Source organism: Hemitrygon akajei, unplaced genomic scaffold (genome assembly GCF_048418815.1).
Source record: "Hemitrygon akajei unplaced genomic scaffold, sHemAka1.3 Scf000045, whole genome shotgun sequence".
NCBI classification, from domain to species: domain Eukaryota; kingdom Metazoa; phylum Chordata; class Chondrichthyes; order Myliobatiformes; family Dasyatidae; genus Hemitrygon; species Hemitrygon akajei.
The window spans coordinates 2,702,120-2,774,208 of record NW_027331931.1 but is presented as its reverse complement, the minus strand read 5'-3'; the positions used below and the strand labels follow the sequence as shown (position 1 = coordinate 2,774,208).

General features: G+C 45.3%; 2 protein-coding genes across 2 annotated transcripts; both read left to right on the top strand.

Moving 5' to 3' along the window:
- Positions 1-35,455: 35,455 nt before the first annotated feature.
- LOC140720554 (uncharacterized) lies at positions 35,456-60,088 on the top strand. The gene is made up of 7 exons (XM_073035391.1): positions 35,456-35,516; positions 43,826-43,917; positions 51,927-52,019; positions 52,950-53,116; positions 54,025-54,196; positions 54,296-54,346; positions 59,444-60,088. The coding sequence occupies exons 2-7, from the start codon at positions 43,857-43,859 to the stop codon at positions 59,797-59,799; spliced, it is 900 nt and encodes a 299-aa protein (XP_072891492.1). The 5' UTR covers positions 35,456-35,516; positions 43,826-43,856; the 3' UTR covers positions 59,800-60,088.
- An 88-nt stretch (positions 60,089-60,176) lies between these two features.
- Positions 60,177-62,881, top strand: LOC140720583 (protein NLRC3-like). Its single transcript, XM_073035417.1, has 4 exons — positions 60,177-61,183; positions 62,194-62,280; positions 62,438-62,605; positions 62,770-62,881. The coding sequence occupies exons 1-4, from the start codon at positions 60,315-60,317 to the stop codon at positions 62,879-62,881; spliced, it is 1,236 nt and encodes a 411-aa protein (XP_072891518.1). The 5' UTR covers positions 60,177-60,314.
- Positions 62,882-72,089: the final 9,208 nt, after the last annotated feature.

Here is a 72,089-nt window from a genome sequence, read left to right as displayed (position 1 = left end):
CGACCGGAAACCTGCTTTACTGCAGATGGAGGAACATTCAGCCTCATCTGCAGAAGAACAAAGCTGGGCCAAAGCCAAACCCTAACACTGCCAGTTCCATAATCCTGGAGCCCCCATTCCAAGATTATAGCCCAAGCAGCAACACTCTCAGGACTCTTTCGTGCTGATAAGGTGCTGCAGTGACTTGGCTATTCCCTGTTTTAAAATTAACGCCCCGTCATCCCAAACAGAACTTGAACCTGATGATGCTCTCAATGGTTAGGGAACCGGAATATCGGTCACCAGCGAGTGAGAATATGTTTTAACTGTTCTGCAGCATATACATTGAGAACATTATTCCATTTTCTTATTGCTGAGTAGGATCTAGAGCAGCAATTCGCTGCCACATTTCCTTCAGTGTAACAAGAAAGAAATGATTTTAATAATAACATTGAAGATAAATCGCTGGCAACTCAGTGCAGGTTTTATTTTTCTTTTGGTGCGCAAATATTGACTGACTGCAAGGTGTCTTTGACATCCTGAGCAGATCTGCGTATATGCAATCCCTAGCTGCAGTACATTCATTAGTTATCTCCTCATCCAACACAGACATCTTATTCCATACAGTAAATTCCCAAAGCATCTTTGCATCCATACCTGCTCCTGAGGCCACTGAGGGGCTGTGACCAGGGAGCGATAAAAATGTTCAACACTCCTTGCAATGCTGGTAGGCTGTTACCATGGTGATGGAGGAAGTGGCTCAACAGAACTAACGGAAAATAGGAAATAAGTAACAACCTCACATGCTCTGTTTCATTATGACAAAAATGAATATTGAGCTCTAACATTTCAGTGGTAGTTTTAAACCTGTCTCGAGGTGCCTCCAGTACATGTGTTGATCTGCTGGTCGTTCCATCTCTGGAGAACTTCCAGTAGTGCAGAAGCTGTTTCAAAATCAAAACAGGTTGTTGGATGTTGCCTGTTGGCTCTAAATGTCCACTATGGGCTATTTCAAAAGACATCACACAATACATTGTGGTGATAATCATGAATTTCACTCTTTTTTCAATTAAGTGGTTACAAATTCCGTCATATTCTTTTTCTGCATGTAACGTATAATTACGATCAGCCCCCGGCATTGATACAGGTGCAATTCAGATCCTGCTACCGACAGTATGATGGAAGGGGACGTCCCCAGATACAATTGAATGGGTTCAGATGGTGATCTCAGATCCTAGACTCCCTGCTGTTGAAAACATCTTGTCCACATCCAATCTACCCAGACCGCAGGATTGCATTGAGGTTGCTGTTCCCAGAGTCACCGTCCTTCCATTGAGCACAGGCCCAGAGACACTAAAAGCCCCTCCTACACCATTTTTTTTCATTCCAGAATCACTCAGGAACTTTGTAAACAACAACTGTATTGTGCACATCTCCATGGATAACAGACAGTTTGGTGGCAGGATAATTCATTGAGAAAACGTGTGGTTTTCTCACCGCCCCAATAACTGTCACAAAATTTCTCCTGAGGATCAGCGTTCTCATCTACCAATGGAGCCGAAAGAGATGGGGAGATTTTTAATAACTTCTCTGTGCCTATATTTACCTGGGAGTCGGGCCATGGATTGTATACAGATTGCATAACAGGTGCTAGCTGTGTTGACATGAATTAGGATGGATAAATACCCAATGCCTGACAAGGTGTCCCTCGGACCTTGCGGCAGGCTAGCGTAGAGACTGCAAGAGCCCTGGCAGACAAAGGTTTCAAGGGTACATTTAATGTCAGAGAAATACATACAATATACATCCTTGGCAAACATGTTGCTGGTATTTATAGAAGTAAGTTACAGGGGTTCGCAAGCTTCTTTATACCATGGATCCCTAACATTATCCGTGGGGTCCGTTGGGGACCCCTGCTAGAGGTATGCAAACTATGATGGTATAAATAGGGAGAAGGCATGTTGGCGTCCGTCCCTTAGGTTGGTTGCGTGGGTTTAGGGTGAAAATTGAACTATTTAAGGGGAATCTGAGGGAGACTGCTTCACTCAGAGAGTGGAATGCGGAATCTGGCGATCTACGGAGCGTTTCCTGTATTTTCTCCTTCTTGTTTTAAATTTCATACAACTGTAGATTTTTCTTCTTCATTTTATTGCGCAGATTGTAACTGATTGCAAAATGTCAGCAACACCCCAAGCTGTGTAAATCCCACCCCATTCCACCGGTTTGTTAGTTCTGAGTCCATTCCGGACCTGGTGTAATACATCCCATACACAGTCAATGCTCACGGCATCCCTTCCTCCCACCATCACTCTGTTACCCTTGCTCTGCGATGACCACAGAGCCATAAATATGTTCAACACTTCCTGCAGCTCTGGTGTGCTGTTACCCTAGAAATGGAGGGAATGGCACTCCAAACTTAACCGAAAAGGGAATTAAGAAACTCTACATCATTTGCTGTGAGTGCCATTGTGACACATATTAGCACTGCAGCCATTTTGAAATGAAGAAACTAAAATTGTCAACAATTTCCCATTTTTAGTGTAGATTTCCCCCATTTTGAGGTTCTTCCTGTTTTCCACCGACTGAAAGACAGGGGACAGTGGGAGCGGGGTGGATTTCCACACACAGTTTGAACACCAAACTCACGGGTCTCTTTCTGTTGCAAACACGGAACAGCCCATTTACTTTCAGCCTCTATCTGAGAGGGATGGAATGGGAACACATCCTCTCCCCAGATTAGCAGTCATTAATTCCAAAGGAACTCCAGAAACAAACATCTGAGCTTAGAAAATAAATACTGGCTCAACACCTCAAAACCCCTGAGCAGCTTCATCCTCGGGTGCATTGTACTTGGAGAAAAGGCTTGGATCCCAGGACCCAACCTCACAGGGTCACACAGCTGAATCTGCTACTCACCGACCCCGGAAACCTGCCCGCCCCAACAGACAGGATCTCCCGGTTGCCATCCACATTAACTCTCCTTCACATTCCCATCTGGATATGTCCATACATGGCCTCCTCTACTGCCATGATGAGGCCAAACTCAGGTTGGAGGAGCAACACCTCATCTACCGTCTGGGTTGTCTCCAGCCCCTTGGTATGAACATTGAATTCTCCGAATTCCGGTAATTACCTCCCTCCCTCCTCCCCATTCCACTTTCACACTGCCTCCTCTTCCAGCTCCCTATCACCTCTCTCATAACTCTGCCTTGTTCTGCTACCCATAGTGCTTTCCCCTTACATTTCTTCTTCACCTTTCCTGCCTATCCCCTCCCTGCTTCCCCTCCCCCACCCCTTGATCTTTCCTCTGTGGTTTTTCACCTGGTACCTATCAGCCTTCTCCTTCCCACCTTCCCCCCACCTTCTTTATGGGGCCCCTGCCCCCTCCTTCTTCAGTCCTGACGAAGGGTCTCGGCCCGAAACGTTGACTGCTCGTTTCCACAGATGCTGCCCGACCTGCTGAGTTCCTCCAGCTTGTTGTACGTGTTCATTGGACCACAGCATCTGCAGTGTACTTTGTGTTTACTATCCGGAAGCCTCAGACATCGTCCCCACATCTCACAGCGAGTGGTGTACATAGAACATAGAAAACCTACAACACAATACATGCCCTTCGGCCCACAATGCTGTGACGAACTTGTACTTCTTTTATAAATTACCTAGAGTTATCCATAGCCCTCTGTGTTCCTAAGCTCCATGCACCTATCCATAGACCCTTCAAAGTCCCTATCGTATCCGCCTCCACCACCGTCTCCGGTAGCCCATTCCATGCACTCACCACTCTCTGAGTAACAATATTACCCCTGACATCTTCTCTGTACCTACTTCCCAGCACCTTAAAACTGTGCCCTCTGGTGTTATCCGTTTCAGCCCTGCGAACCCACCCTGTTTCTGACTACCCACCCTGTGATCTGACTACACACACGATCAATGCCTCTCATCGTCTTACACACCTCTATCAGATCACCTCTCATCCTCCGTCGCTCCAAAGAGAAAAGACCGAGTTCACTCAACGTATTCTCATAAGGCATGCTCCCCAATCCAGGCAACATCCTTGTAAGTCTTCTTCGCACTCACTCTGGTTTCCACATCCTTCCTGTACTGATGCAACCAGAATTAAGCACACTACTCCAAATGTGGTCTGACCAGGGTCCTATATTGTTGAAACATTACATCTCGGCTCCTAAACTCAGTCCCACGGTTGATGAAGGCCAATGCACCGTATGCCTTTTTAACCACAGAGTCAAGATTCGAGCAGCAGTGTAGCAGCTTTAAGTATCCTATGTACTCGGACACCTAGATCCCTCTGATCCTCCACACTGCCAAGAGCCTTACCATTAATTCTATATTCTGCCATCATATTTGACTACCAAAATGAACCACCTCAGACCTATCAGGTTTGAACTTCATCTGCCACCTTTCAGCCCGGTTTTGCATCTTATCGATATCCCGCTGTAACCTCTGACAGCCCTCCACACAATCCATAACATCCACAACCGTGTTCTCAGCAAATTTACTAACCCATCCCTCCACTTCCTTATTCAGGTCATTTATAAAATTCACGAAGAACAGTGGTCCCAGAACAGATTCCTGAGACCCACCACTGGTCACCGACCTCCATGCAAAATATGACCCGTCTACAACCACTATTTGCCTTCTGTGGGCAAGCCAGTTGGATCCACAAAGCAATGTCCCCTTGGATCCCATGCCTCCTTACTTTCTCAATAAGCCTTGTATGGGGTACCTTATCAAATGCCTTCTTGAAATCCATATACACTGCATCTACTGCTCTATCCTCATGTGTTTAGTCACATCGTCAAAAATTCAGTCAGTCTCATAATGCACAAACTGCTTTTGACAAAGTAATGTTGACTATTCCTAATCATATTATACCTCTCCAAATGTTCATAAATCCTGCCTCTCAAGATCTTTTCCGTCAACTTAACAACCACTGAAGTATGACTCACTAGCCTACAATTTCCTGGGCTATCTGTACTCCATTTCTTGAATAAGAGAACAATATCCCCAACCCACCCATCATCCGGAATCTCTGTTCCCATTGATGATGCAAAAATCATCGGCAGAGGCTCAGCAATCTCCTTCCTCGCCTCCTACAGTAGCCTGGGGTAAATCTCATCCGGTCCCGGCGAATTACCCAGCTTGATCCTTTCCAAATGCTGAAGCCCATCCTCTTTCTTAATATCCATATGCTCAAGCTTTTCAGTCGGCTGTAAGTCATCCCTACAATCGTCAAGATCATTTTCTGAAGTGAATACTGAAGGAAAGTATTCATTCAGTACCTCTGCAATCTCCTCCGGTTCCAGACACATTTTTCTACTGTTACACTTGATTGGTCCTATTCTCTCGCGTCTTATCCTTTTGCTCTTCACAATTTTGTAGAATGCCTTGAGGCTTTCTTTCAACTAAACCACCAATGCCTTCTCATGGCCCCTTCTGGTTCCGCTAATTTAATTCTTCAGCTCTTTCCTGCTACCCTTATATTATTCTAGATGTCTATTATTACCAGATTTTTGAATCTTTCATAAGCATTTCTTTGCTTCTTGACTAAATTTTCAACAGACTTTATACACCACAGTTCCTGTACCCTACCATCCTTTCCCTGTCTCATTGGAAATTATCTATGCAGATCTCCTAAGGCTCCTGTACCTCCTTCCTGATGGCTGCGGGGTGTAATAACTGTCCCTGAACCTGATGGTGTGGGACTTGAGGCTCCTGTACCTTCTCCCTGAATATTTTCCACATTTCGGCCGTCCATTTCCCTGAGAACATCTGTTCCCATTTTATGCTTCCAAGTTCCTGACTGATAGCCTCATATTTCTCCTTACTCCAAATGAACGCTTTCATAACTTGTCTATTCCTATCCCTTTCCAATGTTATGGTAAAGGAGATAGAATTGTGATCACTATCTCCTAAATGCTCTCCCACTGAGAGATCCCATTTCGCAATATCAGATCAAGAACAGCCTCTCTTCCTATTGGCTTATCTACGTTTGTACATATTGTATCAAGAAACCTTCCTGAACACACCTAACAATCTCCACCTCATCTAAACCCCTTGCTCTAGGGAGCTGCCAATCAATATTTGGGAAATTAATGTCTCGCAACACGATGACCCTGTTATTATTACAGCATACCAGAATCTGTCTTCCTGTATGCTCCTCGATGTCCTTGTTACTATTGGGTGGTCTATAAAAACACTCAGTAGAGGATTTGCCCCTTTTCTCTTCCTAAATTCCACCCAGAGAGTCTCAGTAGACAATCGCTCCAAGGATATACGGTGTATCGGAAAGATAGGTTAGTAGGCAGAGGGAAGTGGTGTGGACCTGCGTATAACAAATAATATTAAATCATGTGAAAGGGATGACATAGGATCGGAAGGTGTAGAGTCTGTGTGGGTTGAATTATGAAATGGCAAGGGTGAAATGACCCTAATGACAATTTTATACCGGTCTCGAAACAGCAGCAGCATTACAGATTACAGCAAGGGATAGAAAAAGCGTGTCAGAAGGGCAATGTTATGATAATCGCTGTGGAATTTAACATGAAAGTGGATTGGGAATACCAGGTTAGTGCAAGGAAGAGAATTTGTAGAATGTTTAAGGGATGGCTTTTTAGAATAGTTTGTTGTTGAGCCCACTGGGGCATCGGCTGTGTTGCATTGGGGTGTTGTGCAATGATCCGGAGGTCATAAGAGAGCTTAAGGTTAAGGGACCCTTAGGGAACAGTGATCTCAATATAATCGAGTTCACTTTGAAATTTGAGAAGGAGAAACTGAATTCTAATGTATCGTTATTTCAGTGGAATGAGGCAAATTACAATGGGATGAGAGTGGAACCGGCCAAGGTTGATGGGAAAAGGACAGTAGCAGGAAGGACAGCAGAGCAGCAATGGCTGGAGATTCTGCGAAAAGTGAGGGAAGTGCAAAACAGTGAGATTGCAAATAGGAAGATAATTTCGAATGGAAGGAGGACACTGTCGTGGCTGACAAGTGAAGACAGAGCGAATGTTAAAGCAAAACCCGAGGCCATAGAAGGAAGCCGAAGCTAGTGATAGATAGAGTATTGGAAAGCTTTTAAAAACTTGCATAAGGAAACTAAGAAGGTCATTGGGAAAGAAGAGATGAATTATGAAAAGAACCTGGCGACTAATTTGAAAGAAGCTACTAAGAGGTTTTTTTTTTAGTATATAAAGCTTAAAAGAGAGTTGAGGGTAGATATAGGAATAATAGAAAATGACGCCGGAGATATTGTAATCAGAGGCCAAGTGGAAGACATCTGCAGTACACCCAACATTTATGAATGCCAGGGAAGCGGATTATGTGCAGTGAAAATTACGACTGAGCAAGTGCTCAGGAAGTTTAATAGTCTGAATAGTCTGAGGGTGATGCAATGCACCCTTCGGTTCTGTGTGGCCGTTGCAGAAGGAAGAGAAAGAGCGAATGAGATAATTGGCAGGGACAAATAAAAGGACGGGTAACTGAAGAGGAGCGGCCAGTGGTGTGAGTGGCTCAGGGTAGGAGTGGAGCTTTGAGGCTATGGCTCAAGAGGTTTCGGCGAGCATAGGCTGAGGACGAGTTTGCTCCCAGTGAGGTAAGGCCGGGTAAGTTTCTTTAATTAATTTAATTAACTTCGGAGTAGGAAATGGAGGGAGCAGTTAGGGTATTGGAGTGCTCCGTTTGCAGTATGTGGGAAGTCAGGGCGAGCACAATTGTCTCTGATGACTACACCTCCAAAAGGTGCATCCAGCTGCAGTTCCTGACAAACCGAGTTAGGGAGATGGAGCTGGAGCTGGATGAATGTCGGATCATTCGGGAGGCAGAGGCAGAAATAGACAGGAGTTTCAGGGAGATAGTTACCCCTAAGAGTCAGGAGGCCGGTAGCTGGCTGACTGTCAGGAGAGGGAAGGGGAATAGACAGGAAGAGCAGAGCACTCCTGTGGCCGTTACCATCAACAATAAGAATACCGCTTTGGATACTGTTGGTGGGGAAGACCTACCAGGGACAAGTTGCAGTGGTCGCGTCTCTGGCACCGAGACTGGACCCTCAGCTCAGAAGGGAAGGAAGGAAAAGAAGAGAGCAGTAGTGATAGGGGATTCGATAGTTAGGGGGACAAAGATGAGGTTCTGTTGGAGAGATCGAAAATCTCGGATGGTCTGTTGCTTCCCGGGTGCCAGGATCGGCGCTATCTCGGATTGAGTTATCGGTATGCTCAGGAGGGAGGGTAAGAAGCCAGATGTCGTGATCCATGTAGGGACCGATGATGTGGATAGGAAGAAGGAGGAGGTCCTGCAAAGAGTTTAAAGAGTTAGGTGCAAAGTTGAAGGACAGAATCTCCAGGGATCCCTTCTCAGGATTGTTCCCCGTGCCACATGCTAATGAGGTTAGAAATAGAAAGATAATGCAGCTAAATACGTGACTAAGGAGATGGTGCAGGAGGGAGAGCTTCATGTTTCTGGACAATAGGGCTTTTGTTCCAGGGAAGGTTGACCTGTTCCGACGGGACGGGTTGCACATGAGCTTGAGGGGAACTAACATCCTTGCGGTTAGGTTAGCTAATGTTGCTCCGGGGGGTTTACACTGGATTTGCAGAGGGAGGGGAACCAATGAGTTAGAGCTGGTGGTGAGGTGCGGGAGGATAAGGGTCATGCGAGGACTGCTTCTGTGGACTGAAATCAAAGGTTTATATGTGATAGAAATGTTTTCAGGTGCCAAACTGAAGAGACTGGGGAAGAGGTGTCTGGCTCTCAAATAGAGAAAAACAGAGCAGCAGAAGAAGTTCATAGAGTAAAGCCAGATCTTACATATAGAGAGGCTTTCAGGAATGAGAAGCAGAATAAAGGATCTAAAGGTAGTAAGGTAGAAGGGCTAAAGTGTGTGTACTTCAATGTAAGAAACATCAGGAACAAAGGTGATGAACTGAGAGCTTGGATACATTCATGGAATTATGATGTAGTGGCCATTACAGAGACTTGGCTGGCACCAGAGCAGGAATGGATTATAAATATTTCTAGATTTCAGTGCTTTAAAAGGGATAAAGGGGGGGGGTGTGAAGGGGAGGAGGGGTGACATTACTGGTCAGGGATACTATTACAGTTACAGGAAGGGTAGTTAATGTAGCAGGATCCTCTTTTGAGTCAGTATGGGTGGGAGTCTGGAACAGGAAGGGAACAGTTAATCTATTGGGAATATTGTGTAAGCCCCCTGGTAGGAGCAGATTGGGGGCAGATTTTGGAAAGCTACAAAAGTAATAGGGTTGTTATCATGGGTGACTTTAACTTCCCTAATATTGACTGGCACCTGATTAGTTCCAAGGGTTTAGATGTGGCAGAGTTTGTTAAGTGTGTCCAGGATGGATTACTGTCACAGTATGTTGACAGGCCTACTAGGGGGAATGCCATACCAGATCTAGTATTAGGTAACGAACCGGGTCAGGTCACAGATCTCTCAGTGGGTGAGCATCTGGGGGACAGCAATCATCGCTCCCTGACCTTTGGCATTATCATGGAAAAGAATAGAATCAGAAAGGACAGGAAATTTTTAATTGGGGAAGGGCAAATTGTGAGGCTATAAGGCTAGAACTTGCGTGTGCGAATTGGGTTGATATTTGTTTTGCAGCGAATTGTACTATGGGCATGTGGTCGATGTTTGAGTATCTCTTGCAGGATGTTAGGGATAAATTTGTCTCGGTGAGGAAAATAAAGAATGGTAGGATGAAGTGAGGTGGATAATCTGGTCAGGTGGAAGAAGGCAGCATACATGAGGTTTAGGAAGCAAGGATCAGAGCGGTCCATTGAGGAATATGTTTTTATTAACAGCATCGATGTGGGGGTAGAGGGGTGGGTTTCCAAGTTTTCAGCAGACACAAAGGTTGGTCATCTTGTGGATAGTGTAGAGGACTGTCGAAGATTGCAGGGAGACATTGATAGGATGCAGAAGTGAGCTGAGAAGTGGCAGATGGAGTTCAACCCGGAGAAGTGTGAGGTGGTACACTTTGGCAGGATAAACTCCAAGGCAGAGTACAACGTAAATGGCAGGATACTTGGTAGTGTGAAGGAGCAAAGGGATCTGGGGGTACATGTCCACAGATCCGTGAATGTTGCCTCATAGTTAGATAGAGTAGTTAAGAAAGCTTAGCCTTCATAAGTCAAGGGATAGAGTTTAAGAGTCAGGAGGTAATGATGCAGCTGTATAAAGCTCTGCTTAGGCCACACTTGAGTACTGTGCCCAGTTCTGGTCGCCTCATTATAGGTAGGATGCGGAAGCATTGGGAAGGGTACAGAGGAGACTTACCAAGATGTAGCCTGGTTTAGAGAGTATGCGTTATGATCAGCGATTAAGGGAGCTGGGGCTTTACTCTTTGGAGAGAAGGAGATTGATGGGGGACATGATAGAGTTATACAAGATATTAAGAGGAATAGATAGACTGGACAGCCAGCGCCTCTTCCCCGGGGACCACTGCTCAGTACAAGAGGACATGGCTTTAAGGAAAGGGGTGGGAATTTCAAGGGGGTTATTAGAGGAATGTTTTTTCCTCAGAGAGTGGTTGGTGCGTGGAATGCACTGTCTTGAGTCAGTGGTGGAGGCTGATACACTAGTGAAATTTAAGAGAATACTGGACAGGTGTAAGGAAGAATTTATGGTGGGGATTATATGGGAGGCAGGTTTTAAGTGTCTGCACAACATTGTGGTCCGAAGGGCCTGTATTGTGCTGTTCTATTCTATATTCTATGTTCTATAACTGATATAGTGAATGCCAATGGTCTGACAAAAGAAACTGCAATGGAATACAGATCCACAATTCACTGAAAATGACACCACAGTTAGCTGCTTTAACAAGCTACAAATGCAAGGCACAGTCAAAAGACAAGGAACCGAAAATAAACGAAACGTGAAATAACAAACTTCTCATCATGTGTTGTGAGTTTCATTATCACAAAGATTACCACAACAGTAAATTTGTATCTGTGAAACAAATATTGTAATGTCTGATTTACCTTGTTTGGTATTGTATTCCATTAAAACACTGGTAGTTCTAGCGAACAACAACCGAGTCCGGGATGACTCATTGCGATGAGAGGTGCAAAACTGTACTTCACAAGGCAATGAAAGATTGGAAGATTGTTGGTATATAGGATAGGTGGAGATTGAAAAAGATTGTTTGCATATATCATTGAGGCGGTGGGATAATTTTTGGTGAAAGTTTGTTAAAGATGTTTGATAAATATCATTGCGGTGTTGGGATACACACTGGACAGAGGTGGAACAGAATGTTCGATATATATCATTGAGGTGGTGGGATACAGACTGGACAGAGACTGAAAAATATGTTTGATATATATCATTAAGGTGGTGGGATAGACTGGGCAGAGAAAAAACAAAATGGTTGATATATATATCATTGAGGTGCTGGATACAGACTGGACAGAGGTTGAACAAGATGGTTGATATATATCATTGCGGTGATGGGATACAGGCTGGACAGAGGTTGAACAAAATCGGCATGGAATAAGCTGAATGAAAGAGTTGGGTGAAGGGATCAAGTTCAATCACAAGTGGTCCTCCAGCAAGACACAGTCAGTAAATTTACAATACCTACTATTGCATGGAAAAGATTCTAAAATGACAGAGATAGAACGAACAATAGGAAATTTGGCATATAACCGTTGTCCTTCACTAAGTTTCATCAACCTACCATAGAAAGTATCCCAACAGGATACTTTATGCGTTCGTACTGCTACTACTTTACACATGACTGCCAGGAACTGGAGAGAGCTGTAGACATTGCGAGAACCAGACTGCCCGCCATGAGGTGTGTATGAACTTCCTGTTGTATCAGTAAAGCAAGCAGAATAACCTCACAGTCCTGGTCATTCTCGCTTTCCACCTGGGACGAAGATTACACACTCAGTGGAAAACACAAATCACCAGACTCAAGGACGGCTTCCATTCAGTTGCTATTAGCAAACTGAATGCACCCCAGCTAGATAAGATGCACCTTAACCTCAAAATGTAACTTGCTATGACCTTGCACCGTATGCCAAAGTGCGCTTTGGTTTCTCTGAAACAATGATGCTTTGTTACACTCTGTAGCTCCACTTACCCTATATCACCTCAATGTTCTGTTGTGCTCTATTGATCTGTATGGATGGTATGCAAAACAATATTTTCATTGCACCTCAGTACATGATAAAAATACACAGATATCCCATTTTAATTGTGTGGAGATCATGGACAAGTTGGGTCAAAATTTCGAAAATCAAAAAAACCTACTAAGGCGCAAATAGACTTGGGAGTGCTTGTGCAGCTTTCCCTACAGGTTAGTATACAGGCTGAGTCGGTGGTGAAGAAGGCAATTGCGATGTTTGAGTTCATTTCAAGAGGACAATAAATATAAAAAGAAGGATGTACTGTTCAGAATTTATAGAGTCCTGATAAGGCAACACTGAGAGTATTGTGCGCAGGTTTGGGCCCCTAACATGAGAAAGGATGATTGAAATGGAGAGGGTTAAAAGGAGGTTCAGGAAAATGATTCCAGGTTTGATTCCAATGAACGTGTTCTCGTAATATACTATTCTATGTTCTAAGTTATGTCCTATCTCCATTTGACCATACGATATGGGAGCAGGATTAGGCCGTTTGGCCCATCGAGTCTGCTCCGCACTTTCAGCATGGCTGATCCAATTTTCCTCACATTCCCAATCTTCTGACGTCTCATCAAATCCTTTCATGCCCTTACTATTCAAGAGCCAATCAACCTCCGTGTTAAATTTATATAAAGATCAGGCCTTCATAGGTGCCTGCGGCAAAAAAGCTTCCACAGATTCAACATTCTCTGGTAAAATAAATTCCTGCTCGCCATGTTCAAATAGGGGGCCCCTCTATTCTGAAGTAGGGTCATCTGCTCGTATAGTATCCCACCAGAGGAAACATTATCTCTACATCACCTCTATCAAGGCTATTCACCATTCCATGTGTTTCAATAAAGTCACCACTGATTCTTCTGAATTCCAGTGAGTACTGGCCCAGAGCCATCAAACGAGGTTCACATGACAAGCCATTCAATCGTGGAATCGCTTTTGCGAACACCCTTTGAATCCTCTGCAGTTTCAGCACATTCCTATCGAAGTTAAGAGGCCCAAACCTGCTCTGAATACTCCAAGTGCGGCCTAACTAGTGCTTTATACAGATTGAAAATTACATCGTTGCTTTAATACTCTAGTCGTCTTGAGATGAATGCTAACATCGCATTTGCCTTCCTCACCACGGACTCAACCTGAAAATTAACCTTCAGGGAAACTTGCACAACGACCTTCAAATCCCTTTGCACCTCATTTTTTTTTGTATTTTGAAAATAACTAACTCTTTCCTTCCGTCTACCATACATTTCCCGACACTGTATTCCATTTCCTTGCCCAGTTTCCTGACTGTGTAAATCTTTCTGTAGACTTTCTAATTCCTCAAAACCTCATGCCCCTCTACCTGTCTTCATTCTGTCTGCATACTTTGCAACAAAGCCATCAATCCCACCGTCATTAGCATATGACGTAAAATAATCGGTCCCAACACAGACCCCTGTGGAAAATAACTGTCACTGTCAATGGGAGAAATCCAGAAAAGCTTCCTTTTATTCCGACGCTTTGCCCCTTTCCAATCAACCACAGCTTTATCAATATTAGAATCTTTCTTGTAATACCATGATCTCGTAGCTTGTTAAGGAACCTTACGTATTGAAGCGAAACAAAGACCTTCTGAAAATCCAAATACACAGCATCAACCGATTCCCCTTTGTCTATCCTGCTCGTTATTTCTTCAAAGAACTCCATCAGTTTTGTCAGACAAGACTACGGCCTATTTTATGACGGGTCTCCAGGTACCCTGAGCCCACATTCTGGGGTACACGCCATCAAGTCTAGGTGACATATCTAATTTCAAACTTTTCAGTTTCCCAAGAAACCATTCTCTAGTTCTGGTAACTTCCAACACTTGATGCCCCCTGAACTTCCGATATACTGCTAGAGACTTCCTCCATGAAGATCAGTGCAAAATACTTCTTCAGTTCGTCCGCCATTCCTTGTCCCCATTTACTACATCCCCAGTTTGCAGCGTTCTGATATCCAGTCGTGTCTCTCTTTTTCCCTCTATGTATCTGAAGAAACGTTTAGGAGCCTCTTTAATGTTATCGGCTCGATTACTTTGGTATACAACCTCAGTTTTTTTTAACAACTTTTGTTGTTTTCTGTTTGTTTTTACAAACTTGCCAATCCTCCAACTTCCCACAAATTGCTGCTCTGCTTCCATCCCTGCGAGTGGCCGTTTCCAATCAATTCTGGGGAATTCCCCTCTCCTGCCTCGGTAATTCCCTGTACACCACTGTATTGCTGGTAATTCTGTAATATCGATATCTCTGTCTTTAGCTTCTCCTTCTGGAGTTTCTATTTGACTCCCACTAGCTGACTGTAGGGGACAGTGAGAGGCACTTTCCAAACACGGATTGAACACTAAACCCCGGATTTACTGCTGCAAACACGGAACTGCCCATTAACTCTTAGCCTCTCACTATGGGGGAAGGAGTGGCAACTTCGTCTGTTCTTTGCTTCCAAAGGATCTCCAGAACCAAACATCTGAACATTAATACTAACGCATCACCTCATACTCCTGGGCAGCTTGAACAACGTGTCTCTTATATATGTATCAAACCCTGTGTACTATCCCAGGACCCTGAGTCAGTGGTGGAGGCAGATACACTAGTGAAGTTTAAGAGACTACTAGACAGGTATATGGAGGAATTTAAGGTGGGGGTTTATATAGGAGGCAGGGTTTGAGGGTCGGCACAAAATTGTGGGCCGAAGGGCCTGTAATGTGCTGTACTATTCTATGTTCTATGTTCACAGCGTCCCAACCCACCCCCAGGATGATCACACATCTTTCCCCTGTCTCACACAGTGATCAGAATTCCCCGCAACCCGTGCCTATCTGTCCGAGGCGTCTGCTTCATCGCGGAGGGAGGAATGTCCAGTTCCACCTGTAGAAGCAACAATATCGGGCGAACAACAAACACTGGAGTTTCCATGTTCCTGGACTCCTCATCCCAGGATTATAACGAATGGCCCAGCACTCCCAGGACTCCTTTCTGTCGCAAATGTGCTGCAGTGTCTCCCTTATTCCCAGTTCAAAAATCTAACAACCCTACACCGACCCATTGCAGAATTGCAATCTGAGGAACCGCTGTCTGGACGGGGATCGGTTTGACCTCCGTGCCATGATTCACAAAATGGCCCCGGATACATTTCATGTCTCTGGGCATATTGTTGTTTATTTTATTGTTGAGTGGGATCTACACCACGTTAGTTAGCAGCCACTTCTCCCGTAGTGGAACAGGAACAATATATTTCAATATTAAATAGTAAATATAGCCCTGGAAACAGGGAATAGAGATTATTCTTTTTTTTTGATTCACAATTATTGACCGATTGCAAGATGTTTGTGACATTCTAAAAAGATTTGCATAAATACAATCCCAACATTCGTTAGTCATCTCTTCATTCCAGCACAGAAACCATACATTCCATACAGTAAATGCTCAAAACATCCTCGAGTCCACACTGGATCCTGAGGCCACTGAATCTCCGCTGAAGGGCTGTGTAGAGTGATAAAAATCTTCAACACTCCTTGAAGCTGTGGTGGGCTGTTTCCCTGGTGACTGAGGAAGAGGCCAACCAGAACTAACCGAAAAGGGAAGTTACATTCTCAGCATCACATGCTCTGAGTTCCCTTATGACCACAATGAATACTGAAGACTCTGCCATTCTGGAATGGTTAAACTAAAATACCAGTTGCTGTTTTAACCCTTTTGAGGTAGTTCCAGCTCTACAGAACTTCAGCAGTGCAGAAGCTGTTCCAAACTAAAACAGTTTGTTCAATACGATCAGTCTGTTTCAAACATCGGTAATCTGTTATTTACAAAAGAAATTATATGGTGGTGATATTTATGAGGTGTCCGTCTTTGCTTCATTCAGCAATTCAAATTTTTCAAATTTCTGTACCTTCAAATAACCTAAACCTACATTTGACAATACAATCAAGTTCGGCCCCTGCTACTGGACAGAATGTTCGAGAAGGTTTCTGGATGCAGCTGAATGGATTGTAAGGTTTTGCTCTCAGTTTCCAGACTCCACTACTGATGAAAACATCTTCACCCGCCCACTCTATCGAGACATCAGTATTTGTTAGGTTTCAGTGAGGTTCGTACTCCCAGTGCCCCCATTCCTCTTTTGAGAACAGGCCCAGAGACAGCAAATGTATTACATACATAAAGCTTTTCATTCCAGAAATATTTGCAAACAACTACTGAGATGAAAACATTTTCGGTGGCAGGATAAATAAAAGAGAAATTCTGCTGTTTATTAACTGGACAAAAGAACTTCGGAAGTTCAGAGTGTTCAACTATGCAAGAGGCAAAAGAGATGAGGGAGATTTTCAATGATTTCTCCGTGTCTACATGGAACATAGAATCATAGAAACGTAGAAAACGTACAGCACCATACAGGCTCTCCGGCCCACAAAGTTGTGCCGAACATGTTCCTACATTAGAAAATACTCGGCTTACCCATAGCCTTGTATTTTACTAAGCTCAAAGGAACCTATGTAAAAGTCTCTTAAAAGACCCTATCGTATCCGCCTCCACAACTGTTGCCTGCAGCCCATTCCACGCACTCACCACTCTCTGAGAAAAAACTGACCCTTGACATTTCCTCTGTACCTACGTCCCAGCACCTAAAACCTGTGTCCTCTTGTGGCAACCATTTCAGCCCTGGGAAAAAGCCTCTGATTATCCACACGATCAATGCCTCTCATCATCTTATACAACTCTATCAGGTCACCTCTCATCCTTCGTCGTTCCAACGAGAAAAGGCCGGGTTCACTCAACCTATTCTCATAAGGCATGCTCCCCAATCCAGATAACATCCCTGTAAATCTCCTCTGCACCCTTTCTACGCCTTCCACGTCCTTCCTGTAGTGAGACGACCAGAACTAAGCACAGTACTCCAAGCGGGGTGGAACCAGGGTCCTATATAGCTGCAACATTACCTCTCGGCTCCTAAATTCAATTCCACGATTGATGGCCAATGCACCATAGGCCTTCTTAACCTCAGAGTCAACCTGCGCAGCTGCTTTGAGTGTCCTATGGAGTCGGACCCCAAGATCCCTCTGATCCTCCACACTGCCAAGAGTCTTACCATTAATATTGTATTCTGCCATCATATTTGACCTAACAAAATGAACCATTTCACCGTTTCTGTCTAAGCCCGTTGAGCCCAAGCCCTTAAGCATTCACTCTGCTCCAGGCTCACTCCGCTCCTCGCTGTATAAGACTGTGTCCTTTTTAAATCTCCCCCGCTTCACTTCCCACCGTCACACGCCTGCGCAGTCCCGCCTCTCTGAACTCCGATGAGAATAAGAAAAATTTAAGATGGTGCCCGCCGCACTCCCGTTCTTATCCTCCAACTTCCTTCTCCAAACGAAATTCCCGATACTTCACATCTTCATACGGCTACTGCTCTTCCTTTAACTGAATGAAATAGCGGAGAACTGTGGGCACAGCTGAGTACATCATAGAAACTAACCTCCCCTCCATGGACTCTGTCTATACTTCCCACTGACTCAGTAAAGCAGGCAACATAATGAAAGATCCCCACAACCGTATCATTTCTAATACTCCCATCGAGCCGAAGATAAAATAAAACCGAGACATATCACTAGGCTCGAGGACGGTGTCCATTCTGCTGTTAGAAGCGAACAGCGTGATGAATGGACTCCTGACCTCGCAGTCTAAATCGATGTGACCTTGCACCACATATCTACCTGCACTGCACTTTCTCTGGAACCAGAATGATTTGTTACAACTGGCACCTGCCAGCCTTCTCCTTCCCACCCTTCCCCACCTTCTTGATAGGGCCCCTGCCCCTCCCTCTTCAGTCCTGACAAAGGGTCTCGGCCCGGATCGTGACTGTTGGTTTCCACGGATGCTGCCCGACTTGCTGAGTCCTCCAGCGTGTTGTACGTGTTGCCTTGACCCCAGCATCTGCAGAGTATTTTGTGTTTATGATGATGGCTGCTCTCCTATCTCAGCCACATGTTTCTCCTCGATTCATTCGTTCTGCTGATCTCTGTTTCCCTCCAGGAAACAGGCTGGTGAATCTCTAAAATAAATGCTCTCTAACCTCTTTGCTAATCCTCTAAAGAATTAAATTCCATCTTCTGCTGCCCTGTGTTGCCCAAACCACTCATGTTCCACCCCGTTATTATTTCCAACTTCCCACCTCCCCCATTACTTGTATTCACCTCCCACTCCCTAATTCTTGCCCCATCCCGAATCCTCACTTGTTTTCTCTGACTTTTTCCCGTCTGCTCTCAGTCCAGTGGGAGGGTCTCGGACCGAAATGTTGTTCCCCTCCACAGACACTGCCCGACCCACTGAGTTCCTCCGGCAGTTTGTTCTTTGGTCTATATAACCCACGTTATTATGGGGAGCGGGATTTTACACCATATTCCAGGTACAATCTCAATAAACCCCAAATGTTCAACACTCCTTGGAGCTCTGGTGTTCTGTTACCCTGGTGATGTAGGAAGCAGAACTAACTGGAAAAGGAAATAATGAACTCAACCTCACATGCTCTGAGTTTCATTATGTTAAAGAGGAATACTGAGCTCTCAGCCATTTTGTAATGGGGAAGCTAAAATTCCAGTGGCTGTTTTAACCCTGTCTCGAGGTGCATGCAGTAAATATATTGGTAGTTCCATCTCTACAGAGCTTCCAGCAGTGCAGAAGCTGGTCCAAAATCAAACACATTGTGGGATGCGGCCTCTCTGTACCAAATGTCAACTGTGGGATATTTACAAAGGGCATCGCACTATGCATTGTTGTTATAACCGTGAAGTTCCCTTCTTTGTTAAAGTGGTTAAAATTTTCCTCGTATTCCTGTGTCTGCAAATATCTTCTAACTGCGGTAAACCCCCGGCATTGATACAGGTGGACTTCAGATCCTGCTACTGGACAGAATGATGAAAGGGAATTTCCTCAGATACAATTGAATGGATTGAGATTGTGACCTCAGGTTCCAGACTCCCCTCCTGTTGAAAACATCTTGTCCCCATCGACTCTATCCAGAACATAGGATTTCACTGAGGTTCCTGTTCCCGTAGTCACCATCCCTCCATCGATAATAAGAGCAGAGACATATCCAACTTCCGTTAATTTCCCTCCTCCCCTTCTTGCCCCATCCTTGATATATAGATTTCCCCCCTCCCTTTTTTTTCTTTTTGTCTCTGCCCATCACTCTGCCTGTTCTCCACCTCCTCCTGATGCTCCCGTACCGCTTTCTTTCTCCCTAGGCCTCCCGTCCCATGATCCTTTAGCTCTGTATCCCTTTTGCCTATCACCTTTCTGGCTCTCAACTTCACCCCACCCCCTCCGTTCTTCTCCTATCATTTAGCTTTATCCCCTCCCCCTCCTATTTTCAAATCTCTTACTATCTTTCCTTTCAGTTAGTCCTGACAAAGGGTATCGGCCCGCAACGTCTGCAGCTCTTCTCCCTATAGATGCTGCCTGGCCTGCTGTGTTCCACCAGCATTTTGTGTGTGTTGTTGTTTGAATTTCCAGCATCTACAGGTTTCCTCGTGTATTCCTCATACATAAAGCTTTTCATTCCAGAATCACTCTTGTAAACTTTGTAAACAACAACTGTAATGAACACATTCTCACGAATAGCAGACAATGTGGTAGAAGGATAAATTATTGCGAAAACCTGTTATTTCCTCCCCGCTCCGATAACAGTTACAAAATAACATCTGAAGATCAGCGTGCTCATCTACGCATGAAGCCGTAAGAGATGGGAGAGATCTTCAATGACATCTCAGTGCCTGTGTTTACTTGGGAGACTGATAGAGACTATAGAAATGAGGAAAGCCAGTCAGGTCACGGATTGTGTACAGATTACACAACAGGAGTTTGCTGCCTTGTGGAGAATTAGGATGGATAAATCCCCAGTGCCTGACAAGGTCTCCATCGGACCCTGTGGCAGGCCGGTGCAGGAAGGCTGGCAGACACGGATGTAGCTGTCATTTAAGGAACTGAGTTACACGGGCAGGTTGAACAGATTAGAAATTGCTCACCTGGAGCACAGGAGAATCAGGAGAGATGCTCGCAGGGGTTCTGAACCACTTTCTGCTATGCTGAACTGTGGGGCCTGTGGACCCCAAGTTGTGAACCCCTCCTAGAGAATACAAGACCTATAATGGTATAAATCGGGATGGGTGGGGGCATGGATTTGGGCCGAAAATTCAAATATTTAAGGGGAATTTGAGGGGGAGATTCACTGAGAGGCAGTGATCAGAGAGCGATAAAGATCTGCAACAGTCCTTGCAGCTCTGGTGGTTTGTTACCCTGGAAACGGAGGAAGTGGCTCACTAAATTTAACCGAAAAAGGTAATAACAAACTCAGCATCAGATGTTGTGTGTTTCATCATGACAAAGATTAACACTGCAGCCATTTTGTAACGGTGAAACAAAAATTGTAAAGGCAGCTTTTACCCTGTATTCAATTTAACCTCTGGTAGTTCTAGCTAATTAAAAAAAAACAATCCTGGTATAGGTGCAAGACAAAAATTAAGACGATGTTTAGTAGCGAGATTGCTGATATATATCATTAAGGTGGTGGGATGCAAGCTGGACAGATGTTGAACAAGATGGGCAGGGAATAAGCAGATAAAACCAGGAGGGAGATGGAATCAAGGGCAATGTCTGATGGTCCTCCAGCAATACAGAGATACTAAAATAATAGTAAACACTGATAGATAACAGATTTCAATATAACAAAGCCAGAACAATCAATAAAAAAATGTGGTTATATGTCCTTTTCCACTCTACAAGCTTTATCAATGCTCCACAGAAAGTATCCCATCCCGATGCTTCACATCTTCATACGGCTATTGCACTTCGTTTAAATGAATGAAATAACAGAGAACAGTGGGCACATCATAGAAACCAGCCTCCCCTCCATGGACTCTGTCTATACGCCCTGCTGCCTCAGTAAAGCAGCCAACATAATGGAAAATGCCCTTCACTTCTCAGTCTCCGATTGGGTCGAAAATAAAATAAAACAGAAACGTAACACCAGGCTCAAGGACAGTTTCCGTTCTGCTGTTATAAGCGAACTGAATGTTCCCCAGTGTGATGAGATGGACTGTTGACCTCACAGTCTAACTAGATGTGACTTTGCACCATATATCTACTTGGACTCTACTTTCTCTGTGACCATAATGAATTGTTACACTCTGTTATTGTTTTAACTTTTATCACCTCGATGTACTGTTGTAATGCTTGACCTATGTGGGTGATAGCAAAGACAGGATTTTCACTGTGCCTCGGTTCATGTAAAAAAACAGATTCCCCATTTTAATCGTGTGGGAATATTAGACAGCCTGGGTGGCTCCTTTGGAAATTCCGGAGGGAGTGTACACATTTCCGAGAAACTCAGATAAATGAAAAAGACTTAATTCTTGCATTAATACGGTCAAATAATAGGAAACATTGGCTGCATGTCGGCAAGTCGTAGCAATGGAAGGAAGATGGAAAGAAATTTCCCAATTCCCCGTCAGGAAGTGAGAGATCTGGATCTCACTGTCCTGACTGAACGGAAGAAAGATGAAACTACCAATACACGTGGAGCAGTGTCCCGAGGGTGCGATTACTCTGTTTAACCCTCTCTGTCTGCAAGAACACATAAAGGCCGAATGGCCGCTTTCAGTGTGCTGTAAACCCGTTATCGACCCCAGGCATCGATCCAGGTGAAGTTTGGATCCGATACCGGGCCGCGTGATGGAGGTGAAGTTCCCCAGGTACAACTGAACGGATGGATATAGTCCGGGCATCACCACCTCATCCCGCTCCTGTGACCCGAGCAACAGAGGCTGAGCGGCGGCTCATCTCTCAGGCGGTTCGGTGTGAAGGTCCCACAACCCGGACCAACCTCAGCAGGCTGTGTCCAGGAAGCGGGACGCGGCCGCCCGTTCGGGGACGTTAACGGGACTCACTGAACAACATCAGGTCTCCCCCCAGAAATTGTCGGTCCGGTTCCCTCTCAGGACCGGTCTCAATATTCACCGATGGGAACTTGATCAATTTCCCCCGCAGACAGTGATCCGACCCCCGGCTCCCCGCCAACGATCTGTTTCGACACAGAAAGGAAAGAAAACTCCCGCCCATCCGGGGACCGCGTGAGCGGGGGCGGGGCCTCGAAAAGCCGCAGCTGCTGCAGATCTGCGTTTGAAATGGGAGCGAGAAGTGGATCACGTGATGGGGGAGTTTCAGCCATTTTAAACGGTGTCACACGCTGCCCGACCTACCTGTCGGATTTTACACATCATTTCATATTTACACCATCTACATTTATTGTTTTTCCCTCAGTGCCTTCGCCGTCCCCTCAGCTCCACCTTCCGGTTCTCAGAGTTACCGGTTCGATTCTCATCCCGGTCCCATAGACAATTCAGACCCAAACCGGAATTGTACTGTTTTCATTCAAATCTGTTCTATATTTACACAAATTCCAATTAACATTCCTACAGGACTTCACTGGACAGGAACACTGAAACATCAAGTGAGAAACAGCAGGAGCATTCAGCCCCTCTAACCATCAAGAAGATGACGGCTGCTCTCCCATCTCAGCCACATGTTCCTGCCTGATCACCATTTCCTCGATCCCTTCGGTCTCCACACATCTGCCGGCCTCTGTTTTATGTGAGGACGATCACTGATCTTCATCGTCCTCCAGGAATCAGTCTGGTGAATCTCTAAAACAAATACTCTCTAACCTGTTGGATAATCCTCGATGGAATTAAATACCATCTTCCGCAACCCCGTCTTGCCCCAACCTCTCTCATTCCACCCCTTGTCACTATTTCCACCTTCCTACCTCCCCCTCACCTGGACCCACCTCTCACGTACCAGCTCTTTCCCCGTACCCACCCCTCACCCCTTTTCTCTTTGATCATTTCCCGTCCACTCTCAGTCCAGAGGGAGGTTCTCGGCCCGAAATGTTGACGGTCCATTTCGCTCCACAGATCCTACCCAGGTGTTACCTCACCTGGAAAGACTGCTTTGGCCTCTGAATGGAGGTGAGGGAGGAGGTGTACGGGTAGGTGTAGCACTTAGGCCGTATGGAGGGATAAGTATCTGGAGGAAAATTAGTAAGGAGGGATGAATGAACAAGGAGATTGTGGAGGGAGTGATCCCTGTTTGTGACATCCTAAACAGATTTGCATGAATGCAATCCCTACATTCATTAGTTATCTCTTTATTGCAACATGAACGTCATATATTCCATACAGTGGATGCTCAAGGCATCCGGGCCTCCACACCGGCTCCTGAGGTCACTGAGGGGCGGTGACCAGAGAGCGATAAAAATGTTCAATACTCCTTAGCTCTTCTGGGCTGTTAACCTGGTGATGGAGAAATGGCTCAGCAGAACTAAATGAAAATAGGAAATAAGGAACAACCTCACACACTTTGAGTTTCATTGTGACAAAGATGAATACTGAGCTCTCAACCATTTTGTAATGCGGAAGCTGAAATTCTAATGGCTGTTTTAACCCTGTCTCGAGGTGGCTCCAGTAAATCTGTTAGTAGTTTCATCTCTACAGAACTTCCAGCAGTGCAGAAGCTGTTCCAAAATCAAAACACATTGTTGAATGCGGCCTGTCTGTTTCAAATGTCAACTGTAGGATATTTACAAAGGATATCACACAATACATTGCGGCGATAACCATTAAGTGTCCTTCATTGTTCAATTAAGTGGTTAAAAATTCCATTATATTCTTGTGTCTGCGAATAAACTATAACTACGCTCAAACCCCTGCACTGATACAGGTGATAATCAGATCCTGCTCCTGGACCGAAGGATGGAAGAGATGATCCCCAGATATAAATAAATAGATTGAGATTGTGATCTCAGATCCTAGACTCTCCTACTGCTGGAAACATCTTGTCCTTATCACTCTATCCAGTCCTCAGGATTTCATTGACATTTCTGTTCCAAGTCACCACCCCTCCATTGAGAATAGGCCCAGAGACACCAAATGCCCTTTATACATAAAACATTTCATTCCAGAATAATTCTTGTGAAATTTGTAAACAATAACTGTCATGAGCACATTTCCAGAATAATAGACAAGTTGGTGACAGGATAATTTATTGTGAGAAACTGTGCTTTCCTTACTGCCCTGTGAACAGTCACAACATATCTCCCGATGTTCAGGGTGCCTATCTATGCATGGAGCCGAAAGAGATGGGAGAGATTTTCAACAAATTCTGTGTGCCTGTGTTTCCTTGGGAGACAGGAAGGGACTGTGGAAATGATGAAAGCCGGCCAGATCATGGATTGTGTACGGATTACACAACAGGCGCTTGCTGTCTTGAGGTGAATTAGGACGGATAAATCCCCGGAACAGGGTAGAGGCTGCAGGAGCCCTGCCGGACACGGATGATGCTGGTATTTAAGGAGTAGAGTTACAGCGGTAGGTTGAACAGGTGAGAAGCTGATTCCCCAAAGCACAGGAGAATGAGGAGAGAAGCTAGCAGGAGTTCCCAAACTTTTTAAGACCGTGGACCCCTACCAGACTGGCGGGACTGTGGACCTCAGGTTGGGAACCTCTGCTAGAGGTAAACAAAACTATGATGGTAGAAATAGCGTGAATAGGTTTCGCCCCAAATTTTCGGTGTGCTCATGGGGTTAGGGCAAAAAGTGGAATATTTAAGGGGAATCGGACTAGGAACTATCTCACTCAGAGGGTGACACGAATGCGGATGCAGGTATCAAATGTGGTATATAGGAGAAGTTTGTATGGTTACATGAATGAGGGAAGTATTGAGGGATATGGTCTGGGTGCAAGTGGATGGGTCCAGGCAGAGGAAGGCACAGACTAGATGGGCTGAAAGCCCTTTTTCTGTGCTGTAAGAGAGCGAATTTAAATTGAACGTCCAACATAAGTCTATTTCCTAGGAGACTACATCATTTCAACGTAAGTTCTAAAACTCTGCAAATACAAGAAACACTCTGCAGATAAAGAATATCTGTGGAGAGGAACAAAGTTAATGCTTCAGCTCCAACCCCCTGTTTCGGAATGGCTTCAAGCAATTTCTGACCTGATTTCAGGTCTTTAACAATATGATCGTTCCTTTAATTTCCAGCTGCTGACAGACAGGCGACAGCAGCGGGAATTTCCAAACACGGTGGGAATACTGATCCCCGGGTAGATAACCAACGATACAAATACTGCTCAGCTCGTTCCAGACACTCACTCGCTCTGTGTATTGAGATTAAATCGCAGGTCTCTCTGATCTCTCTGCTCCATTGTATCTGTGTCCTCTGGCTTCGGACTCCCCAACCCTGCGGAACAATCCTTGGTATATTTGACTGGGCATCAACGGCATTACAGACTACGTTAGGTATGTAACGCACTCTAAACAATGCTTCGAGGCACCCAGCACAATCCAGCCACGAAAGCCACCCCATCTTACGTTTGAATAGATTGTAATAGGTACATTTAATATCAGGGAAATGTATACGATATACATCCTGAAATTATTTTTCTTCGCAAAAATCCATGAAAACAGAGGAGTGCCCTAAAGAATGAATGACAGTTAAATGTTAGAACCCAAAAAATCCCACCCCAAGCTCCCCCTCCCATGCGTAAGCAGCAGCAAAGCAACATCCCCCCGCATCTGCAAAAAAAAAAACCTTGGGAACCCCCACCGAACACTCAAGCGTGCAGCAATGCATCAATAAAAACACAGATTTGCAGTACCATCTAAATACAGCCCTGTGCAACTGGGTGTTGGACTACTGAAACAACCGGCTTTAGAAAGTCAGGATGTACATCTGCTCCTCACTCCCAGTCATCCTCAACACAGGCTGTGTGCTGATCCCATTGCTGTACACTCTGTTCACACATGACCGCACGGGCAAACACCCGGGGAATCACATTGTCAAGTTCGCCAAAGACACGACAGTTGTGGGGTCCAACACATGTCAATGAGATGACATAGAGAGAGAAGGGCTCAAGGCCGGGTACATCTCAACCAACAAACTCACCCCACCACACCCTCATTACCACGAGTTTAACATTTCCTGGCACCCACCATATGTACAGATACTCCTGTGCCTAACGTCACTTTATGGACATACTACCAATGTTTTAAGCTATGACATGTTTTTTTTAAAAATAATTCTGATATTTATCTCTTTGTGATTTTTGTTCCTGCATGTGATCCACAGCAACAATGATTTATGTTCCCCTTAATTTGTCGATTTGTGGAGTTTGTTGCAACAGATGGTTATTGAGGCTGTCACTGGGTATATTCACGGCAGTGGTTAATATATTATTGATCGCTAAGTATTGATCATTTTTGTTAGCCAGAGCTACTAGACGATTAATTAAAAGTTGCACGTCAAAAGCAGACTTCACAATTTTAGATTCTTCATTTCAAAATGGCTGCAGTGTTAAACTTTATCATAATTAAACTCACAGCATACGATGTTGAGTTTGTTATTTCCCTTTTCGGTTATTTTTGGTGAGCCACTTCCTCTGTTTCCAGGGTAACGGCCCACTAGAGCTGCAAGAAGAGTTGCACATTTTTTATCGCTCTGTGTTCACTGCCTCTCAGGGTAGGGAGAGTGGCCTCGGGAGTAAATACAGCAGCATGATAGTGTGAGGAAAGGATGCTGTGAGCATTGGCTGTATGGAATAAACTGAGAACACAGAAGCATAGAAACATAGAGAACCTACAGCACAATGCACAGACCCTTCGGCCAACAGTGCTGTCCCAAACATGAACGTACTTTAGAGATTTCCTAGGGTTACCAGCCCTCTATTCTTCTAAGCTTCACATACCTATCCAAAAGTCTCTTAAAAGACCGTACTGTATCCGCCTCCACCACCGCCGCCGGCAGCCCATTCCTCGCACTCACCACTGTCTGCGTAAAAGAAACTTAGCCCTGACATCGCCTCTGTACCTACTTACAAGCATTTTAAAACTGTGCCCTGGGAAAAAGCCTCTGACAATCCACAGGATCAATGCCTCTCATCATCTAATACACCTCTATCAGGTCACCTCTCATCCTCCATTTCAAGAAGAAAAGAACAAGTTCACCCATCCTATTCCCATAAGGGTTGCTCCCAAACCAGAAAAATCCTTGTAAATCACTTTTGCACCCTTTCTATGTTTTCCACATCCTTTCTGTAGTGAGGTGACCAGAACTCAGCACAGTACTCCAAGTGGGGTCTGACCTGGATGCTGTATAGCTGTAACATTACCTCTTGGGTCTTGAACTCAATCCCACGATTGATGAAGTTCAACACACCACATGCCTTCTGAACCACAGAGTCAACCTGCGCAGCAGTTTTGAGTGTCCTATGGACTCGGATCCCAAGATCCCTCTGATCCTCCACACTGCCATGAGTCGCCGTTAATTCTATATTCTGCCGTCATATTTGACCTACCAAATGAACCACTTCACACTTATCTGGGTTGAACTCCGTCTGCCACTTCTCAGCCCAGTTTTGAATCCTATCAATGTCCCGCTGTAACCTCTGACAGCCCTCCGCACTATTCACAACACCCCCGACCTTTGTGTCATCATCGAATTTACTAACCCATCCCTTCACTTCCTCATCCAGGTCATTTATAAACATTACGAAGAGAAATGGTGCCAGAACAGATCCTTGAGGCACAGCACTGGTCACCGACCTCTATGCAGAATATGACCCGTCTACAACAACACTTTGCCTTCTATTGGCAAGCCAGTTCTGGATCCAGAAAGCAATGACCCCTCGGACCTCGTGCCTCCTTACTTTCTTAATAAGCCTTGCATGGTGTACCTTATCAAATGCCTTGCTGAAATGCATATACATTACATCTGCTACTCTTTCTTCATCAATGCGTTTCATCACATCCTCAAAAAATTCAATTAGGCTCGTAAGGCACGAGCTGCCTTTGACTAACCCATGCGGACTATTCCTTATCATATTATGCCACTCCAAATGTCCATAAATCCTGCCTCTTAGGATCTTCCCGATCAATTTACCAAACTCTGAAGCAAGGCTCGTTGGTGTATAATTTCCTGGGCGATCTCTACTGCCTTTATTGAATAAAGGAACAACATCCGCAACCCTCCAATCAGTTAATATCTTTACATTAAAAATAAGAGAAACTGCTACTGCAGGAAATTTAAAGTAAAATGGTTGAATGCTGGAAACATTCAGCAGATCAGCAGTATCTCGGACAGTCCCAGTTCTGAAACTGGGTCTTCCACCATTTCTCCTTCACGGATGTACCCTGATGTACTGAGTTCCCAGCATTTTCTGTTTATAATTTTACATTGTGTTTCTGCTACCCTGAGGGAAACATCGCAGCCAACTGTGCTGGGCAAGATCCCACAGTGCAAGAAGACAGTGATCAAAGATAGTTTAGCTGCTGGAGACAAGCCGAAGTGTATCCGTATCCTCTCACAATCTACAGCCCGGTAAACCAGCCTGAACAACAACGCAGGCAGAAGATCCTGAGGGTCCCCTCTGACCTTAGTTTGTGAACCGAAAATGGCAGGAACACAACGTCAAATGGCCAGCAACAAAGCATCTGTGACTGGGTTATAATGTAGGGATGGAGCCTCTAAGAACATGCAACTCACAGTATATGGACTTCGATCCAGGCTGGTAATTCTACAGCTCGGGTTGGAATTTCCTCAATCTGCAGTGAAGCTGGTTAGACATTGGTTATGGGGAAATCACCGACCGCAATTCCCAGTGGGATATTATACCTCTCAAATATTTTGGGACATCATACCTCACAAATATTCTGGAGATGTCCGAAAAGGTAACGATGGAGATAGATGACGTAGGGCAGAGATTTTGTCTAAGCGGACTTTGGTGAAGCCTCTAACAAGATCCTGCGTGGCAGCTCATCTGGACGTTTCGGTCACGTGGGATTCGCGGGGACCTTGGGAGGTGGATTCACACGGGGTTGAATGACAGGAAGCAGAGGGAGATGACTGAAATTGGATTTAGCGAATGGATGCCTGTGACGAGTGGGATGTGCGTGTCAGTATTGGGACCTCTGTATTTCATTATTCATGCCATTGATTTGACATGAATACCTGCCACCGTTAGCAAGTTTGTTTTTCATATTGCAACAGGTTACAAATAATTTCAAGGGGCCCTTGGGTCAGTTATAGAGATGGGCTGAGAAATGGCAAATGGTTTCAACTTGGACAAGTGAGAGATGGTGATTTTTGGCAGTCAAACCAGGATGGGACTGGTATAGTGAATGGGAGGGCATGGAGTGCTGTGGAACAGAGCGATCTGGGAGTACAGGTGTACAGTTCACTGAAAGTGGACGAGCAAGTATCGAGGGTGGAAAAGACGGCTTTAATCATGCTGGTCTTCATCAGTTCGGCATTGAGTTCTCGATTATGGACATTGTATTGTAGTTATATAAATTGTTGGTAAGACTACACCGAAAATTAAATATGTGTTTTCTTTTCATACTATCGTAGGAAAGCCATTATCAGGGCGCAGAAGAGTTTGTTTAAGATGCTGGCTGGATTAGAGGGCCGAGTTATATGGAGTGGTTGGCCGAGCTGGATCTTTATTCCACAGGAGAATGGCGGTAACATTATCGGAGTTTATAAAATCAGGAGGGTGTACAGATAATGTGGGTGGTCGTGGTATTCTCCCCAGGGTTCAATACACAGGATTGTTTAATGTCAATCCAGTGAACTGTTGTAAAGGGGAACATAAATCATTGTTGCTGTGGATCTCATGCAGGAACAAAAATCGCAGAGATAAATATCAGAATTATATAAAAACATGTCATAGCTTAAAACATTGGTAGTATGTCCATAAAGTGACGTTAGGCACAGGAGTATCTGTACATATGGTGGGTGCCAGGAAATGTTAAACTCGTGGTAATGAGGGTGTGGTGGGGTGAGTTTGTGGGTTGAGGTGTACCCGGCCTTGAGCCCTTCTCTCTCTATGTCATCTCATTGATATGTGATGGACCCCACAACTGTCGTGTCTTTGGCGAACTTGACAATGTGATTCCCCGGGTGTTTGGCCGTGCGGTCGTGTGTGAACAGAGTGTACAGCAATGGGATCAGCACACAGCCTGTGTTGAGGATGACTGGGAGTGAGGAGCAGTTCTACATCCTGACTTTCTGAAGCCGGATGGTTCAGTAGTCCAACACCCAGTTGCACAGGGCTGTATTTAGATGGTAGAGTTGGAATTTGTCACAGAGCGGTTCTGTCAGTAAGAATATTGGTGAGTAACCAGTGCGGCAGGATTGGAGTTATTGATTTGTGTCATTACCGGCCGTTTCACGCTCTTTGTGATGATTGGTGGCAGTTCCACCCGGCAGTAGTCGTTTTATTCTGAAGCTGTAGAGTTCTTTGGTGCAGGGACGATGCTGGCCGATGTGAAGCCTGCATTAGTGAAGTGCTGACGATGGCCGTGAAGTCGTCAGTAAGCTGGTGTCCACACTGCCGGAGCACTCGGCCTGGGATGTTTCTGCCCTGGCAGCCTCACAGGGGTTGGATCTCGGCAGAGTCTGTTCATTGTTGTTACAGAGAGTGGCTGCTCACCTGTGAAATTATGACTCCTTTTCCCTTATTTGGAGGGGAGAGAGGTGGGTGAGAGAGGGGGAGAAAGAGAGGGGGAGGGAGAGAGAGAGTGTCAGAGTGAGACAGAGGTGAGAGAGAGGGAGAGAGACAGGGTGCGAGAGAGAGAGAGGGAGAGAGAGAAAGAGAGAGAGGCGGAGAGAGGGGAAGAGAGTGTGAGAGCGAGGGTGAGAGAGAGAGGGTGAGAGAGAGACACACACACACACTGTGGTATTTCGAATTATTAGGTGAACGAGTAGTCTTTGGGGTTCTGCAAGTCTGTGTCTTTATTGATGCTTTGCTGCGCGCTTGATTGTTCGATGGGGGTTGCCGATGTTTTTTTTTGCTCGGGGGGAAGTGGTTGTTGCTTTGCTGCTGCTTATGCGTGGGAAGGGGAGCTTGGGGTTGGGATTTGGGGTTCTAACATTTAACTGTCATTCATTCTTCAGGGCACTCCTCTGTTTTCATGGATGTTTGCGAAGAAAGATAATTTCAGGATGTATATTTTATACACTTCTTTGATATTAAGTGTACCTATTGCAATCTATTCAAACGTAGGAGCGGGTAGCTTTCGTGGCTGGTTTGTCTTGGGTTCCTCGAAGCACGGGGGGCCGGGGAGGTGGTATCACTGGTACAGTTAAAGCTTTTTTTTCTAACGTAGTCTGTATTGCCTTTTATGTCCAGTCAATATATATCAAGGATTGTTTCTCGGGGTTGGGGAGTCCAAACCCAAAGGGCACAGATACAATGGAGCGGAGAGGCCAGAGAGACCTGAGGGGTAATCTCAAGACACAGAACGAGTGAGTGTCTGGAACGAACTGTTCAGTGTTTGCATTCTTATTTATCTACCCTGGGTTCAGTATTCTCTCCGTGTTTGGAAATCCCCACTCACTGTCGTCTGTCTGTGAGCAGCTGGAAATTAAAGAAACCTTCAAGTTGATTTGATTTGAAATCAAATCAGAAAATGTTTGAAACCATTCCGACATAGGGGGGTTGGAGCATTAACTTTGTTCCTCTCCACTGATATTCTTTATCTGTAGAGTGTTCCTTGAGCTTGCAGGATTTTCGAACATTAAGTTGAAATGATTTAGTCTCCTGGTAAATAGACGTGTCGGACATTCAATTTAAATTCGCCATTTCACAGCACCGAAACAGGGCTTTCGGCCCATCTAGACTGTGCCTTCCTCTGCCTGATTCCATCCACATGCACCCAGACCATATCCCTGAACACCGCCCTCATCCATGCACCCATACAAACCTCTCCTATTTGCATTTGAAACCTGCATCCGCATTCATGTCACCCTCTGAGTGAAATTGTTCCTACTCCGATTCCCGTTTAATATTTCACTTTTTGCCCCAAACCCATGACCACACTGAACATGAGGGGCAAAACCCTACCTGCATTCACCCTATTTCTACCATCATAGTTGTCTTTACCTCTAGCCGGGGTTCCCAACCTGGGGCCCACAAACCCTCCAGTTAATGGTAGGGATCCATGACAAACAAAAAATTTGGGAACCCCTGCTAGTATCTCCCCTCATTCTCCTGCGTTTCAGGGAATCAATTTCTAACCTGTTCAACCGACCCCTGTAACTCTACTCCTTAAATACCAGCAACATCCGTGTCCGGCAGGGCTCCTGCAGCCTCTACCCTATTCATGGGGATTTATCCAACCTAATTTACCTCAAGACAGCAAGCACCTGTTGTGTAATCCGTACACAATCCATGATCTGGCCGGCTTTCATCATTTCCACTGTCTCTTCCTGTCTCCCAAGGAAACACAGGCACACAGAATTTGTTGAAAATCTCTCCCATCTCTTTCGGTTCCATGCATAGATTGGCACACTGAACATCGGGAGATATCTTGTGACCGTTAACAGGGCAGTAAGGAAAGCACAGTTTCTCTCAATAAATTATCCTGCCACCAATTCGTGGAAATGTGCTCATTACAGTTGTTGTTTACAAATTTCACAAGGGTGATTATGGAATGAAAAGTTTTATGTATGACGGGCATTTTGTGTCTCTGGGCCTGTTCTCATGGAGGGGTGGTGACTCTGGGAACAGAAATGTCAATGAAATCCTGAGTGCTGGATATAGTGATAGGACAAGATGTTTTAAACAGGAGAGGAGTCTAGGATCTAAGATCACACTCTCAATGTATTCAGTTGTATATAGGGACATTATCTTCCATACTTCTGGCCAGTAACAGGATCTAAATATCACCTGTATGAATACCTAGTGTTGATCGTAGTTATAGGTTAATTGCAGGCACAAGAATATAATGGCATTTTAACTACTTAATTGAATAAATAAGGACCCTTAATGGATATCACCACAATGCATTGTGTGAGGCCCTTTGTAAATATCCTATATTTCACATTTGGAACAGACATTTCGCATCCAACAATGTGTTTTGAGTTTGTAACAGCTTCGGCACTGCTGTAAGTTCTGTAGAGATTAAACTACTAACAGATTTAATGGAGGCACCTCGAGACAGGGTTAAAACAGCCATTAGAATTTTAGTTTCCCAATTACAAAATGGCTGAGAGCTCAGCATTCATCTTTGTCACAATGAAACTCAAAGTATGTGAGGTTGTTCCTTATTTCCTATTTTCAGTTAGTTCTGATAAGCCACTTCCTCCATTACCTGGGTAACAGCCCAGCAGAGCTCCAGAGTGTTGAACATATTTATCGGTCTCTGGTCACCGCCCTTCAGTGGCCTCAGGAGCCGGTGTGGAGACCCGGATACTATGAGCATTCACTGTATGGAATATATGATGTTTATGTTGCAATAGAGAGATAACTAATGAATGTAGGGATTGCATTAATGCAAATCTGTTTAGGATGTCACAAACAGGGGTCAACAGGGTTCACTCCCTCCACAATCCCCTTGTTCATTCATCCCTCCTCACTAATTTTCCTCCAGATACTTATCCCTGCATACGGCCTAAGTGCTACACCTACCTGTACACCCCCTTCCTCACCTCCATTCAGACACAAAACAGTCCTTCCATGTGAGGCAACACTTCACTGCGAATCTACTGAGGTCATCTATTGTGTCCGGTGCTCCCGATGCGGCCTCCTTTACATTGGTGAGACCCGCCATCAATTGGGAGACCGTTATGTTGAGCATCTCCTTATCATCTGCCACAAGGGGGATCTTCGCAGTGGCCAAACATTTCAATTCTGATTCCCATTCCGACGTCTCGATCAATGGCCTCCTCGTGTGCCAAGATGTGACCACCCAGAGGGTGGAGGAGCAACACCTTATATTCCATCCGGGTACCCTCCAACTTGATTGAATGGATATTGAATTCTCCTTCCACTAAACAAATCCCCCCACCCACCTCTCTATTCCCCACTCTGAACTTTCATTTCTGCTCACCAGTCTATTACTTCCCCCCGGGTCTCCTCTTTCCCTTTGTCCTATTGACAATGCTCCAATTCTTTCATCTCCTGCCCTTGACCCGCTCATGACTTGACTTCACCTATCACCTATCAGCTTCCAGTTCGCCATTTTCCCTTCCCCGACCTTTATATTCAGATCACTTCTCCACCCCCCATCCCTCAGTAATGAAAAAGGCTCGTGGTCCAAAATGTGGACTATTTACTCTTCTCCATAGATACTGCCTGTTGTGCTGAGTTTCTCCAGCATTCTCTGTGTGTTGCTTTGGACTTCCAGCCTTTGCAAGCTTTCTACTGTTTAAGTATGATAATTACCGTAACAATTATTTGGTCTTTGTTGAGATTGTACCTGGAATATGGTGTAAAATCCCGCACCCCGTACTAACACGGGTTATACAGACCAAAGAACAAACGGCCGGAGGAACTCAGTGGGTCGGGCAGCATCTGTGGAGCGAAATGGACCGTCAACATTTCGGGCCGAGACCCTCCCTCTGGACAGAGAGTGGATGGGAAATAGTCAGAGAAAAGAGGTGAGGGGTGGGGATGGGTCAAGAACTGGGGAGTGAGAGGTGGATCCAGGTGAGGGGGAGTTGGGAACGTGAAAATAGTGACAGAGGGTGGGAGGTGAGTGGTTGGGGCAACACGGAGCTGCAGAAATGGAATTTAATTCCATGGAGTATTAAAAAAAAGGTTATGGGGTACATGGTTTAGAGATTCACCAGACTGATTCCTGGAGGACGATGAAGATCAGTGATCGTTTTCACATAAAACAGAGGGCGGCAGATGTGTGGAGACCGAAGGGATCGAGGAAATGAGGATCGGGCAGAAACATGTGGCTGAGATGGAAGAACAGCCGCCATCTTGTTGATAGTTAAAGGGGCTGAATGGCCTCCTCCTGCTGTTTCTCACTTGATGTTTCAGTGATCCTGTCCAGTGAGGCTGGAGGAATGTGAATAATATTATTATTTATAAACATAGAAGTGATTTGAATGAAACCTTTTCTGGTCTGACTTGTGTATCGGATCGGGATGGGAATCGAACCCGTAACTCCGAGATCCGAGAGGTGGAGCGCTGGGTACGCCAAAGGTACCGAGGGCAAAATAAGAAATGTATCTGGTGTAAATATGAAATAACGTGTAAAATGCGGCAGGTAGGTCGGGCAGTGTGTGAGGGGCGAGGAGCAGAGTCACCAGGTCTGGTGGGAGACCCTCCACCCGACACGTTTCTCGCTCCCATTTCAAACGTAGATGTGCAGCATCCGCTGTTTACGCTTCCAAGGCCCCGCCCCCGCTCTCACAGACTCCGGATGGGCGGGGGTTTTCTTTCCGTTCTCTGTTGAAGCAGATCGTCGACAGGGAGCAGGAGGACCGATCGATGTCTGTGGGACAAATTGATGAAGTTCTCCTCGGTGAGTATTGAGGCCGGTCACTAGGGTTGAACGCAACCGACAATATCCCATCGGTGAGTACTGAAGCCGATCCCGGGGGAGGGGAACCTGATGTCGGGCAGACAGTCCCGTTAACTTCCCCGAACTGGGGGCCTTGTCCCGCTTCCTGGATACAACCTGTCATGGTCGGTTCCGGAGTACGGGACCACACCGAACCGCCTGAGATGAGCCGCCGCTCAGCCCCTGGTGTTCTGGTCCCAGGAGCGGGATGAGGTGGTGATGCCGAGACTGAACCCATCCATTAAGATGTACCTGGGGAACTTTACCTCCATCACCCGGCCCGGTATCGGATCCAAACTTCACCTGGATTGATGCCTGGGGTCGATAATTGTTTTACATATTTCCAGCACACTGGAAGCGGCCGTTCGGCCTGTTGTGTTCTTGCAGTCAGAGGGTTAAACAGAATAATCGCACCCTCGGGACACTGCTCCATGTGTGTGAGTAGTTTAATCTTTCCCCGTTCAGACAGGACAGTGAGATCCAGATCTCTCACGTCCTCTCGGGGGACTGGGAAGTTTATTTCCATCTTCTTTCCATTGCTACGACTTGCCGAAATGCTGACAGTGTTTCCCGATATCTGGCCCCATTAATGCGAGAATTAAGTCTTGTTCATTTATCTGGGTTTCCCGGAAATGTGTACACTCCCTCCGGAATTTCCAAAGGAGCAAACCAGGCTGTCTAATATTTCCACACGATTGGAACGGGGAATCTTTATTTTGTTTTCCATGTACAGAGGTTGAGTGAAAATCGTGTCTCCGGTATTCTCCACACAGATCAATACATTGCAGCAGTACTTTGAGGTAAAACAAATCATTCTGGTAACAGAGAAAGTGCACTGCGGTAGATATGTGGTGCAAGGTCACATCGATTTAGACTGTGAGGTCAGGAGTCCACTCATCACGCTGTTCGCTTCTAACAGCAGAATGGACACCGTCCTTGAGCCCGGTGGCATGTTTCTGTTTTATTTTATCTTCGCCCCGATGGGCGGGTGAGAAGTGAGAATGTTCAGGGTTGTGGGAATCTTTCATTATGTTGGCTGTTTTACTGAGGCAGTGGGAAGTGTAGAGAGTCCATGGAGGGGAGGTTGGTTTCTATGATGTCGTCAGCTGTGTCCACAGTTCTCCGGTATTTCATTCAGTTAAAGGAAGAGCAGTAGCCGTATGAAGATGTGAAGTATCGGGATGGGATACTTTCTGCGGTGAATTGATACAGCTTGTAGAGTAGAAAATGACATATTTTCTACTCTACAAAATGATTTGGTTTTACCTCAAAGTGAATCCCACGTGACCGAACCTTCCCGATCAGCTGCTATGCGGGATCTTGTTACAGACTTTACCAAAGTTCAAATGAACAACATCACTGCAAACCAACAACAACCCAAATCCCTAGTTAACTCTTAAATAATCTCCTAAATACTTGACAGATATGATGTCCTATTGGACAGTGTAGACGGTGATTTCCGCATAACCAATGCCGAACCGCCCGAGACTTCAGCTCACAGCAGCTTCAGCTCAGACTGAGAAAATTCCGATCCCAGCTGCAGAATTACCAACCTGGACTGAAGCCCGTAAACTGCCAGTTCCATATCCTCAGAGTCACCGGCCCAGTATTCTCACCCATACAAAGACGCTTTGGTGTCGGCGATTTGCCGTGGTGTTCCTGCCGTTTGTGATTCACAAACTGAGGTGGAATGGGAAACTAATGTCTCTCTGCCGAGGCCGCTGCTCAGGCTGGTTCCCCGGTCTGTATAGAGGATGCGATACACTTCAGCCGGAACACAGCAGATAAACCGAACACATTTGATTACAATTTTCCTGCTGTATGGGATTTTGCCCAGCACAGCTGGCTTCCATGTTTCCTGCAGTGTAGCAGGAACAAAATGTAAAATTATAAAGTAGAAATGCTGGGAACTCAGTACATCAGACTACATCTCTGCAAGGACAAATGGTGGAAGACCCAGTTCCAGAACGGAGACTGTCCGAGGTGCTGCCGATCTGCTGAGCATTTGCCAGTATTTTTTCCTCCTTACAAATTTCCTGCAACTGTAGTATGTTCTCCTTCATTTTAATGCACACAGCGTAACTGATTGCCACTCTAGACTGTAAATGCCACGCCACCCTAACCAATTTGTAAGTTCTGAGTTCATTGCGACCCTGGTGTAATACATCCCATACAATCAGTGTTCACAGCATCCTTTCCTCCCACAATCACTCTATTACATATGCTCCCGAGGCCACTGTCTCTACCCTGAGAAGCGGTGACCACAAGCGATAAAAAATTGTAACACTTGCTGCAGCTCTGACGGGCCGTTACCCTGGAAACAGAGGAAGTGGCTCACCGAAAAGAACCGAAAAAGGAAATAACAAACTCAACATAAGATGGTATGAGCTCCATTATGACAAAGGTTAACACTGCAGCCAATTTGTAACGGTGAAGCTAAAATTGAAATTGCTGCTTTTACCCTGCCACGTGCTGTGTTCAATTAAACCTCTGACAGTCCGAACTATCAAAAACAAAAACAATCCTGGAAAAGATGCAAAGCAAAACTTCTCAATGAAGACAAAGTTTGAAAGAGAGATTGCTGAAATATATCATTGCAGCAATGGGATACAGTCTGAAAAGGGATTGAAGAGGATGGTATATGTATAGCATTGAGGTAGTGGGATACAGACTGGACAGAGGTTGAACAAGATGTTTGATATATATCATTGAGGCGGTGAGATACAGGCTGGAGAAAGGTTGAACAAAATGGTTGATATATATCATTGAGGTGGTGGGATACGGACTGGACAGACGCTGAACAAGATGGCTGATATATATCATTGAGGCGGTGGGATACAGACTGGACAGAGATTGAACAAAATGGTTGATATATATCATTGAGGCGGTGGGATACAGGTTGGACAGAGATTGAACAAAATGGTTGATATATATCATTGAGGTGGTGGAATACAGGCTGAACAGAGATTGAACAAGATGGCTGATATATATCATTGAGGTGGAGGTAAACAGACTGGACAGAGGTTGAACAAGATGTTTGATATATATCATTGAGGCGGTGAGATACAGGCTGGACAGAGGTTGAACCAGATGTGCAGAGGATGGGCAGATAGAGGTAGATGGCAGAAGTGGATGAAGTGCGATCTTTGTTGGTCCTCCCGCAAAACACAAATCCTGAAATAATAGTACGCACTAGTAGATAACAGATTCCGATATAACAAAGCCAGAACAAACGATAAGAATTTTGGTATATGTCATTTTCTACTCTACAAACTATATCAATTCACCGCAGAATGTATCGCATCCCGATACTTCACATCTTCATACGGATACTGTTCTTCCTTTATCTGAATGAAATAGCGGAGAACTGTGGACACAGCTGAGGACATCATAGAAACCAACCTCCCCTCCATGGACTCTGTCTACATTTCCCACTGCATCAGTAAAACAGCCAACATAATGAAAGATCCCCACAACCCTGAACATTCTCACTTCTCACCCTCCCATCGGGGCGAAGATAAAATAAAACAGAAACACTCCACCGGGCTCAAGGACGGTGTCCATTCTGCTGTTAGAAGCGAACAGCGTGATGAGTGGACTCCTGACCTCACAGTCGAAATCGATGTGACCTTGCACCACATATCTAACTGCACTGCACTTTCTCTGTAACCAGAATGATTTGTTTTACCTCAAAGTACTCTAAGTTCAAAATTCTTATCGTTTGTTCTGGCTTTGTTATATCGGAATCTGTTATCTACTAGTGCGTACTATTATTTCAGGATTTGTGTTTTGCGGGAGGACGAACAAAGATCGCACTTCATCCCCTTCTGCCATCTACCTCCATCTGCCCATCCTCTGCACATCTGGTTCAACCTCTGTCCAGCCTGTATCCCACCGCCTCAATGATATATATCAACCATCTTGTTCAACCTCTGTCCAGCCTGTATCCCACCGCCTCAATGATATATATCAACCATCTTGTTCAATCTCTGTCCAGCCTGTATCCCATCATCTCAAAGATATATATCAACCATCTTGTTCAACCTCTGTCCAGCCTGTATCCCACCGCCTCAATGATATATATCAACCATCTTGTTCAACCTCTGTCCAGCCTGTATCCCATCATCTCAATGATATATATTAACCATCTTGTTCAACCTCTGTCCAGCCTGTGTCCCACCACCTCAATGATATATATCAACCATCTTGTTCAACCTCTGTCCAGTCTGTATCCCACCGCCTCAATGATATATATCAACCATCTTGTTCAACCTCTGTCCAGCCTGTATCCCATCATCTCAATGATATATATCCACCATCTTGTTCAACCTCTGTCCAGCCTGTATCCCATCATCTCAATGATATATATCCACCATCTTGTTCAACCTCTGTCCAGCCTGTGTCCCACCACCTCAATGATATATATCAACCATCTTGTTCAACCTCTGTCCAGTCTGTATCCCACCGCCTCAATGATATATATCAACCATCTAGTTCAACCTCTGTCCAGTCTGTATCCCATCACCTCAATGATATATATCAACCATCTTGTTCAACCTCTGTCCAGTCTGTATCCCACCATATCAATGATATATATCAACCATCTTGTTCAACCTCTGTCCAGTCTGTATCCCACCATCTCAGTGATATATATCAACCATCTTGTTCAACCTCTGTCCAGCCTGTGTCCCACCACCTCAATGTTATATATCAACCATCTTGTTCAACCTCTGTCCAGTCTGTATCCCATCACCTCAATGATATATATCAACCATCTTGTTCAACCTCTGTCCAGTCTGTATCCCACCATATCAATGATATATATCAACCATCTTGTTCAACCTCTGTCCAGTCTGTATCCCACCACCTCAGTGATATATATCAACCATCTTGTTCAACCTCCGTCCAGTCTGTATCCCACCACCTCAATGATATATATCAACCATCTTGTTCAGCGTCTGTCCAGTCTGTATCCCACCACCTCAATGATATATATCACCCATTTTGTTCAATCTCTGTCCAACCTATATCCCACCGCCTCACTGATATATATCAACCATTTTGTTCAATCTCTGTCCAGTCTGTATCCCACCGCCTCAATGATATATATCAACCATCTTGTTCAGCGTCTGTCCAGTCCGTATCCCACCACCTCAATGATATATATCAACCATTTTGTTCAACCTTTCTCCAGCCTGTATCTCACCGCCTCAATGATATATATCAAACATCTTGTTCAACCTCTGTCCAGTCTGTATCCCACTACCTCAATGCTATACATATACCATCCTCTTCAATCCCTTTTCAGACTGTATCCCATTGCTGCAATGATATATTTCAGCAATCTCTCTTTCAAACTTTGTCTTCATTGAGAAGTTTTGCTTTGCATCTTTTCCAGGATTGTTTTTGTTTTTGATAGTTCGGACTGTCAGAGGTTTAATTGAACACAGCACGTGGCAGGGTAAAAGCAGCCATTTCAATTTTAGCTTCACCGTTACAAATTGGCTGCAGTGTTAACCTTTGTCATAATGGAGCTCATACCATCTTATGTTGAGTTTGTTATTTCCTTTTTCGGTTCTTTTCGGTGAGCCACTTCCTCTGTTTCCAGGGTAACGGCCCGTCAGAGCTGCAGCAAGTGTTACAATTTTTTATCGCTTGTGGTCACCGCTTCTCAGGGTAGAGACAGTGGCCTCGGGAGCATATGTAACAGAGTGATAGTGGGAGGAAAGGATGCTGTGAACACTGATTGTATGGGTTGTATTACACCAGGGTCGCAATGAACTCAGAACTTACAAATTGGTTAGGGTGGCGTGGAATTTACAGTCTAGAGTGGCAATCAGTTACGCTGTGTGCATTAAAATGAAGGAGAACATACTACAGTGGCAGGAAATTTGTAAGGAGGAGAAAATACTGGCAAATGCTCAGCAGATCGGCAGCACCTCGGACAGTCTCCGTTCTGGAACTGGGTCTTCCACCATTTGTCCTTGCAGAGATGTAGTCTGATGTACTGAGTTTCCAGCATTTCTACTTTATAATTTTACATTTTGTTCCTGCTACACTGCAGTAAAAATGGCTGGCAGCTGTGCTGGGCAAGATCCCACAGAGCAGGAAAATTGTAATCAAATGTGTTCGGTTTAGCTGCTGGGTTCCGGCTGAAGTGTATCCGCATCCTCTATACAGACCGGGGAACCAGCCTGAGCAGCGGCCTCGGCAGAGGGTCATTAGTTTCCCATTCCACCTCAGTTTGTGAATCACAAACGGCAGGAACACCACGGCAAATCGCCGACACCAAAGCGTCTTTGTATGGGTGATAATATTGGGCTGGTGATTCTGAAGATATGGAACTACCAGTTTACGGGCTTCAGTCCAGGTTGGTAATTCTGCAGCTGGGATCGGAATTTTTTCAGTCTGCAGTGAAGCTGAAGTCTCGGGCTGTTGGGCATTGGTTTCCGGGAAATCACCATCTAAACTGCCCAAAAGGACATCATATCATTCAAGTATTTTGGAGATTATTTCAGAGTTAACTAGGGAGTTGGGTGAAGTTGGACAGTGACGTTGCTCATCTGAACTTTGTTAAAGTCTGTAACAAGATCCCGCATGGCAGCTGATCGGGAAGGTTCGGTCACGTGGAATTCACGGGGAGCTGGAGAGGTGGATTCACACCGGGCTCGAGAACAAGAAACAGGGAAATGATGGAAGATGGTTTTAGCGAAATGAGGCCTGTGACGAGTGGGATGTGTGTGTCAGTGTCGAGAACTTTGTAATTCATTATTCATGCCATTGATTTGTATATAAATGTACAAGGCACGATTAGCAAGTTTGAATTGAGTTGAATTAAATTGAATTAATTTATTTCATCCTTCACATGCATGAGGAGTAAAAATCTATACGTTACGTTTCGGTCTAAATGTGGAATGTGCAATCGTAGTAATTTATAATATATTGAACAGTTCATATAATATAGAGTACACTCAAATCAGCGTTAGTTAATCAGTCTGATGGCCTGTTGGAAGAAGCTGTCCCGGAGCCTGTCGGTCCTGGCTTTTATGCTGCAGTACCCTTTCCCGGATGGTAGCAGCTGGAATAGAATGTGGTTAGGGTGACTCTGGTCCCCAATGTTCCTTCAGGCTCGTTTTTTCACACCTGTCATTGTAAATGATATGAATCATGGGAGGTTTACATCTACAGATGCGCTGGGCTGTTTGCACCACTCTCTGCAGAGTCCTGTGATTGAGGGAAGTGCAGTTGCCATACCAGGCAATGATGCAACCCAGTTCCCAGTTCCCAGCTGTGTACCGCACGGAACAACGCACAGATATGTAACTGATTCCCATCGTGTTTACCACACACCCAATGATGCGACTTATTACCATAAAAAAGCATCATCAATACACAACGAGGAATGCAATGCAGATAGCGAACAGATTCATGGCTCCTACAGATAGGCTCAGCACTGATACAGTGTCTTCCACCTGAAATATTCACATACTGTCTGTCTTGTTGAATAATTCCAGAATTCTGTTTTATTTATGTCAAAGCTTCTTTTCCCAACTTACTGTTTTGGATGTATTGGTCTGCACTGTGCTTAACATGGTGCCATGTAACCATCTGATAATAGCCAGGTGATAAGTTCAAAGAAATCTTGACCGGGTTTAGGTGATAATAATGGTCTTAAAGTCCTGCGGTAGAAAATGTCGTGGTTCAGGACAAGATGTGTGACATTGCATTGGTCGAGCTGTCATAGTGATTCTACAGAGACTCAAACCATTTATTGCCATAGGTGTCAATACCACGCGATGTTAAACGGAAAGGAGACTGTGAAAGTCTGGGGTGATAGAGAAGTCTGTTTTATTCAGTGACGAGAGGAATAAATGTGCCATTGGTCAGCAGAAGTGTTTCACCAAACACTGCTGTAACAGTTGTCCATTACTCACCAAAGCGGCACCAGTGGTAGGAGGAGCAAAGCAGTGGGCGCTGTCTGCTCAACCTGCATTGTCATTCCGTTGACACATCACTCCCGGTCCGAGACACAAGATTGGTTCCTAAAAGGGAATTGCCTGCAATATAGCGACTAGAAATCCTGGAGAATCCTGGCCCAGTGTACAATCCACGGAGAGCGCAGAAATTGACATCCTGTGACTACGGGTGGATGGGCGCAGGTGGTCCAAGATATTTGGAAATGTTTGCTTCACTTTAAAAACAAAACAGTGTTCTCCTTTGAACCCCAATTAATGTTTGACCATCATGTTATTATTGTTTTTTTGCTACAGAGCAGCAAAACTGATCACACCTGTCTTCAAAATGGGTCAAGGTGCGAGCAGTAGGAGAGTACCAGTGACATCAACATCGGGAAAGGACACGGGTATGTTGGCGAATTATTTTAATTTATAAACACTCTGCTGATTCTGCATCTGGGTTTAATTCAATATCAGCAATTCACAAAATATTTGTGAAAACTGAGCAGGGAGATGAGAGAGAGTTAACATCTCTGGGGGAAACACAGTCACTCGTGGAAGGAGTACAGTTACCGTCTGATCCTGCTCCTCCAGCAGATTGTGATGCACATTAAAATAGCGAGTTCCTCCAGAAGACAAGATATTCTGCAGATGCTGAAAGTTTTGGGCAACAAAAAGACACACAAAATATAGGCAGAACTTAGCAAGTCAGGCAGCATCCATGGAGAGGGATAAACAGTTGACGTTTTGGAACAGGACAACAAGGAAGAGAAAGTAATGTGACAATATCTAGAACTTCTGTTCCCTCATTTCCAGTCCGATGAAGGGCCCCGCCTGAAACGTAGATTGTTTATTCCCCTCCATAGATGCTGCCTGACCTGCTGAGCTCTCCCAGCATTTAATGAGATGTTCCAGAGGTTTGCTGAGGAAGGGGTTCACAAGGCAGGCAGACAGTAACCCAGAGCAGAGCGATGGTGATGGGCAGTACCAGGACAGTCATGGTGATGGGTTACTATATTCCCAGGAATAAGCAATATTTTGCAGACAGAGAGCTATATTCCCGGGGACAAGGAAGAGCAGCCTTCAACAGACAAAACACTGCTGCCCGAACCCGTTCCACACCGGGATCTGACACCACTCTGCGCTCCCACCCCTGCCTGGTGTCACCTATGCGTCCCCACACCGGTATATGACGTCACGTGTGCACTTCAGTACGTCACACTGGCGCTGTGACGGTTGAGCTTTACTGGCTAAGGGAAGAATTACCTGAAACACCCACACCACCCACAGTCAGTAGAGGAGTTACACTCTTCCCATTGGTGCGAAGCAATGTCAGTCACTGGTTACACCCAATAGCGGAGATGGGCCAGCCGAGATGGCATTACCCCCGCTGAGCACATTTCACGCTCGCGCCTGAATCCCCGTCAAAGCGGAATAAACCTCAAAGAAATTGTCCCGCATTTTGAAACATTTCCATTTCCGTCCGAGAGAAGTTGGGGGTGTTTATGAAGCGCCTCGGGCGGCCGGAATCTGATGTATCCCAGAGCGGTAGGAGGAGACCGTTCGGCCTATTGTCTTGATGCCGGCTCCCTGAGGAGGTAGGGATCCCAGCAGAAGGAGGAGGGAGAGGGAATTAACTGAGAAGATAAATGTGGCGTGAGGGTTTGGATAGGATAGGGTCTGAGAGGTTGTTTGTCCCAGTCGTGGATTAGGGAGCATGATGGGGGAAGGAGCCCATTTACAGCGGTGAAGAGACATGAGGGGCTCGTCTGTGGAAACGTGAGAGCCCAAGAAGGTGGCGAGAAGAGATATTCACCACTTTGGTGGGCAAACGGTGGTAGACTGTAGTCTCATATTGTTCGTGACACAGATTGTATAGTTACTGTTCCGTGTGTTATCTGAATGTACTTGCCTGTGATGCTGCTACACGTCAGTGTTTCTCTGTACCTGTACCTTCCCGTAGTTCCTCACTTGGCAATAAATTCAACAGGACCTGAGAAAACTCAGTGAGATTTGATTAGTGACGATCATCTTGGCACCTTGGTAGGTCAAATATAAAGAACATAGAACATAGAAATCTATAGCACGTTACAGGCCCTTCAGCCCACAATGTTGTGACGACCATGTAACCTACTCTAACAAATGACTAGAATTTCCTTGCATCATAGCCCTTTATTTTTATAAGCTGCATGTATCCATCCAAGAGTCTCTTAAAATACCCTATTGTATCCGCCTCTGTCACCGTCGCACTCACCTACCCCTGACATGCTCCTTGTACCTCCATCTTAGCACCTTAATATAATGCTCCCTCATGATAGCCATTTCAACCTTGGGGGGAGAAAAGCTTCTGTCTATCGAAACAATCAAAGACTCTCATCCTATACACCTCTGTCAGGTCACTACTCGTCCTCCTTAGCTTCAAGGAGAAAAGACCAATTTCCTCAACCTATTCTCATCAAGCATGCTCCCTAATCCAGACAACATCCTTGTAAATCTCCTTTGCACTATTTCCTTTGCATCCATATCGTTTCCAGTAGAGAGGTGACCAGAACTGAACACTGTACTCTCAAGTGGAGTCTGATCAAGGCCTTAAAGAGCTGTAACATTACCTCACGCTCTTGAACTCAATCCCATGGCTGATAAATGTCAACGCACCATATGCTTTCTTATCAACACTGTCAACAGCTTTCAGTGTTCTATCGACACAGACCTCAAGATCTCACTGAGCCTCCACATTGCCGAGAGTCTCCCCATTAATATTACATTCTGTTTTCAAATTTGACCTACCGAAATGAACCATTTCACGCTTCTCAGTATTGAACTCCATCTGCCACTTCTCTGCCCAGTTCTGCATCCTATCAATGTTGCACTGTACCAGCTGACAATCATGCAGATGCTCCACAACAATCCAAACGTTCGTGTCATCAGCAAACTTACTAACCCATCCTTCAACTTCCTCATCCAGGTCATTTGTAAAAATCACAAAGAGAAGGGGTCCCAGAACAGATCCCAACGGGACACTATCAGTCACCATCATCCATGCAGAATACGAATAATCTACAACCGACCTTTGTCTTCTGTGGGCATGCCAATTTTGGATTAACAAACCATATCTCCTTGGATCCAATACCTCATTATTTTCCGAATGAGCCTTCCATGCGGAACCTTAGCTAATGTCTTACTGAAACCCATATACAGTACTTCCATTGCTCTACCTTCATCAATGTCTTTTGTAACATGCTCACAGAATCCCATCAGGTTCATAAGACATGACCTGCCCTCGGCAAAGCCATGACTACTATCCCTAATCAGATTATGTGTCTCCAAATGCTCGTAAACCCAGCCTCTCAGAATCTTCTCCAAAACTCCCACCACTGAAGTAAGACTCACAGGCCTATAATTTCCTGAGTTATCTCTACTCTCTTTCTTGAACAAGAGAGCAACATTTGCAACCTTCCAATCCTCTGGTACTTCTCCCCTCATAATTGATGATGCAAAGATTATCGTCAGAGGCTTAGCAATCTCCTCCCTCGATTTCTACAGTAGCATGGGGCATATTTCGTTCAGTCCTGGCGAATTATCTAACTGAATACCTCTCAAAAGCTTCAGCACATGCTCTTTCTTATACGCTCATGCGATTCAGTCCGCGGTAAGTCATCCTCATTATTGCCAAGCTCCTATTCATTGCTGAATACTGAAGCAAAATTCTCAGTATCTCAACATATTTAAATGATGATCTGTTGAGAATGTAGCGGTGAAATTTAAAAAAAGCTAATTTGCCAATGCTAGCGACCTCCCCACAGATTTGTTATACTTGCATGACGCGCCTTCAACTCCAATGCTGATTGTTATAAAACTCGGTGATATGTATTGGGTCCTTTATTACCAATCAGCAAACATACAACCGTGAAGCGATGAAACTGAGCTCGAAAATGGACATTGTGTGAGTGTGGGTGGAAGGGCGCATGTGGATCCGGCCGTGTGGTCTTTAATGGATAGGTCCAAGACATTTGGAAGTGTTAGCCTCAGTTTAAAAACAAAACGGTGTTTTCCCTTAATCCTCAATTAATGTTTGACAGTCCTGTTATTTTTTTTTAACATAGCGGCAAAAGGGGAGTGGATGAGTTCCAGTGACGTCAACATCGGGACAAATCACGGGTAGTTGGCAAACTATTTTAATTTATAAATACTCTGCTGTTTCTGCGTCTCGGTTTAACTCAACATCGGCAAATCACAAAATATTTGTGAAATCTGAGCAGAGAGATGAGAGAGAGAGTTAACATCTCTGGGGGATACACAGTCACTCGTGGAAGGAGTACAGTTACCATCTGTTCCTGCTCCTCTAGCAGATTGTGATGCACATTAAAATAGCGAGTTACTCCAGTAGACAAGGCATTCTGCAGATGCTGATCGTTTTGAGCTACACAAAGACACACAAACGATTTGCAGAACTCAGCAGGTCAGGCAAAATCCATGGCTTGGAATAATCATTTCACGTTTTGGATCAGGACCACCAGGAATAGAAAGTAATGTGACACTACCTGAAAATTTTGTGCCCTCATTTCCAGTCCGATGAAGGTCATAGGCCCGGAACGTTGATTGCTTCTTCTCCTCAATAGATGCTGCCTGACATGCTGCGTATTGTGGAATTTTGTGAGATATTTCAGAGATTTGTTGAGGAAGGGGTTGACAAGGCAGGCTGACAGTAACCCAGAGCAAAGTGGTGGTGATGGGCAGTAACAAGACAGTCATGATGAAGGGTTACTATATTCCGAGGAATAAGCAGAGACTTTTGCAAACAGAGAGGTGTATTCCCGGGGACGAGAAAGAGCAGCCTTCAACAAATGTAACGCCCCAGCCCGAGCCCGTTCCAGACCGGGATCTGACACCACTCTGCGCCCCCTCCTGCCTGCGGTCACGTGTGCGTTCCCCACACATGACCTGGATATGATGTCACATGTGCACTTATTTATGCCACTCTGGCGCTGAGACGGTTGAGCTTTACCGGCAAAGGGAACAATTAGCTGAAGCACTCACCAACTCCACAGTCAGCAGAGGAGTTACACTCTTATGCTCTTCCCATTGGTGCGGAGCATTGTCAGTTACTGGTTACACCTAATAGCGATTGGCCAGCTGAGTGGGCCGTTGAGAGGGCCGCTGAGTACATCTCATACTCCTGCTGCGAATGCTCCGTCGAAGCGGAACAAATCCCAAAGTAATTGGCCCACTTTTTGAATTATTTCCCTTTCCTTCCGAAGGAAGTTGGGGGTGCTTATGAAGCGTCTCCTGCGGTCGGAGTCTGCTGTATCGCTGAACGGTAGGAGGGGACTGCTCGGCCCAGTGACTTGACACCGGCTCCCTGGGGAGTTAGGGAACCCAGCAGAAGGAGGAGTGAGAGGGAATTAACTGAGAGGATAAATATGGTGTGAGGGGATCGATAGGATAGGGTCTGAGAGATTGTTTATCCGGGTCGTGGATTAGGGAGCATGATGGGTGAAGGAGCCCATTGACAGCGGAGAAGAGACATGAGGGGCTCGTCCATGGAAACGTGAGAGTCCAGGAAGGTGGCGAGAAGAGATATTCACCACTTCGGTGGGCTAACTGTGGGAGACTGTAGTCTCATATTATTCGTGACTCAGAATTTTATCATTACTGTTCTGTGAGTTATCTGAATGTACTTGCCTGTGATGTTGCTACACTTCAGTGTTTCTCTGTACCTGTACTTTCCCGTACTTGGTCACTTGGAGAAATTCAACAGGACCTGAGAAATCTCAGTGAGATTTGATTAGTGATGATCATCTTGGCAGCTCGGTAGATAAAATGTAAAGAACAGATAACCTAGAAATCTAAAGCACATTACAGGCCCTTCAGCCCACAATGTTGTGCTGATCATGTGACCTACTCTAGTGATTGACCAGAATTTCCTTGCAGCATAGCCCTTTATTTTTATAAGCTTCATGAACCTATCTAAGAGTCTCTTGGAAGCCCCTATTGTATCTGCCTCTGCCACCGTCGCTGCCAGAGCATTCCACGCACCTACCCCTATCTGTGTGAAAAACGTACCCCTGACATCCCCCTTGTAACTAATTCCAAGCACCTTAATACTACGTTCGCTCTTGTTAGGCACTTCAACAATGGGAAAAGCCTCTGGCTATCAACACAACCAATGCCTCTCATCTTGTACACCTCTGTCAGGTCATCTCTCATCCTCCATCGCTTCAAGAAGAAAATGCCAAGGTCACTCAAACTATTCTCATCAGGCATGCTCCCCAATCCAGACAACATTCTTATAAATCTCCTCCGCACCCTCTCTATATCAGCCATATTGTTTCCTGTAGTGAGGTGACCAGCACTGAACACAGGGCTCCCAAATGGAGTCTAATCAATGTCTTAGAACAGATCCCAATGGAACACTATTAGTCAGCATCATCCATGCTGAATATGAACCATCTACAACCGACCTATGCCGTCTATTGGCATGCCAATTCTGGATTCACAAAGCAAGGTCTCCTTGGATCCCATACCTTATTATTTTCTGAATGACCCTTCCACGGGAAACCTTAGCTAATGTCTTACTGAAATTCATATACAGTACTTCCATTGCTCTACCTTCATCAATGTGTTTTGTTACATCCGCAAAGAATTCAATCAGGTTCACAAGGCATGACCTGCCCTCGGCAAAGCCATGCTGACTATCCCTAATCAGATTATGTTTCTCCAAATGTTCATACATCCTGCCTCACAGGATCTTCTTCAAAACTTGCCCACCACTGAAATGAGACTCACTGGTCCATAATTTCCTGAGTTATCTCTATTCTCTTTCTTAAACAACAGAGTAACATTCGCAACCTTCCAATCCTCTGGTGCTTCTCCCCACCTAGTGTATGATGCAAACATCATCGTCAGAAGCTTAGCAATCTCCTCCCTCGATTTCTACAGTAGAATGGGGTATATCTCGTACAATCCCGGCGACTTATCTAACTTAATACCTTTCAAAAGATTCAGCACATGCTCTTTCTTAAAGTCCATACAGTCATGCGTTTCAGTTTGCTGTAAGCCATCCCCACAATTGCCAAGGTCCTGTTCACTGGTGAATGCTCAATAAAAATACTCAGTATCTCAGAATATTTAAATGATCGGCAGGTTGAGAAACATCTGCTGAGAATGTAGCGGTGAAATTTAACCAAGCAATTTGCCATTGCTGGCGACCCCCCACGGATTTGTTATACTTGCATGACATGCCCTCAGTTCCAATGCTGATCGTTACAAAAGTCGGTGATATGCATTCGATCCTTTATTAGCAACCAGCAAACATACAATCGTGAGGCGATGAAACTAAAATGTACCCAAGTTTAAGTTTTTCGTATTTGAGTGGATAATAAACATATATCACATTCATCAGTCCCCAGCTGTGTACTGCACCTAACAAAGCAGAAATATGTAACCGATTCCCTTTGTGTTTAGCACACCCCCACTGATGCGACTCGTTAACATAAAAAGTATCATCAATACATAACGCAGAATACAATGCTGATACATGGCTCCTACACACAGGCTCAGCTCTGATACAGGGTCTTCCACCTGAAATATTAACATACTCTCTGTCTTGTTGAATAACTCCAGCATCTTATTTTATTTATGTTAATGACTTTTCCCAACTTGTGGTTTTGGATGTATGGCATGTCGACATTGTGTTTGACATGGTGTCATATAACTAACTATCTGATAATAGCCAGGTGATATGCTCAAAGAAATCTTAACTGAGTTTTGATGTTAATAATGCTCCTGAAGTCCTGCCGGAAAAAAAAAACTATAGTGATTCAGGACCAGATGTCACGATGCCATGGGTGACATTGCGTTGTTCAGGTTGCCAGAGTGTTTCTCTCTCGATACAAATCATATATTTCCATAGGTGTCAGTGCCAGGCGATATTCACCTGAAAGAAGATGATGAGAATCTGTTGTGACTGGGAAATCCGCATAACACAGTGAAGAGAGGAATAGAAGTCTCATCGTCAGCAGAAATGTTTCAGCCCACACTGGTGTAGCAGTTGTCCAAAGCGCCATCAGTGGTAGGAGGACCAAAGCAGTGGGCGCTGTCTGCTCAATCTGCCTTGCCATTCCGTAGACGCATCACTCCTCGTCCAGGACACAAGATTGCTACCTAAAAGGGAATTGCCTGTAATACAGCGAGTAGATACCCTGGAGAATCCTGGTCCAATGTACAATGCATGGAGAGCGGAAATGGACATTGTGTGACTGTGGGTGAAAGGGTGCAGGTGGATCCGGCCATGTCACGTGTTCAGTGGATCGGCCCCAGATGTTTGGAAGTGTTCACCTCAGTTTAAAAACAAAACAGTGTTCTGCTTTAAACCCCAATTAATGTTTGACCCTCCTGTTATTTTTATTTGTTACAGAGCAGCAAAAAATGAAAACTCCTGTCCACAAAATGGATCAAGGTTCGGGCAGTGGAGGAGTTCCAGTGGCGTCAGGATCGGGAAAGGACACGGGTCTGTTGGCGACTTATTTTAATTTATCAATACTCTGCTGATTCTCCGTCTGGGTTTAATTCAATAATGGCAATTCACAAAATATTTGTGAAAATTGAACAGAGTGATTAGAGAGAGAGTTAACATCTCTGGGGAAACACAGTCACAAGTGGAAGGAGTACAGTTACCGTCTGCTCCTGCTCCTCTAACAGATTGTGATGCACATTAAAATAGCGAGTTACTCCAGAAGACAAGACATTGTGCAGATGCTGAAAGTTTTCGGCAACACAAAGACACACAACAGGTTGTCAGTACTCAGCAGGTCAGGCAGCATCCATGGAGAGGAATAAACAGTTAGCGTTTCGGATCGGGACCACAAGGAATAGAAAGTAATGTGACAATATCTAGAATTTCTGTCCCGTCATTACCAGTCCGATGAAGGGCCTTGGCTCGAAACATTGATTGTTTATTCTCCTTCATGGATGCTGCCTGTCCTGCTGAGTAGCTCCAGCATTTTGTGAGAAATCCCAGAGATTTGCTGAGGAAGGGGTTGACCAGGCAGGCAGGCAGTAACCCAGAGCAAAGCGGTGGTGATGGGCAGTACCAGGAGAGCGATGGTGATGGGTTACTACGTCCTCAGGAATAAGCAGAGTCCTTTCCAAACAGAGAGGTATACTCCCAGGGACACGAAAGAACAGCCCTCAACAGATGGAACTATACACCCTGCCCTAACCTCCCCGATCGGCGCCCCATCTCTCCAGGCCGCATCCATGCTCTAGCATCTTGAGTCCCGCGCCTGTCTCTTCCCCCGTCTCGTCCCCCCTCCCCCCACCCTCGCCAGATACATCTCGGATCATGCACCATCTTTAGTTTCCTGAGAGAAAGTTGCTGTCTAATTGAACGTTGGTAATTCCCCAACCCCCCCCCCACCTCCCCCATTTGCCTTCACAGGTCCGGGCTCGATGATCACTGAACTCCTGGCAAGCTGGGATGATTTCCATCTGCTGCAGTTGACGGACTTCTACCGGGACAGGCTGGAGCAGGCGATGGAAGGAGGGGTGCACGGAGTGAGCCTGGCGTTAACGGCCAAGAATCAGTTCAGTGGAAAGGAACATCGGGTGAGTGGGAGGGAGAAAGGGTTTGAGTTTTTCAACATCACATGACACTGGGTGTAGGAATTCTGACTCATTGGATATTAGAATAGATAATTGAACATCTGGGAAATAAATACCGTAAAAACTAGAATCTGAACCAGTGATAGAATGGGGTGAAAAGACCCCGCGGACTGGTGGGTAGCTGCTCAATGTTCAGAGTGAGTTGAGCAGGTAACAGTTGTGTGGGCTTACAGTATTAAATGGAAATATGACAGGAAGTTTCGGTTTGGGAAGATCGTGCAGCGTGACGGCAGGATGTCAGTGAGAACCGGGGCATCAGTTGTGGGTGCCACAGGAGCTCGAGTGTGTTCTGTTCTGGGTGGAGATGATTGTGTTACAATCTGTAACTACAAACAGTGTGGATCGGGGAATACCGCCGTGTTGTAATGTGTAATCACTGAATAAACCTCCACTAGGAAAGGCAAAAGAAAGACATCTGGTGTCAGCCGGTAATCCGCTGTCATGTTGGACACCGGCGGACTGAGGAGATGAATCACATCATCTTTTCTGCAACTTCTCCGAGACTGTTCACTCTGTTATAAAAACCCTCCTGACTTCTTTCTTCATCTGTGATCGTTATTTTCTGATTTCTGTTTTACGCCGGCAAATCCAGTGAGGAATTATTTATGGATTTGGAGCCACGTCAATGAAGCGGTCACAGACCAGCCAGGATCTCATTGACTGGTGGACCAGGTTCACGGTGAATGTCCCTCCGTGTGCTCTGCACTCAGAATGTACAGTCCATGTCCAGACAGGATCAGCACCCGTCCGGGTGACTGCTCAGTGTGATCCCGTTACAGAGCACATCATTTGCTTCTCATTCTCTGTGTGAATCTGTCAGTCCCCAATATGTTCACTGTTACTCTTCACAGAAAATCTCTGATCTCGCTGATAAGGGAGAACGGGCGGACAGTTCTAAACTCCTCCTGAGCCTGGTGATGGAGAAAGGCTCCTGCGCCCAGAGGGTGATGTGGGAAACCTTTGTAGAAATGCGGATTAGTGTCCCAAAGTTTGACAAAATGCTGAAAGAAATACAGGAACATGGTGAGATAATATAAGAGATTAATTCAATTTTGGATTCAAACATTACACACTTTATGATTTTATACATTTCAATTCCTCAAATTGTTTAAATCCGAACAGGTTGTGTTCCAGTCCATCTACCCGTATCAGAGATTCCCAGTAAGCTGAAAGGTAAGTGAAGAAACCGCTGTTTCCATCAATGGCTGATCCTATGCAGGGTCATATCGTTGTTGTGCCAAATTTTGGCCGCGTGACATGGAAAATGTTTTCTGGAGTGAGAGTTTTCAAAGGACATTATGCGGAACAATGCAGAGATTTGGGGGAGTTTGCTGAAAGGGATCACTCCTCTCTAAGTCCAGCAACTACAGATCCTTCCACAGGGGTCAGAATGGAGAAGAGGACGATCTGAGGAGCGAAACAATGGGAAATTTATTCCTCCGAAAGGTGAAATCACTTTTACTACAACCACCCAGCCCCCGGCACAGCCATTATCCTAAATCACTTTTCTAAAATCCCTCAGAACCTACAGGTAATCATTTTTAGAACTGAGAGTCCATTGAAGTCTTCTTCACAGAATAACAATGACAGCAACAATTTAATTTGAAAATCAGGTAACACTACACTAGTCTGTTCAACGCGGAGCAGCATATGAAGCCCACTCTGTTCACATCTGCACTCCCTTACTGCAAACTCTGCTACAGTTATCCAGTTCAATATCCCACTCAATAATCCTGGGAATTCCATCAGGAAACGGTATTAGTGAGGGTGAGATGGGGGACAAAATCCTCAGCTCAGTCCAGAGTATCTGAAATTCATGTCTGTCAGTTTGTATGATGGACACTGTGGAAGGGTAATATATGGGAATTAGGACAGAGAAACCGAGTGTTGTGGAATTGCGGCAAGGAAGGTGGAAAGGACTGAAAATATCTATAAATAATATTGCTATTAATTAAATTGTGGTCGACTGGATAAGAAACTCACTACATCCGTAAGCACTTTGTGTCGGTGAAAATGGAGCCCAGCGCAGTCCATGGGCTCAGAGATTGTAAGGTTTCATAATAGCGGACTGAGTAGGATCACTCAGCTGCACAATTAACAGAGGAAAAAGCGAAAGCAAGACAGTTATTGCAAAAGTTATTAATATAGTAGCCCATGTTTTATCTGATTATTTGAAGCTCTTGAACAGATAGATAAGAAACCTTGGCTAGAACTCTGGTTCAGCCCCACTCATTTCCAAGAACAACTTCCAAAGATGTTAATTTACATATGGAACCGGAGATAGATGAATCATGAAGTTTACAAACTGTTCATGTCTCTGTCACCTCTGTAAATGCTGATCCAGACAATAACCCACCCACCTCCCAGTATCCCTGCACCATGGATTTGGTTCTTCATGTTGTTTGCCAAGGGATGCGACACGGCAGTGAAACACCAACACCTATTTCTCAATACGAAACAGATTCGCTCCCTGACTGTTGAAGAACATCATTACTATGACTCACATTCTCTAAAGTAACTATTTCAACAATCATAGTTTTCCTACTCTCCCAATCTCATCCAAATACATTAAATAGAGAGCCCACACACCCTTGACAGGGTCCTCCAGATTGTAAGAGCCCACACAAACCTGGCAGAGTCCTGACACACTGTGAGACCACCACACATACCTGACGGGTTCCTGACACACTGTGAGACCCCGTACGCCCCTGGCGGGGTCTGACACACTGTGAGACCACCACCCGGACAGGTTCCTCAGACACTGTTAGATGCCACATACTCCTGGTAGGATCCTGACATATTGGATTGTCAAAAAGTTTATCCATTTCCGTTGATCGTGCATGACCTGCTGAGCTGCTCCAGCTCTTTTTGTGTGTGTTTCTTTGGATTTCCAGCATCTGCAGAAATTCTGAAGTTTAACCTTTTAAAAGTCTGTCTTCAGCTGTAATGTAGCTGCAAGTAACTGCTATGACACTTCATCCAGACCCCGTCTTATATTGAAATCTGCCTTCCGCTAATTCAGGACCTCAATATTCAGGGCATTTCCATGCTTTTCCATAACCGAGGCCCATGATTTCTATGTCCAGAATGTTCTCCACTGACACTTCAAATACTGGTCCAGCTGTATGATCTCCTGTGAAGTAGGGTCGAAGGAAGGTACAGGTTCTGCTAATAAACAGAGCAGGGTAAATGAATACGATGGGATTTCTGGTTCTTTCTGTGATTGTTTCAGTGGAGAGAACCTTGAGCTGAAACTTGAGAGTGGATCAGCACATGGAATTGAATTGAATTGATTATTACTTATGGCCTTCATCTGCATGAGGAGTAGAAATCTTTACAATACATCTCCATCTAAATGTACAACGTGCAATTTGTAACAATTTATAATAAAGAGTATGTACATCAGGACAGCAAATATAACGTAGAATTACAGTTGCGTTAGCATAAATTAATCAGTCTGATGGTCTAGTGGAAGAAGCTGTCCCAGAGCTGTTGGTCCTGATTTTGATGCTGTGGTACTTTTTCCTGGATGGATCGGATCCCCATTGATTCTTCAGGACTTTTAAATCCCTATCTCTGTAAATGTCCTGAATAGTGGGAAGTTCACATCTACAGATTCGCTGGGTTGTCCGCACCACTCTCTGCAGGGTCCTGCGACTGTGGGAAGTTCAGTTCCCGTGCCAGGCAGTGAGGCAGCCAGTCAGGATGCTCTCAGTTGTGCCCGTATATAAAGTTATTAGGATTTTGGAGGGAGGGCATGCGAAATTTCTTCAACCGTCTGAGTTGGAAGAGGCGCTGTTATACCGTTTTCACCACACAGCCGGTATGTGCAGACCGTGTGAGATCCTCAGTGATGTTTATGTTGAGGAACTTAAAGCTGTTCATCCTCTCAACCCCTAATCCATTGATGACAATAGGGGTTAGCCTGTATCCATTCCTCCTGTCGTCCACAATCAGCTCCGTTGTTTTTGCGATGTTGAGGGAGAGTTTGTTTTCTTGACATCACTGTGTCAGGGTGATGACTTCTTCTCTGTAGGCTGCTTCATTATTATTTGAGATTTGACCAACCACTGTACTGTCACCAGTAAAATTACTTCGCAGATTGGAGCTGTGGGTGGCGATACACAGTCAAATGTGCTGTTATGAAGACCTGGTTGAGAAAGACAGAATTGGCAGCATGATATTCCAGAGTTCTGATGTTTTTCATTTGATGGTGAGGCAAAGTTGTTGGAAAGGTTTAATAACTGATCTCAGGAATTTCAAAGCTGCACTCAGAGAGGACGTGCTGGGGAGTTCAAGTACTTATACAATATGGGAAGAGGACGAAAATAAGACAGATGCAATTACTGGTGGGTTTTTGCTAAACATTTCCAAGTACTCATCAGGGGACAGAGGAACTGATATGTAGGCGATGTCTGGAAAGATGCAAACGTGGCATTTTTGTTGTAGTGGGTAACTTTAACTTTCCATGTGTGACCGAGGACCTAAAATATCATGTCCCACTGTTCCTTACTGCAAGAATATTTTTGTAATTTAATGGCTGTTGGACAATGAGCGGAGAAGCCATACTGAAGCAGGTATTGGGACATGAACCTACAATGTGCTCGGGTTTCACTGGAAGGGTTTTTGGGAGCAGTAAGCACAACTCCAGTTCTAAGATGGATATGAAAAATAATAAGTCTGCAGTATGGGGCTGTGGGGAAGTTAAATTGGGGGAAGGCAGATTAAATGATAGGGTTTAGATTGGGAGCAGCTGTTATTGAGCAAATTTCCCCCTGCATGTGGGCATCGACTAAATATCAGTTCATCAGAATTTGGGACCTGCGTATACCAACGGGGATTAATGACAAGATGGAAACATTCTGTGATTTGCGAGAGATGTTGTTAATGTACTCAGAAGAAGAAAGAAAGGGTCTATGAAGCTAAAGTGAGACTGAGCTGTGGAGCTTGAGTTGGTTGGTCAAGGAATCTAGCGAAATGTTGGTCAGTTGCAGATATGCACTGGAAAATGGAGTTCAGTGTAGAACAGTGTCAGATGTTGCTCTTCAGCAGGTGAAATGCATTGGGGAAGTATGGATTAAATGTCAGGACAAATAACATTATAGATGCACAGAGGGATGTTGGTGTCAATCACCATAGTTCTCTGAATGTGACAACACGTCAGTGAAGACATTGCCCTTCACTGCGTTGCAACTGTGTAAAACTTTGGCTTGGTTGCACCTGGATTATGGAGGCAATTCTGTCCCACATTACGGGAAGGATGAGGAGGCCTTGGACAGAGTACAGGGGAGTTTACTGGAGGGCTGTCAGGATTAGAAATTATCCTGCTTTTCAAAATTTTTGTTCCATTTGCAACATAGATCGATAGCATCCACTATGTCTCTTTCTCCGTAGATGCTGCCTGACCTATTGAGTATTTCCACACATACCCTTTAGGAGACACGAGATGAAGTTCTGCAGCGTCAAACAATCTGTTTTAGCAACTTAATGAGTTGTGCAGCATCTGTGCTGTTGTAAGGGAAAGAGATTATCAATGTTTGATGTACCCTGGATTTAGTGTGATGTAGAAACACTGACTCTCTCTAAGATGCTGACAACGACTCCCCTTCGTGTATATGAGCTAATCGGCAAGCGAGGTATTTTATATTAATCAACGTGGTGAGGGGTATTGCGAGAGTTGTTGGGGGAGGGAACAAGTTGTTGGGGGATTAGAAGATTCTTCCACAAGAACAACGATAGCCTTTGCTGTAATGGGAGGGTGTCCAGTACGGGACAGTCGGTCACCAAACTAACAGGGATATACTCACTTTCACAGAACAGTTAATGTGGAATGTGAGGGTCTGCTCTTTATGTTCAGATTCAGATTCAGATTCAGTTTATTGTCATTTAGAAACCACAAATGCAATGCAGTTAAAAAATGAGACAACGTTCCTCCAGAATGATATCACAAAAGCATATGACAAAACAGACTACACCAGAAAATCCAAATAACGTTTGGCAATCCCCAATCTAGAGTCCGGAGAGGCTGCTGCGTATTAATATCACACTACCGTCTTAGCACGTTCCTCGGAAAGAAGCTCCAAATCCAAATCATGTAGGCCATGATTCACTGTCCAGTCAGGGCACTGTTAACCAAATTTACTTTACGGTACGAACATCCATAGATGAATTCATTTAATGTAATAGCTTTGTGCTAACTCTTGTGTACTTAAATGTTCAGTGCTAAATTGCGGCATCTAACAGATTGACCACGATTTGTTCCCGTGGCAGATGTTCAACAGAAACACAAGGAAACTCTGCGGGCACAAACTGAAACACTGAGAGTGAACACGATCCTGATGAGGGAGAAGGTGAAGGTTTTCCAGCTGGTTGATCGATACGCTGAGCTCACGGTCATTTCTACTGTTCAAGATCGGACACTGGTGGAACATGAGCTGCTGGCAAGAGGCAGAGACCACGAGGAGTGGAGAGAAAAACATCTCCGCGGAGAGCTGGAAAAAATCACACCTGAACAGTTGTTCCAGAGCAGCTTTTCCCGGAGTAATACCAAGCCTGCATGTTCGGCAGCAGTGGCCGGAGTCACGGGAATCGGGGAAAACAACAATGGTACAGAAGATTGTTTATGACTGGGCCACGGGGAAAATATACCAACAGTTCCAGTTTATCTTCAGTTTCAAATTCCGAGAGTTAAACACGATCAATTGTATAATAACCCTCTCGAACCTGGTGCTGTTTTATTATCCTTACCTGAGGGATATTCTGGAATCGCTGTGGAAGAACCCAGAGGGGTTGTTGTTTATATTTGATGGTTTGGATGAATTCAAGGACAGAATTAATTTTATTGACAGTCGGAGATGCACAGAACCTCGATGCATATCCACAGACCCTAAATTCCAGTGCAAGGTGTCTGACATTGTGTACAGTTTAATCCAGGGCAAGCTGCTCCCAGGGTGTTCAGTGCTGGGTGACCACCCGCCCCTCTGCCTTACATTTATTGAAAAAGGCGAAGATCGGTGCCCGGGTTGAAATCCTGGGATTTGTTGGTGAGGAACGGAAGGAATATTTATTCAGGCATTTTGAAGATCAGACGGTGGCGGAAGCTGTTTTCATACACGTGAAGGAGAACGAGGTCCTGAACACCATGAGCTACAACCCCTCCTACTGCTGGATCCTCGCTCTGACACTGGGCTCCTTTTTCACACAACGAGTCCAGGAGTCACAGCGTGTTCCCAAGACCATCACACAACTGTACTCCTACTATATTTACAACATCCTGAAAACCAACAACAGTGAGATTGAGAGCCCCCGTGATGTGTTACTCAGGGTTGGTCAGATGGCCTTCAGAGGAGTGTCCGAGAGGAAAATTGTGTTTACAGATGGAGATTTGATCAACTACAATCTGCAGCCTTCCCAGTTCCTGTCCGGGTTCCTGATGGAGCTTTTGGAAAGAGAGAATTCTTCCCGGTGTGTGGTGTACACATTCCCACACCTCACCATCCAAGAGTTTGTAGCTGCAATCGCACAATTCCTGAATCCACATCCCGGGGATATCCGGATATTCCTCACTGAAGCCCACAGCACGACAGATGGGCGATTTGAGGTATTTCTCCGTTTTGTTGCTGGTCTCTCCTCCCCAATGACAGCTCGGGGCCTGGAGGAGTTTCTGGGCCCATTTCCTCATCAAACAACCTGCCGGGTGATTGACTGGGTGAAGGAGGAAGTTCAACACCAGAGTAGAAACACGTGGAGTGAAGCTGGTAAAAGGAGCCTCCTGAACACATTGCACTACCTGTTTGAGTCTCAGAATCGTGAACTGGCTCAGGACGCACTGGGATCTGTGGATAAACTTTCATTCCGTGGAATGAAACTGACCCCGACTGACTACGCGGTCCTGTCTCATGTCATCGGACTCTGTGATACAATAAAGCACCTCGACCTGCAGAACTGCCACATTCAGTGTGAAGGAATCCAGCGGCTGGGACCCGGGCTGCACAAGTGCCAGGAGTTGAGGTAACTTGATTTATCTCTCACTCTGAACTGTGAAACTGTTCCATTGTGTTGTTTCAATGTAAATGGATTTGGGTAAAACTGTAGTAAATCAGATTGTAAAGAATTGTGACAAATGACCAGGGGGTCAGTCAGTAATTCTCCGAGGACGGGACGGTTCTGTGGCTCCTTGTGAAGGGATGTTGGAGACTTCATCAGATCAGTGAACAACGGCCATTGGTTTAATGGTAGTAAATCACAGGAATGGCCGTATTTCTCACCGCCTGTGACACGTACATTGACAATGTTCCTTCTCACTGTTACTGACACCCAGACCGACACTGACTGCAGCAGGCTGGTCAGAGATTCACACCCCCTTCCCGGTGAGGGACAAGAGACCGTCAGCAGACTGTCCCAGTGAGAAGGAAAGAAATACCATTGTGAGATTGTCCTCCACTGCCCTTCCCCATGTGTGACTATCACCATCAGTCCACCTGTGTGACTGTGTTCACTACCAGATAACCAGACCCCATGGGCGAATCTCCTCAGTTCAGACCCACTCCTCCCGTACAAACAATCTCTGTATCATCTCATCTTGTGGGATATCTTTACTCATCGGTATCCTCCTGTGGGACCTCTTATCCTCATAATCCTTCCTCCTGATGGGTCTGCTTTTCCCCAATCCCCTTCTTCCTGCAATTTTTATTTTCCTATCCCCTTTCCTCAGGTGGGGTCTATTCCACTATCTCCCAGCATTTGACCATGCCCTTCCGATATTCTCAAATCAGTACTTTTCTAACCATTCGTGAATGAGACAGAATATCTGGAGTTTACAGGGTCACACCGACAGACTAAATTACTGACATTCGGTGAATACGCTGGAGCTGGGCAGTGAGGGACATTGACAGTGATGGGAACTCCAATCAGTGATTTACTGAAGGGTTTAATGTTTCCTGAAATATCTGAGTGAGAGAAATTCCCTCAGACCCACGGTTTGAATCACTTTGTTCATCAATTTGTCTGTTTGTGTTTAGACTTGACTGGAATGTACTAGAAGATTCAGGAGTGAAACTGTTGTCTGCTGCTCTGAGGAACCCGGAGTGTAAAATACAGAAACTGGGGTAAGAACCAGACTGTGGGAGACTGTGTTTTCAGTCGCTGTGTGTCTTATTCTGAACATTAATGCGATCAGTAATTGTGTTACTGATAAACACTGGGGATTTGCACCGTCTCCTGTCTCTCTGTGTCCTTCACCCTCACACTCTCTCTCATCTCCAGGCTGAACAATGTTGATCTCACCGATTCTGGTGCCGAGGATCTCGTCTCCACTCTCACTACATGCAGATCACTGACGTTGCTAGACCTGGTATCAAACTCGCTCACGGACCGATCTGTCCCCGGTTTCCGCCACCTCATACTGACCCTCCCGAGTCTGGAGCGCATTGGGTGAGTGTTTGTGTTAATGTTCAATGTGATAAAATATCAGCGGATCCGCGGGTTTTCTGGTGATATTTGTCTGTGAGTGTTGTTGAAACATTAGCCCCGGTCCCCTGTTACTGACACTGTTTTGTAATCTGTTTATTTCATCCTTATTTTCCCATCTGTTTCAGCCTGTGGGACAATAAGTTCAGTCGGACCGGGATGAAGGAACTGAGATCTTTGCAGCAACAAAGACCCCGACTGACTGTGATTCTGAATGAAAGTGGATCTGTGGACATCTGAATGTGTGAACATACCAGCCCGTGAGATGGAGCCATTCTGGCTGATTCCCCGCCCTCCCCTTTAATGCTGCTCTCCAGGTTGACTTCCCGACGGTTCTAACGGATTCCTTGGCGCCAGCCGAGCATTCTGTTACGTCAGACGCAGTCCCGCAGTGACGCAGATTGGCCTCCTGCCCAGTGGCGGTTCTTCCGCCGGGTGACCGGATTCTGAGCTCCCCGAAGTGAGAGCTTGTGGAATTACAGACAGGAAGAGTCCGGGGGCGGGTCGCAGTCTGAGACACCAGTGCCCCAGGGTGGGATTATCTGGGGAGAGAATCCTTTTGCTCACTTTGGACAGACTTTCGAGAGTCCAGCTGATATAATGATGTTAAATTGAAAAATTCTCGGCAGTGGCCCTGGATCTGCAGCGATCGCGGACACGGCCCTGAAGTGTGATTTTATAATCATCGGTTCTCCGATGCAGAGTGACGGTGAGAAACGGGTCTGATTATTCAAACTGTCACTCGTTGTCGCCGGTCATTTAATTTTGTGTAATCGTGAGTGGGTTGGAAGCAGCTTATTTATTCCCACACGTCAGCAGCTCACACAGTGTTTAATTTACATTTGTCATGATGAAATTAATAAACTGCTGTAACTTCCTGTCTGGGTGTCGGACTTGAGTCTCATTAGAGGAGAAACAGTGGCCTGGGGTTACTGCTGCCCCCCCCCCCACCCTGCACCCGGTGATATGCAATAATGGGTCTGAGATCCTCACACTGACACAGCAGCGTCTCAGCTCCAGGCTGAGGGAGGTCATTCTGATGGTGTCTGGTCCCCAGGACCTGCGCACACCCCATCCCCATCCAGGCTGACCACCGCCCCCTCGCACCCCAGATATGCGCAATGTTCTGACCCCCTCCTTCCCGCGCACTCTCGTTGCTCCCGCAGACAAAAACGACAAAAGAGATTGGAAGTTCGTATACAGATAGCGTCAGACACAGACTGAAGGTCATTCTACAGGGTTCAATCATACAATCCTTGGTACAAATGCAGGGAGAAGCTCCCTGTAGCACATCCGAACACACATTCCGGGACTCCAACCCTTAGTGAAGTTCCCTCTGCTCCGTCCCGTCACACTCTCCCGGGGTAAGACACAGTGTACAGCTTCCTCTACACCGTCAAATCCCACACTCCCTGGGTGAGACACAGAGTGACGCTCTCTCCGCATCATCCCATCGCAAACTCCCGGGATCAGACACAGAGTGAATCTCGCTACACACCGCCCTAACGCACACACACTGCGGATCAAATAATGAAGGTCTCTCTGCGCCCTCATATCACACACTCCTCAATTCAGGCACAGAGTGAAGCTCCCTTTAAATTGCCTTCCCATCAAACACTCCCCAGATGAGACACAGAGTGAAGCTCCCTCCACATCATCCCATCACACACTCCAACGATCAGACATTGAGAGAATCTGCCACTGAATCTCCTTCTGCAACGTCCGATTTCACACTCCCATTAAACACAACAGAGGTCAGAAACAGACTGAAACTCCCTCCACATCATCCCGTGACACATTCTGGTACAGTAGCGTCAGACACTCACTCAGGTAAAAAGGTAAGGTCAGTAGATTCTTTATTCATTTATTCTGCCTAATCTGGGATCAGGTAATGGGGGAGACAGTTGGAGCAGTGGTGTGCTCCGTATGCAGTATGTGGGAGGTCAGGGTCAACACAGTTGTCCCTGATGACCACACCTGCAAAAGGTGCATCCAGCTGCAGCTCCTATCAGACCGAGTTAGGGAATTGGAGCAGGAGCTGGATGAACTACGGATCATTCGGGAGGCAGAGGCAGAGATAGATAAGAGTTATCGGGAGGTAGTCACACCGAAAAGTCAGGAAGTAGGCAAATGGGTGACAGTCAAGAGAGGCAGGGGGAGCAGACAGAGAGAGCAGAGCACCTCTGTAGCCGTTCCCATCAACAATAAGTATACCGTTTTGGATACTGTTGGTGGGGATGACCTACCAGGAACAAGCTGCAGTGGTCCTGTCTCTGGCACTGAGGTTGGACCCTCGACTAGGAAGGGGAGGTGGGAAGAGAAGAGGGCGGTATTGATAGGGGATTCTATAGTCAGGGGGCCGGATAGGAGATTTTATGGGGACGATCGGGAGTCTCGGATGGTATGTTGCTTCCCTGGTGCCGGGGTCCGAGACATCTCAGATCGGGTGCAGGTTATTCTCGAGAGGGAGAGCAAGAATCCAGATGTTGTGGTCCATGTAGGGACCAATGACTTGGGTAGGATGAGTGAAGGGGTCCTGCGTAGGGAGTTCAGGGAGTTAAGTGCGAAGCTGAAGAGCAGGACCTCCAGGGTAACAATCTCAGGATTGCAACCTGTGCCACGTGCGAGTGAGGCAAGGAACAGAAAGATTATACAGATTAATACGTGGCTGAGAGGATGGTGCAGGAGGGAGGGCTTCAGATTTTTAGATAATTGGGCTTTGTTCCAGGGAAGGTGGGATCTGTTCCGAAGGGACGGTTTACACCTTAACTGGATCGGTACTAACATTCTTGTAGGGAAGTTTGCTAGCGCTTCTTGGGGCGGTTTAAACTAAATTTGGAGGAGGCGGGGATCCAGGATGTGAGAGAGGACAGCGAGATGAAGAATAGACAGGTAGGGACTACACGGTTCCGGAATATTAAGTGGGTAGTAGAGAAAGGTGAGGCAGAACAAGTGATAAGGAGGACACATGTACAGAGGGATGGTCCGACGGAACATGGAGTTAAATGTTCAGAAAGAATAAGTAAATTTAGGAAGGACAACAAAATTCAAGGGGCGTACAGCCCGATGGGAGTTCGGGGAGCTGGGTTAAGCACAATAGGCAGCGATTCAAACAGAGAGAGGAGAAATGGGCTAAAAATTCTATATCTGAATGCACGAAGTGTCAGAAATAAGGCGGATGAGCTTGAAGCTCAGGTGCGAATGGGTAACTATGATGTTGTTGGGATAACGGAGACATGGCTGCAGGGAGATCAGACCTGGAAAATGAATGTACAAAGGTATACGTGCTATTGTAGGGGCGGAAATTTCGGCAGAGGGGGTGGGTTGGCCCTGTTGGTGATGACTGAGATTCAGTCCTTTGCAAGGGGGGGGGGCATAGAATCAGGAGAAGTAGAGTCTGTGTGGATAGAACTGTGGAACAGTAAGGGCAAAAAACCGTTAATAGGTGTTGTCTACAGGCCACCAAACAGTAGCATGGATATTGGGTTCAAGTTGAATAGGGAGTTAACATTGGCATGTGGCAAGGGTAATGTCGCAGTAGTTATGGGGGATTTCAACATGCAGGTGAACTGGGAGAATTAGGTAGGTGCTCGACCCCAGGATAGGGAGTTTGTCGAGTACCTACGGGATGCAATCTTGGAACAGCTTGTACGAGAGCCGACCAGGGACAAGGCGATTCTGGATTTAGTGTTATGTAATGAACAGGATTTGATAAGCGATCTTGAAGTAAATGAGCCATTAGGAGGTAGTGACCATAATATAATAAGTTTTTATCTGCAATTTGAGAAGGATAAGGGCAGCTCGGAGGTGTCAGTGTTGCAGTTGAACAAAGGAGTCTATGGAGCCATGAGGGAGGAGTTGGCCAAAGTTAACAGGACGGATATCTTAGCAGAAAAGACAGTGGAACAGCAATGGCAGGTATTCTTGGGAAAACTGCACGTGCAAAATCAGTTCATCCCTCGGAGGAGAAAGGTTTCAAGTGTGGGAAAGGGGCCACAGTGGTTGACAAAGGAAGTCAGAGATTGCATAGCATTAAAAAAAAGTATGACAGAGCTAAGGTGAGTAGGAGGACAGATGATTGGGATTTTTTTAAGGAACAGCAGAACTTAACTAAAAAGTCAATACGGGGAGAAAAAATGAGGTACGAACGCAAGCTAGCCAGGAATATAAAGGAGGATAGCAAAAGCTTTTTTAGGTATGTGAAGAGAAAGAAGATAGTTGAGAACAATGTTGGGCCCTCGAAGAATAAGTTGGGTGAAATTGTTATGGAAAACAGAGAAATGGCAGAAGAATTTAATAAGTACTTTAGATCTGTTTTCACTAGGAAAGACACAAGCATTCTCCCAGATGTATGGATGGGCCAAGGACCTAGAATAACAGAGGAACTGAAACAGATTGACATTAGTAAGGAAACGGTGATGAGTAGACTGATGGGACTGAAGGCTAACAAATCCCCAGGTCCAGATGGTCTGCATCCTAGGGTAATAAAAGAGGTAGCTCTGGAAATTGCGGATGCATTGGTAATCATTTTCCAATGTTCCTTAGACTTAGGATCAGTTGCTGAGGTTTGGAGAATGGCTAATGTTATCCTACTTTTTAAAGAAAGGAGGGAGGGAAAAATACAGAGATCTATCGCCGTGTTAGTCTAACATCAGTAGTGGGGAAGAAGCTAGAGTCCATTATTAAAGATGAAATAGTGGCATATCTGGATAGCAGTCATAGGATTGGGCCGAGCCAGCATGGATTTCCCAAGGGCAAATCATGCTTGACTAATCTATTGGAGTTTTTCGAGGATGTAACCAGGAAGTCAGAAAAGGGAGATCCAGTGGATGTTGTGTACCTCGATTTTCAGAAGACATTTGATAAGGTCCCACATAGGAGTTTGGTGGGTAAAATCAGAGCTCATGGCATTGGGGGGAAGATATTGACATGGATAGAAAACTGGTTGGCAGATAGAAAGCAAAGGGTAGCGGTGAATGGGTGTTTCTCGGAATGGCGGGTCGTGACGTGGGGTGCCACAGGGCTCGGTATTGGGACAACAGCTGTTTATGATTTACGTCAACGATTTAGATGAAGACATTGAAAATAACATCAGCATGTTTGCTGATGATACTAAGCTGGGTGGCAGTGTGACATGTGATGAGGATGTTAGGAAAAATCAGGGTGACTTGGATAGGCTGGGTGAGTGGGCAGATACTTGACAGATGTCATTTAATGTGAATAAGTGTGAGGTTATCCACTTTGGGAGTAAGAACAGGAAGGCAGATTATTATCTGAACGGTGTAGAATTAGGTAAGGGAGTAATACAAACAGATCGAGGAGTCCTTGTTCATCAGACACTGAAGGTGAATGAGCAAGTGCAACAGGCAGTGAAGAAGGCTAATGGAATGTTGGCCTTTATTATAAAGGGGATTGAGTACAGGAGCAATGAAATCCTTTTGCATTTGTACAGGGCCCTGGTGAGACCACACCCCGAGTATTGTGTACAGTTTTGGTCTCCAGGGTTAAGGAAGGACATCCTGTCTGTAGAGGAAGTGCAGTGTAGATTCACAAGGTTATTTCCTGGGATGTCCGGACAGTCTTACGCAGAGAGGTTAGAGACACTGGGCTTGTACACGCTGGAATTAAGGAGATTGAGAGGGGATATGATTGAAACATATAAGATTATTAAGGGATATGACAAGATAGAGGCAGGAAATATGTTCCAGATGCTGAGAGAGTACAGTACCAGAGGGCATGGTTTGAAAATAAGGGGTAGGTCATTTAGGACAGAGTTAAGGAAAAACTTCTTCCCCCAGAGAGTTGTGGAGGTGTGAAGTGCACTGCCTCAGAAGGCAGTGGAGGCCAATTCTCTGGATGCATTCAAGAAGGAGCTAGATAGGTATCTTATGGATAGGGAAATCAAGGGATATGGGGACAAGGCAGGAACCGGGTATTGATAGTAGATGATCAGCCATGATCTCAGAATGGCGGTGCAGGCTGGAAGGGCCGAAGGGTCTACTTCTGCACCTATTGTCTATTGTCCATTGACCGAACGGGGATACAAAGTGAAACAAGCCTCTAAAGTCGGGGGAATAAGGGTAGGTCCTGAATGAAGACTTTAGTTCAGTATTCACAAGTCAGAGGGATATTTGTGATAGTGGGTTAAACGGTCCGATGTGCGACAAAATACAGTAAGACAGGATATACTGGAACTTTTGTAAAAAAAAAAGAAATAGATTAGGATAGATAAGTACTCTCGTGTGGTGGGGAGAAACCTTGGGTGACTGCGGGAAGCAGAGAGTCCTGCTTCAATGATGGGCAAATTATTGGAGATCATTCTTAGAAACAAGATTTAAGTGGAATTTGGAGAAGCATTGCCTAACTTGGGAGAGTCAGTATGACCTTTTGAGGGGCCGATCATGTCTCACGAGCCTGGTTCAATTTATGATAATGTGACGGTTATACTTACGGTCAACCATGGAAGACATTTCAGAAGGCTTCGTGTCCTGGAAAAGTTGGCTGGTGGATTCAGGACTGACGCCCAAGAAGGCAGAGGATAGTTGTGGATGGAGCGTTTTCTCCCTGGATACTGGTGCCAGTGGTGTCCTGCCGAGATTTGTTCTGAGACCCTCGGATTTATCTTCTTTATATGTGATATGAATAAGGAAATGGAGGAAATTGAAAATAATTGTATTTTCAATTATGTGGAAGTTGGCTGAATTATGGGTAGTATAGAAGGTAGTCCATGAACAGTGGAGTGCTGCAGAGATCTGTTCCGAGACCTCCGGATTGTTGTGCTTTTATGAATGATTTGTATGAGGAGGTGTAAGGGTGGTTTATTGTATTTTCAGAGATTTGAAGGTTGGTGCAGTTACGGAGAGTATAGAAGTGTGTCACAGATTACCAACAGGACAGTGACAGGACGCAGGGCAGTGCTGAGAAGTTACCGATGGAGTTCAACCCGGAACGTTACGGAGTGATTCACTTTGGAAGGATGAATTTGAAGGCAGAGGTGATAATTTCTCGGGTCAACCGAGGGCCGCACGTTAGTATGAGTTCTACAATGGAAACGGAGTGGTGTGACGTTCTCCAATAAGCCGAGGGCCGCTCACCGCTATTATTATCACAATAGGCACGGAGCGGTGCACTGCAGGAGCAGGAAGAAATGTGTCAGAAGATGAGCTTGAACATATCGCTGTTCTGCACATACTGACACTCAAAAAGCAATATACCTGACAGTAAATCCGGAGAAAAGAAATACAATTTCTTGGCAAATAACAGAACCGCCTGGAAACCTGCAGATTGGTCAGAGAGTTTACTTGTTACTTTTGTTTAAACAGAGAATGGATGGCGAAATATTGGTAGAATAGTGGCAGATTTGAGAATATCTTTAAAGTTCAATAGTTTGCATCGCACGTCACGGGTATGGGGTGGTCAAGTCATTCACTGGCAGAGGTCAGGTTCTTGCCAAGCGGCCCACGTGTGCGCTGGAAAACATTGTACTTCAAACTCTCCACAGCCCTCGCTAATCTCCCGAGGACACGTTCCCGTTTTGATCGCAGGTCTCTGCAATATCGCTGTGGATCTTTTACAGTGTATGGAGGAATATGTACAGTGTATTTTATTATAACACAAGTCAGCTGTCACTGTGATTTTCATCACTCACTCGGCCCGGAATGACTGGAATGAACGAAAGAAAAGAATGAACGAAAGTTCCCCTTTAATAAAGAAGTGTTCTCCATTCCCCCGCCAGAACGAATTCCCTCCCTCAATTTCAGAAGCGAATGTGCTCCGTCAAATATGACAAAATAAGTCGATTTCAAGATGAATACCGACTTTAAAAGTAACACCGATATAGAAAAAAATATCCTATTTAAATAGCTGAAGCTACGTATCATGGAAAATAACATGCAAAATCCACATAATACTTTGTTTTAAATTTAATAGATTGCAATATTCCTTGAGGAGTCAAACACATAAGACGGGGACAGAGTGAGTAAAAATAGTTTAACGTAAGTGTTGGTGCAGTTGGTTGTCACTAATGTCCCTGACGTGGCAACCACGCTAATTGCCTCAGTGGAATTGCTCTCTCCTCAATAAAAAGTCTGCTAAACCGATCCCCAGTTAATCTGAGCAGCTGAAACGCTCCGTACAAATGAACGCTGCTTCTGACGGAATATGGGATATGCGGCGATTTACTACATCGCGGGCATTTTCTATCCCACACTTGTAGCGGTTGGTGTCCCCGGTAAATGCCGGAGCTGGTCACTTTATGTATGGTGCCGTCGTTACTCTGCTGCGGTATCCGCACTGTTACTGAGCACAGATGCTACCGTCGGCTGAAACGTGTTTCCGGAATGGGTGTTTCAGGCATCTGATTGTTTTATTTTCATTTTTTCATAATGCGATCGCAGTGTTTTCTTCTTTTGTCAATTAAGTTGGTGTCGATGGTGTCGCTGTTTCATAATTTCACCTCGCTAGGCTTTCTGAAGTGAAGCTGGTCTCTGCTTTTCTAGGTCCGAGTCTCTGTCAGTGCAGACACTTCGACCTTATAACAACGTGGCAGCTTATTTAAATGACGGTCCAGTCTATTTTCGACACGTAGGTCTGTTCTTCTGTAAGTCAGTAAATGAGAACTCGTGCTTTATATCTCATTGACTCCACATTGTCACGGCTACAAACAATCCCTTCAGCTATTTCACCTCTAATAATGGAAATGGTGTTGTTTACAGGAGCGATCGACTGCTCACCGGTCCGCGAGTCGAGGGACTCGGATGCCTCGCTCTAAACTGTGGGAAGGTCGCCAATCCACTGACACTCACATCCGTCATTGTCCTCCAGCCGGAGTGCAGCGACCGAGACCGCACACGCTGGATTCCCGCTTTCTACTTCCAAACAGACCATACCCTGCATAGCATCGGTAGAATGGGGGCATTCGGGGAGCTGACCATATTTCTATTTTGTTTCCAAATTTCTTGTAGTTACGTGTTTGGAATGGCAACAGTGGAACAGGTAAACAATGACTACATTTATTCTGATTACATTTCTATTCTTTCTCAATTTCTTGCAGGTAATTTAATGGCGATTGTGATCCTTCCTCGGGGAAAATGCGGACTCTCCAAATGCATCACCCGTTACCTGGTTGGAATGGCAACAGCGGATCTGATGGTGGTTATCGTTGTTGCTTTAGTGGAACAGACCAACAATATCTACATTTATTCCAGATCCCTGCTCATCACTCCTGTGTGCGCTCTGACACTTGTATTTCGGGTTGTAACCAGGGACTGTTCTGTTTGGTTGACGGTCGGTTTTACCTTCGATCGCTTCATCGCAATATGCTGCCCAACGCTGCGGGAGCAATACTGCACCGAGAGAACAGCAACGGTGGTTATCGTCACCGTGGTTATAGTGAGCTGCGTGAAATCTGTCCCGTTTTACTTTGCCATTGAACCTTACGTCATCATTG

Excerpts from the sequence above, each read along its gene's own strand:
- LOC140720554 (XM_073035391.1), top strand. The coding sequence starts at position 43,857 with ATGGGTCAAGGTGCGAGCAGTAGGAGAGTACCAGTGACATCAACATCG. Across the intron at positions 43,918-51,926 it reads AACATCGGGAAAGGACACGG|AGCAGCAAAAAATGAAAACT; the intron begins GTATGTTGGCGA and ends TATTTGTTACAG. Across the intron at positions 52,020-52,949 it reads AGGATCGGGAAAGGACACGG|GTCCGGGCTCGATGATCACT; the intron begins GTCTGTTGGCGA and ends TTGCCTTCACAG.
- LOC140720583 (XM_073035417.1), top strand. The coding sequence starts at position 60,315 with ATGAGCTACAACCCCTCCTACTGCTGGATCCTCGCTCTGACACTGGGC. Across the intron at positions 61,184-62,193 it reads CACAAGTGCCAGGAGTTGAG|ACTTGACTGGAATGTACTAG; the intron begins GTAACTTGATTT and ends GTTTGTGTTTAG. Across the intron at positions 62,281-62,437 it reads TGTAAAATACAGAAACTGGG|GCTGAACAATGTTGATCTCA; the intron begins GTAAGAACCAGA and ends TCTCATCTCCAG.